Source organism: Somniosus microcephalus, chromosome 4, assembly GCF_052327205.1.
Source record: "Somniosus microcephalus isolate GS21.2 chromosome 4, FLI_Smic_1.0, whole genome shotgun sequence".
Lineage (NCBI taxonomy): Eukaryota > Metazoa > Chordata > Chondrichthyes > Squaliformes > Somniosidae > Somniosus > Somniosus microcephalus.
In genome coordinates this window covers 44793538-44865367 of record NC_140990.1, presented here as the reverse complement: position 1 = coordinate 44865367, position 71830 = coordinate 44793538, and the positions used below count along the sequence as shown (strand labels likewise).

Below are 71830 nucleotides of genomic sequence, written 5' to 3'. Positions count from 1 at the left end.
AGGACATAAAAAACCTGCAAAGGGACATAGACAGGCTAAGTAAGTGGGCAGCGATTTGGCAGATGGAATACAATACTGGAAAGTGTGAGGTTATGCACTTTGGCAGGAAAAATCATAGAGCAAGTTATTATCTTAATGGCAAGAAACTGGAAAGTACTGTAGTACAAAGGGATCTGGGGGTCCTGGTGCACAAAACTCAAAAAGTTAGTATGCACGTGCAGCAAGTGATCAAGAAGGCCAATGGAATGTTGGCTTTGATTGCCAGGGGGATAGAATATAAAAACAGGGAGGTATTGCTGCAGTTGTACAAGGTATTGGTGAGACCGCACCTGGAATACTGCGTACAGTTTTGGTGTCCATACTTAAGAAAAGACATACTTGCTCTCGAGTCAGTACAAAGAAGGTTCACTCGGTTAATCCCGGGGATGAGGGGGTGGTCATATGAGGAGAGGTTGAGTAGATTGGGACTCTACTCATTGGAGTTCAGAAGAATGAGAGGTGATCTTATTGAAACATATAAGATTGTGAAGGGGTTGGATCGGGTGGATGCGGTGAGGATGCTCCCAATGATGGGTGAAACTAGAACTAGGGGGCATAATCTTAGAATAAGGGGCTGCTCTTTCAAAACTGAGATGAGGAGAAACTTCTTCACTCAGAGGGTGGTAGTTTTGTGGAATTTGCTGCCCCAGAAAGCTGTGTAAGCTATATCATTAAATAAATTTAAAACAGAAATAGATAGTTTCCTAGAAGTAAAGGGAAATAAGGGTTACGGGGAGCGGGCAGGAAATTGGAAATGAGTCTAGGTTCGGAATGGACATGGCCCTGTGGGTAGCGGAGTGGGCCTAGGGGCCGTGTAGCCTGGTTCTGCTCCTACTTCTTGTGTTCTAATTCTGTGTTAGATTTCAGGAGATGGTTTTATTCCTGTAAGTACTGTAGAAAATATAGGGACAGAGTGATCTCCTGGATGAGTTTCGATCGCCTAGATGGGTCGGAGAGGAATTTCCCAGATTTTTTTCCCCAAATTGGCCATTGGGTTTTTTATCTGGTTTTTCACCTCTCCCGGGAGATCACATGGGTTCGGGTGGATGGAGAGTGATAGAAGATTTGAGATTAGGATCAGATCAGCCATGATCTTATTGAATGGCGGAGCAGGCTCGAGGGGCCGATTGGCCTACTCCTGCTCCTATTTCTTATGTTCTTATGTTCTTACAACAGTGACTACACTTCAAAAGTACTTCATTGGCTGTAAAACACTTTGGGACGTCCGGTGGTGGTGAAAGGCGCTATATAAATGCAAGTCTTTCTTTCTTCACTGGTCTCACCAGCGACCTCTTCTAGCTGATGGTTGATTGACATTACAAGAGGATTTGAGTACAGGACTAAAGAAGTCTTACTCCAATTATATAGGGCCTTGGTGAGACCACACCTGGAGCACTGTGTACAATTTTAGTCTCCTTACCTAAGGAAGGATATACTTGCCATGGAGGGAGTGCAATGAAGGTTCACGAGATTGATTCCTGGGATGGCGGGACTGTCATATGAGAAGAGATTGAGTAAACTAGGCCTGTATTCTCTTGAATTCAGAAGAATGAGAGGGGATCTCATTGAAGCATACAAAATTATTACAGGGCTTGATAGGGTGGATGCTGGGAGAATGTTTCCCTTGGCTGGGGAGTCTCGAACCAGGGGCCACAGCCTCAGGATAAAGGGTCGGCCATTCAGGACTGAGATGAGAAGACATTTCTTCACACAGAGGGTGGTGAATCTTTGGAATTCTCTACCCCAGAGGGCTGTGGAGGCTCAGTCATTAGGTATATTCAAAACAGAAGTTGATAGATTTCTGACCAGTAAGGGCATCAAGGGATACAGCGATAGGGCCGGTGAATGGAGTTGAGGCAGAAGATCAGCCATGATCTCATTTAATGGCGGAGCAGGCTCGAGGGGCCGAATGGCCCACTCCTGCTCCTATGTAAAGAACTAGATGTAATATCTCCAAGTTTGCAGACGACACAAAGCTGGGTGGGCATGTGTGCTGTGAGGAGGATGCCAAGAAACTCCAGTATGATTTGGATAGGTTGGGTGATTGGGCAGATGCATGGCAGATGCAGTATAATGTGGATAAATGCGAGGTTATCCACTTTGGTGTCAATAACAGGAAGGCAGATTATTATCTGAACGGCAATAGATTGGGAGAATGGGAAGTGCAACAAGACCTGGGTGTTCTTCTGCACCAGTCGCTGAAGGTAAGCATGCAGGTGCAGCAGGCGGTTAAGGCGGCAAATGGTATGTTGGCCTTCGCAGCGAGAAGGTTCGAGTACAGGAACAAGGATGTCTTGCTGCAGTTGTACAGGGCCTTGGTGAAACCACACCTTGAGTATTGTGTGCAGTTTTGGTTGCCTTATCTGAGGAAGGATGTTCTTGCCATGGAGGGAGTGCAGCGAAGATTCACCAGACGGATACCTGGGATGGCAGGAATGACGTATGAGGAGAGATTGGGTCGATTGGGCTTATACTCGCTGGAGTTTAGAAGAATGAGAGGGGATATCATTGAAACTTATAAAATCCTAACAGGACGAGACAGACTAGATGCAGGATGTTCCCGATGGTCGGGGAGTCCAAACCAGGGGTCACAGTCGAAGGATAAGGGGTAAGCCATTTAAGACAGAGATGAGGAGGAATTTCTTCACTCAGAGAGTGGTGAACCTGTGGAATTCTCTACCACAGAAGGCAGTGGAGGCCAATTCATTAAATATATTCAAGAAGGAGTTAGATATATTTCTTAAGGCTAAAGGGATCAAGGGATATGGGGAGAAGGCAGGGACAGGGTACTGAGTTTGGATGATCAGCCATGATCTCATTGAATGACAGAGCAGGCGCGAGGGGCTGAATGGCCGACTCCTGCTCCTATCTTCTATGTTACACTGGTTATCCCTCAATTAACATAACAAAATGATAGATTATCAGATTGCTGTTTGTGGGAGCTTGCTGTGCGCTAATTGACTGCTGCGTTTCTTACATTACAACAGTGACAACACTTCAAAAGTACTTCATTGGCTATAAAGCGCTTTGGGACGTCCGGTGGTGGTGAAAGGCGCTATATAAATGCAAGTCTTTCTTTCTGCACTGGACTCACCAGCGACCTCTTCTGGCGGTTGGTTGATAGACAGCCGAGAGTCCGCGCATGCGTACGCGGGACGGCCGTTTGGGCCGAATCCGGCACAGCGACCCCTTCCGGTCACCAAGGGTAATAACCGCGCATGCCCAGAGGAGACCAACCCCCCTCCCCCACTCGGAGCTGCGCCTGCGCACTCAGATCCTGTCGGACGGAGTCGGCGTGGGACATTCCGGGGAAAGGCCTTGGTGTCGGTTACAGAGTCGCGATCGGTGACTCAAAGTGAGTTTTCTCTGCTCCGATTGGGTGGAGAATCGCGCGTGGTGGGGGGGAGGGGTGGATCGGGAGAGAATAAAGAGAAATGTAAAAACCTGAGAGTCTGCGAGGCCCCGGACCGAGCGGTGTCAGTTGGACGGTGCACGTGATCTCCTCGGGGACACGTGACCCGGGCCCACGGCCTGATTGACGGGAGCTTCCGACCAATAGGGAGCCGGCGGCGGGTCCTTCAACCAATCGGGGAGCCCGAGGGGCGGGACTAGCGCCGGCTGATTGTCTGATCCGCAGGGCAGCGAGTTTCTCCAGTCCCTTGTTCAGGGCCCGGGGCCAGGGGAGGCTGTGGGCCTTTATTCCCCTTATTAGACACAAGGCTCTTTGTCTCACAACACACTGGCTCAGGTTTTAATAGAGACTTTTTAAATTCATCAATAAAAGCAGATAAACCCCGTGCTTCTGTAGAACAAACTTTCTAATATTTTATAGAATCATAGAATGGTTACAGCACAGAAGGAGGCCATTCAGCCCATCGAGCCCATGCCGGCTCTCTGCAAGACCACTTCAGCAAGTCCCACTCCCCGCCCTTTCCCCGTAACCCTGCAAATTTCTTTACTTCAGGTACTTATCCAATTCCCTTTTGAAAGCCGTGATTGAATCTGCCTCCACCACCCTTTCAGGCAGTGCATTCCGGATCCTAACCACTCGCTGCGTAAAAAAGTTTTTCCTCATGTCGCCTTTGGTTCTTCTGTCAATCACCTTAAATCTGTGTCCTCTGGTTCTCGACCCTTCCGCCAATGGGAACACTTTCTCTCTATCTACTCTGTCCAGAACCCTCATGATTTTGAACATCTCTATCAAATCTCATCTCAACCTTCTCTGCTCTAAGGTTTCTCCAGTCTATCCACATAACTGAAGTCCCTCATCCCTGGAACCCTTCTTGTAAATCTTTTCTGCACCCTCTCTAAGGCCTTCACATCCTTCATAAAGTGCAATGCCCAGAATTGGGCACAATACTCCAGTTGAGGCCAAATCAGGTGGTGCAGGGGTCCCCTGTGGCCATCCCCCTCTCAAACATATATACCAATTTGGATATTGTTGAGGGGGATGGCTTATCGGGGGAAGGCAGCAGCAGCCAACTTCCTGGCACCGTGGGAAAGCTTCTATAGATATGTGAAGAGAAAAAGATTGGTGAAGTCAAGTGTAGGTCCCTTGCAGTCAGAATCAGGGGAATTAATAATGGGGAACAAAGAAATGGCAGACCAATTAAATACATACTTTGGTTCTGTCTTCACAAAGGAGGACACAAATAACCTCCCAGAGATGTCGGGGAACATAGGGTCTAATGAGAGGGAGGAACTGAATGAAATCAGTGTAGGGAAATGGTGTTAGGGAAATTGACGGGATTGAAGGCCGATAAATCCCCAGGGCCTGATAATCTGCATCCTAGGGTACTTAAGGAAGTGGCCCTAGAAATAGTAGATGCATTGCTGGTCATCTTCCAACATTCTATAGATTCTGGAACAGTTCCCATGGATTGGAGGGTAGCTAATGTTGCCCCACTATTCAAAAAAGGTGGTAGAGAGAAAACGGGGAATTATAGACCAGTAAGCCTGACATCGGTAGTGGGGAAAATGCTAGAGTCCATTATAAAAGATGTAATGGCAGAGCACTTGGAATAACAGTGACAGGATCGGACAAAGTCAACATGGATTTACAAAAGGTAAATCGTGCTTGACTAATCTACTGGAATTTTTTGAGGATGTAACTGGTAGAATAGATAAGGGAGAACCAGTGGATGTGGTGTATTTCGACTTTCAGAAGGCTTTTGATAAGGTCTCGCATAAGAGATTAGCATGTAAAGTTAAAGCACATGGGATTGGGGGCAAGGTACTGACTTGGATAGAGAACTGGCTGGCAGACAGGAAGCAAAGAGTTGGAATAAACTGCTCTTTTTCCGAGTGGCAGGCAGTGACTAGTGGGGTACCGCAGGGATCGGTGCTAGGACCCCAGCTATTCACAATATATATTAATGATCTAGACGAGGGAACTAGATGTAATATCTCCAAATTTGCAGATGACACAACGCTGGGTGGGCGTGTGTGCTTTGAGGAGGATGCCGAGAAACTCCAGTATGATTTGGACAGGTTGGGTGATTGGGCAGATGCAATATAATGTGGATAAATTCGAGGTTATCCACTTTGGTGGCAAAAACAGGAAGGCAGATTATTATCTGAACGGCAATAGATTGGGAGAAGGGGAAGTGCAACGAGACTTGGGTGTCCTTGTGCACCAGTCGCTGAAGGTAAGCATGCAGGTGCAGCAGGCGGTTAAGAAGGCAAATGGTATGTTGGCCTTCATAGCGAGAGGATTTGAGTACAGGAACAAGGATGTCTTGCTGCAGTTGTACAGGGCCTTGGTGAGTCCACACCTTGAGCATTGTGTGCAGTTTTGGTCACCTTATCTGAGGAAGGATGTTCTTGCCATGGAGGGAGTGCAGCGAAGATTCACCAGACTGATTCCTGGGATGACAGGAATTGCATATGAGGAGAGATTGGGTCGATTAGGCTTATATTCGCTAGAGTTTAGAAGAATGAGAGGGGATCTCATTGAAACTTATAAAATTCGAACAGGACTGGACAGACTAGATGCAGGAAGGATGTTGCCGATGGTCGGGGAGTCCAGAACCAGGGGTCACAGTCTAAGGATAAGGGGTAAGCCATTTAGGACTGAGATGTGGAGGAATTTCTTCACCCAGAGAGTGGTGAACCTGTGGAATTCTCTGCCACATAGGGCAGTTGAGGTCAATTCATTAATTATATTCAAGAAGGTGTTAGATATATTTCTTGAGGCTAAAGGGATCAAGGGGTATGGGGAGAAGGCAGGGACAGGGTACTGAATTTGGATGATCAGCCATGATCTCATTAAATGGCGGAGCGGGCTCGAGGGGCCGAATGGCCTACTCCTGCTCCTATCTTCTATGTTTCTAAGCAGGAGTCGGCCATTTGGCCCTTCCAGCCTGCTCCGCCATTCACTAAGATCCTGGCTGATCTTCTCCCTCATCTCCACTTTCCTGAACTATCCCCATATCCCTTCATTCCCTTAATATTCAAAAATCTATCGATCTCTGTCTTGAACATACTCCACGACTGAGCCTCCACAGCCCTCTGGGGTGGAGAATTCCAAAGATTCACCGCCCTCGGAGTGAAGAAGTTTCTTCTCATCTCAGTCAGCTGTGGCTCAGTTGGCAGCTTGTCTCTGGGTCAAAGGTTGTGGGTTCACGTCCCACTCCAGGGACTTGAGCACATCAATCTAGGCTGACCCTCCAGTGCAGTGCTGAGAGAGTGCGGCACTGTCAGAGGTGCCATCTTTCAGATGAGATGTTAAATCGAGGCCCCATCTGCTCTCTCAGGTGGACGTAAAAGATCCCATGGCACTATTTCAAAGACGAGCAGGGGAGTTATCCCCGGTGTCCTGGCCAATATTTATCCCTCAATCAACATAACAAAAAACAGATTATCTGGTTACGATCACATTGCTGTTTGTGGGAGCTTGCTGTGCGCAAATTGTCTGCCACATTTCCTACATTACAACAGTGCCCACACTCCAAAAGTACTTCATTGGCTGTAAAGTTCTTTGAGACGTCTGGTGGTCATGAAAGTCGCTATATAAATGTAAGTCTTTCTTTTTCTTTCTAAATGGCCGACCCCTTATTCTGAGACTGTGACCCCTGGTTCTAGACACCCCAGACAGAGGAAACATCCTCCCTGCATCTACTCTGTCAAGCCCTGTAAGAACTTTGTATGTTTCAATGAGATCACCTCTCATTCTTCTAAACTCTAGAGAATATAGGCCTAGTCTACTCAATCTCTCCTCATAGGACAGCCCTCTCATCCCAGGAACCAGTCTGGTGAACCTTTGCTGCACTCCCTCTATGGCAAGTATATCCTTCCTTAGGTCAGGAGACCAAAACTGTGCACAGTACTCCAGGTGTGGTCTCACCAGGGCCCTATATAATTGCAGTAAGACGTCTTTACTCTTATACTCAAATCCTCTTGTAATAAAGGCCAACATACCATTTGCTTTCCTAATTGCTTGCTGTACCTGCATGTTAACTTTCAGTGATTCGTGTACAAGGACACCCAGGTCCCTCTGAACACCAACATTTCCCAATCTCTTACTGTTATGTATTGTGTGTTTTCCTCCCACCTGTGCTGGCGCTGTCACAGCAGATAAATGGTTGGGTGTTCTCTTGGTTAAATTTAGTTCTCTTTGTTCGGAACTTTCCAGAACTTCCTGTCCTTCCTGAATAAAGCACTTTATGTTTGAATCTCTGAGTTCTGAGTCCTTAGGAAACATCGGTGATTTTGATGAAAATGTGGAGCAATGGAGCGCATATACAGAACGTTTTGACTAATTTGTATTGGTGAATGCGGTGGCAAACGAAAAGGTTGTGCCTACCTTTTTGAGTGTAATGGGACGGAAGACATTCAATTTACTTCGCAGCCTTGTGCAGCCAGATAAGCCAGGAACTAAAACATATAAGCAACTAGTGGAAATTCTTGGAGCACATTTTTCACCAAAACCTCTGTGAAATCTAAATCTCTCAGCAATAACCAAACGGAATCAAGAGGAGGGGGAATCAGTGACGATGTTTATTGCTGCTTTAAAAAGGTTGTCAGAACACTGCGAGTTCAAGGAGGTGCTGAAGGACACCATTAGAGACAGGCTCGTGTGTGGTCTGCAAAATGCAGCCACACAGAAGCGCCTTCTTACTGAGGACAACCTTACTCTTGAAAAGGCCATTGAAGTTAGTGTCTCCATGGAGATGGCGGAAGAGGAGGCTCACCAGTTGCGTTCAACAGGGAGAGTTCACAAGGTGTCGTCTGAGCCTAAAGGTGCGCGGAACGGCACATGTTACCGTTGTGGGAAAACGGTCCATCACGCTAATGACTGCTGGTGAACGGAGCTGGAATGCCGAAATTGTGGCAAAAAGGGTCACATTGAACGCGCCTGTAGAGGTAAAAAAAAAAGACAGAGCTGGGAAGCATGAAAGCAAAATGTCTGTATTTGGACAAGAGAGGAAAAGGAGTGTTAATTCAGTGCAGTATGATGGAACAAGCAAAACAGAGGGGAACGACACCTCTGAGGAGGAAGAGGTGCACATACTGATGGCTGCAGCTGGTTCAAATGGCTACTGGGTATCACCACTGGTGGAGGGACAATCAGTGCGGATGGAGGTGGACAGAGGCGCGGCTGTGTCCCTTGTTTCAGACACTGTCTACAACAAAATGCTAAAGCAACTGTCCCTTCAGCCAACATTGTGCTAAAGACGTATACTGGCGAACCTGTGGCCATGAGAGGCGCCATTGAGGTGACAGTTAAATTGAACGGACAGACTGCAAAACTGCCACTATATGTGGTAAAGGGAAATTACCCATCGCTACTGGGACGTGCGTGGCTAGAGAAAATCACGCTGGACTGGCCTGCAGTCCGCATGTCAAAAGGGGAGTCAGGTCTGACTGCAGTGTTAAACAAACATGCAGAACTCTTCAATGGGGAACTTGGGAGCATGAAAAAGATCAGCGTGAGACTGGACATTAAACCTGACAGCAAGCCGAAGTTTCACAAAGCCCGACCTGTACCCTATGCAATTAGGCCAAAAGTTGAGGCTAACTTGGAGGCCTTAGTCGAGAATGGAGTCCTGGAGCCTGTGAGCGTGAGCAAATGGGCTACACCCATTGTTCCTGTCCTGAAAAAGGATGGATCTGTTCGAATCTGCGGGGATTTTAAAGTGACTATTAACCCAGTGCTGTCTGCGGAACAGTACCCTCTTCCTCTTCCCCTCATTGATGATCTTTTTACGGGCCTGGCCGGAGGGCAACAGTTCAGCAAAATAGACTTATGCCAGGCTTATCTACAAATGCATGTCGATGACAAATCAAAGGAGCTGCTGACAATTGTGACACACAAGGGGCTATGCAGGTACTGCCGCCTTCCGTTTGGAATTACGTCGGCCCCTGCTCTATTCCAAAGGGCAATGGATCAGATTTTGAGTGGACTGCCAGGAGTCCAGTGCTACCTGGACGACATCCTTGTCACTGGGACAAATGAGGATCATCTTCTGAACTTGGATGCGACACTACAATGACTGAAAGAGTACGGACTCAGAGTTCGTAAGGACAAATGTGAATTCTTTCAGTCTTCAGCTGAGTACCTGGGGCATGTGATTGATGCTACTGGCCTGCATAAGGCACCGTCAAAGGTCAAGGCGATCATGGAGGCCCCAGCACCCCAGAATGTGAGCCAGTTACGTTCATTTCTGGGGCTACTTAACTACTATGGGAAGTTTATTCCAGACTTAGCAACATTGCTGAAGCCGTTACATCAGTTGCTATGTCAAGGCAAAACATGGAAATGGACTGAACTGTGCAACGAAGCTTTTGCCGAAGCAAAGAAAGCATTGCTGAAATCGGAGGTCCTGACACACTTCGACCCAAAGCTACCCGTGCAGCTAGCATGTGATGCATCACCATATGGTGTGGGAGCAGTCATATCTCACATCATGCCTTCTGGTGAAGAGAAACCTATTGCCTTAGCATCACGCACCTTGTACAAGGCCGAGAGTAACTATGCACAGATTGAGCGCGAGGCCTTGGGAATCGTTTTTGGAATTCGAAAATTTCATCAGTACCTGTTTGGGAGAAGGTTCACACTCCTGATGGACCACCGTCCATTGACTTCAATCTTCAGGCCCCACACCGGAATTCCGTCTCTTGCTGCAAGCAGGATGCAAAGGTGGGCTTTACTGTTGTCAGGACACACATACGACATCAAATATCGCTAATCAGACTTGCACGGCAACGCAGACGGTCTCTCGAGGCTGCCCTTGCCTGTTACTCCCCCAGAGCCTCGTCAGATAGACAGCATCTCCTTTAGAAAAGTGGAGGGAGCACCTGTCACGGCAGTTCAGGTGCGAAGGTACACCCGCAACGATCCAGTCCTGTCTGAGGTAATGGACAATGTCATTCGAGGGAGAGCTATAGGAGATTCTCCTAGTTTGAAACCTTACGTTTCAAAAAGAAATGAGCTCTCCGTCCAGGCAGGTTGTCTTCTTTGGCCGTGTCATCATTCCGCCACCTCTGAGGGAACCTATACTGCAACAACTTCATACAGGCCACAGTGGGATGGTTCGGATGAAGGAAATGGCAAGAAGCTACTTCTGGTAGCCAGGTCTTGATGGAAATATTGAGGAGAAAGCCAAAACATGTTCCCCATGTCAAAGGGTCCGGAATGTTCCACAGCTGGCAACCCTACACCCCTGGGATTGGCCTGCAGAACTGTGGCAGCGAGTACATGTGGACTTCGCCGGTCCTTTCGAAGAGAAGATGTTTATGGTGGTTGTGGACGCTCGTAGCAAGTGGCCGGAGGTCGCTGTGATGAGGTCTACCACGGCAGAGAAAACAATTGAGAAACTTGGTGAGATGTTCAGCCGTTATGGCTCACCGGAACAACTCGTAAGTGACAACTGTCCACAATTTGTATCACAGGAGTTTGCAACCTTCCTGCATGTGAATGGTGTCCAACACATCAGGTCTGCGCCCTATCATCCCTCTACTAACGGCCAGGCAGAAAGGTTTGTGCAAACTTTGAAGCATGCCTTGAAGGCATCGCAAGGTCAGGGCTCCATGCACCAATGTCTGAACAGCTTCCTGTTGTCCTACAGGAACGAGCCGCATGCCACAACCAAAACTTCCCCCGCTTCGCTCATGATGAAGAGGCAGTTGCGGACAAGTTTTGACTTACTCAAACCTCCAAGGGCAGAACAGGTTGTCCATTGTCAACAACAAGCTCAAGTTGAAAAGAGAGAGAAAAGAGCCAAGGAGAGACGGTTTCACCCTGGAGAGCACATCCTAGCTCGAAACTACAACACTGGACCGAAATGGGTTCCTGCTACGGTGATCGCGCAGACGGGCCCTGTGTCTTACACGGTTGAGACTGCCAAGGACGTCATCTGGAGAAGACACACAGATCAACTGTTGCTAGGAGCAGAGATAGCCACAGAGGCTCCAACGGCTGGTTGGCCTGAACTGTTTCCGGATGATACCGCAAACCAGCATCCTTTGCCACAGTGCTCTTCTCCAACACAGGAAGTCATACTGTTCCACCTGTGCAAACTCCTGACTTTCGACTGACACAGGCACCTTCTCCATCCAGGCCTGTGTCAATGCCTACTGCTGTGCAAGCCAGCGATGACCGCCGGTATCCTGTCAGGGAGCGGCAGCCTCCAAGACGCTTGGATCTGTAGGCTTAGTGACTTACCCACAAGACTGGGGCAGAATAAACCCCAGGGTAAAGTCAGGGTTTGAGGCAGTCTACCTCTACCCCTGGTTAGTGAGTGCATTGAAAGTAACTGTTGAGCAATAATGTGGACCTTTCATTTAAGAGGGGAGGAATATGTTATGTATTGTGTGTTCTCCTCCCACCTGTGGTGGCGCTGTCACAGCAGATAAATGGTTGGGTGTTCTCTTGGTTAAGTTTAGCTCTCTTTGTTCAGAACTTCCTGAATAAAGCACTTTATGTTTGAATCTCTGAGTTCTGAGTCCTAATTTGTGTCTAGGTAGAAAGGTACCGACACAACACTTACCATTTAAAAAATACTCTGTTTTTCTATTTTTCCTACCAAAGTGGATAGCTTCACATTTCTCCGTGTTATATTCCATTTGCCATATTTTTGCAACTCACTTAGCCTGTCTTTATCCCCTTGAAGCCTCCTTGCATCCTATGTAGTGCACAGCAACACAAATAAATGCGATGGAAAGATGGCTTCCAACTTCCCTTAACTCCAACCCTCTGATTTCTGTTTTGTAGCCATCTTTCCATTCACTCTGCTGCCTGGCCCTTCACTCCACACGGCCTGACCTTGGTCATCTTCTAGATCTTACATACTGTTATGGATAGCAAGCTGGTTACAAAACAGAATACAGAGAGTAGGGGTTAGGAGTAGCTACTCAGACTGGCAAAAGGTGGACAGTGGTGTTTCATAGGCTGGGACCACTGTTTACATGAACGATTTGTACTCAGGAATCAGAAGAACAATTTCAAAATTTGTTGTTGGCACCAAGTTGGAGGATAAAGTTAATACTGAGGAACACTGACAAAATACAAGAATATTTTGTATCAGTCTTTACAGTAGAAGACACTAAGAATATCCCAACACTGGACAAACAGGGGGCTATGGGGGGGGGGGGGGGGGAGGAGCTAAACACGATCAAAATCACTAAGGAAGTGGTACTGGGTAAAATAATGGGACTCAAGGCGGATAAATCACCTGGACCTGATGGCTTACATCCTAGGGTCTTGAGGGAAGTGGAGGTAGGGATTGCGGATGCATTGGTAATAATTTTCCAAAACTCCCTGGACTCAGCAAAGGTCCCGGCAGACTGGAAAACTGCTAATTTAACGCCCTTATTTAAAAAGGGCAGTAGACAGAAGGCTGGAAACTGTTAGCCTAACATCTGTGGTAGTAAAATATTGGAGTCCATTATTAAGGAGACAGTAACAGGACATTTGGGTAATCATAATTTAATAGGACAAAGTCAGCATGGTTTTATGAAGGGGAAGTCATGTTTGACAAATTTGCTGGAGTTCTTTGAGGAAGTAACATATAGGGTGGATAAAGGGGAACCAGTGGACGTAGTGTATTTAGACTTCCAAAAGGCATTTGACAAGGTGCCACACAAAAGATGATTGCTTAAGATAAAAAATCACAGGATTGGGGGTAATATTCTGGCATGGATAGAGGATTGGCTATCTAACAGAAGGCAAAGAGTTGGGATAAATGGTTCATTCTCGGACTGGCAATCAGTAACTAGTGGTGTTCCACAGGAGTCAGTGCTGGGTCCCCAACTCTTTACAATCTATATTAACGATTTGGAGGAGGGGACCGAGTGTAACATATCGGGCCAGAAATTCCAGGCCAGAAGCGTGAGTACGGTCGGCTTACTCACGCTTCTGGCCGTTGGAAATGCCGGCTTTCAGCATGAACAGCGCATGCGGGGAACGCCGGCATTTCCAGAACTCGAGCGCGTGCGACTGCACAGGCAGCGCTTGCGCAGTGAACTTCGTGGATTTCATTCATGAAATCCGTGAGGGTAAGTCCTTAGAAGTTACACTTGAAAAAAGCAAGTGTAAAGTTGTTCATTGGCTGCGGAGGAAGATATATTTTATCGTGGAGCTTTTGAAATGCAATATTTTTGTTTGGGAAAGGGAGGGAAGTTATTTTAAGAAATTTTAAGTAAGTTTTAAAGTTTAAATTTTTTTTTTTTTTTAAAAAAAGGGTTTTCAGAACGGTAGGTAGAAGGAGCAATTGTGGCTGTGTGAATGGAATGTGAGAATGAGTTATGTATGTATGTCCACATATATTCCTTTACGTATATGTATGTATGTTTTATATTCCTTTACTAATGTGTATGAATGTATGTTTTTAATTATGATTTTCCAATAAGTTACTTTCTCTGAAAGTCATAATTAAATAATACATTCATACACATAAATAAAGGAATATATACATAACACACAAAGGAATATATACAGACATACATACTTTCAGAAGCTCCACGATAAGAAATATCTTCCTCCGCAGCCTGTGGAGCAACTGTACCCATGCTTTTTTCATGTGTAAGTTGTAATGACTGGACCTCACTGAAAGCATTAATGAAAGCGGCGAATTATACTGCGCACGCGCTGCCTGTGCAGTCGCACGCGTTCTGCCTCTGAACCCCTTCGTTCAGAGGACAGGAAATGCCGGTTTTCCCCACATGCACTGTGAATGCTGAAAACCGGCATTTCATCCGGCCAGATGCGTAAGTACCCCGACCGTACTAGCGCATTTGGAAGGGAATTACTGGGCCAACATGTTACATGTCAATAAAATAAAAAATTTAACAATTGCACGACTTGCCCCCTCGCATCTGCGACTGAGGGCCCAAGGAGGTGCATTGCGCAAGAGGTCATCATCGTACGTATCCTCACACTGTTCCCTTTGGGGAACTGTATGAAGTGGTGGAAGGATTTATGGCCGTGATTAACGCTCATTCCGTGACCGTAACCATCTTTGAACCAGCCATTAGGGTGGTTAGTCCTATGGCGGGAGGGTTTTACGGGCTCCCACAACCCATCTGAGGGGGGGGGGGGCCACCAACACCCACGGACGCAAGTATCCCGCTGGATGTCCACCCAGAATTTAAAGTTGGAGCTCCGACTCCACTTGCCGGGACTGTCTGGAGTGGGGTTCAAAACCCGACTCCTTCTGGCCCAGCGGCGGGGATGCTTACTGCTATGCAAAAGGCCCACTCCGCACAAAAGGTGACACCCATACGTTTCCTGCGCCTTTTCCCTCCCCGTGACTGGAGCCCTATGCTGCCATTTCACGTTGCTAATTGGATTGGGCCTTTGTCATAGCGGTAGGATCCCCGCCGCTGGGCCAGATCAGGGTAGGGTTTCGAACCCCGCTCCAGACAGTCCCGGCAGGTGGAGTCGGAGCTCCGGCTCTAAATTCTGGGTTGACATCCAGTGGGATATTTGCGTCCGTGGGTGTGGGTGGCCCCCCTCCTTGTATAGCTTGTGGGAGCCCGTAAAACCCTCCCGCCATAGGACTAACCGCCCTAATGGCTGGTTCAAAGATGGTTACGGTCACGGAATGAGCGTTAATCATGGCCATAAATCCTTCCACCACTTCATACAGTTCCCCAAAGGGAACAGTGTGAAGACACGTATGACGACGACATTGCTAAATAAATAAATGGAATTTAAAAAATTCTTTTAGGGCTTTTAAAAGTCTTTAAATTGCTTTAATTCTCTTTAAAACTACTTCAGATTACTCAAAATAATGTAAACATTTTAAAAAGTTTATAAAAGTTACCAAAATCTTCAAAAAGCTTCCAAAAACCTATTTAAACTGCTGCTTTGCATGTAAAAATCCTTAGCAGCTTGACAGAAACATTGGGGGCGTGTCCAGTGAAACTGAGACCTCAAGGGGCGTGTCTCACTTACACTGCACGCTCCTGGCTTCGCGCTGGCTGCACTCCTGGGCGGCGTGACGTCATACGCTGCCCGGGAATGTGCTTTCTATTTCTGCAAGTTCAGGCGTCCCAGAAGCTGATCGGCACGAGCGCGGGGTAAGTGCAAATACGGGGCTTGCACGCGCTGCAAGCCCCGTTCTGGAATTTCTGGGCCATTAAAGTTTGCAGATGATACTAAGATGGGAGGGAAAGTAGTGAGTGTGGAGGACATAAAAAACCTGCAAGGGGACATAGACAGGCTAAGTAAGTGGGCAGAGATTTGGCAGATGGAATACAATACTGGAAAGTGTGAGGTTATGCACTTTGGCAGGAATAATCACAGAGCAAGTTATTATCTTAATGCCAAGAAACTGGAAAGTACTGAAGTACAAAGGGATCTGGGGGTCCTGGTGCACGAAACTCAAAAGGTTAGTATGCAGGTGCAGCAAGTGATTAAGAAGGCCAATGGAATGTTGGCTTTCATTGCATAGCGGGATAGAATATAAAAATAGGGAGGTATTGCTTCAGTTGTACAAGGTATTGGTGAGACCGCACCTGGAATACTGCATACACTTTTGGTGTCCATACTTAAGAAAAGACATACTTGCTCTCGAGTCAGTACAAAGAAGGTTCACTCGGTTAAATCGGGGATGGACATATGAGGAGAGGTTGAGTAGATTGGGACTCTACTCATTGGAGTTCAGAAGAATGAGAGGCGATCTTATTGAAACATAAGATTGTGAAGGGGTTGGATCGGGTGGATGCGGGGAGGATGTTCCCGATGATGGGTGAAACTAGAACTAGGGGGCATAGTCTTAGAATAAGGGGCTGCTCTTTCAAAACTGAGATGAGGAGGAACTACTTCACTCAGAGGGTGGTAGGTCCATGGAATATGCTGCCCCAAAAAGCTGTAGAAGCTACATCATTACATAAATTTAAAACAGAAATAGACAGTTTCCTAGAAGTAAAGGGAATAAAGGGTTATGGGGAGCGGGCAGGAATTTGGACATGAGTCTAGGTTCGGATCGGTCATGGCCCTGTGGGTAGCGGAGCGGGCCCAGGGGCTGTGTAGCCTGATCCTGCTCCTATTTCCTGTGTCTAATTCTGTTAGATTCAGGAGATGGTTCTGTGATAGTGGATTGGCGGTTAGGATCAGATCAGCCATGATCTTATTGAATGGCGGAGCAGGCTTGAGGGGCCGATTGGCCTATTCCTGCTCCTATTTCTTATGTTCTTATAATATATTAATACCTTTGCAGAATGGGCGTGTAATTGACAAATGAATATCAATATAGATAAGTGTGAGGTGGTGTATTTTGGTAGGAAGAATGAGGAGGCCATATACTACTTGGAAATTAAGAGTCTAAATAGGGTAGAGGAGCAAAGTGATCTCGGGGTCCAGATACACAAGTCACTAATAGTAACAATGCAGGTTAATAAGGCCATAAAATAAGCAAACAATGCACTGGGGTTCATTTCTAAAGGGATAGAATTTAACAGCAGGGAAGTTATGTTAAACTGGTATAGAAACTTAGTTTGACCACACTTGGAATAGTGTGAACAGTTTTGGTCTCCATATTATAAAAAGTAGAGACACTGGAGAAGGTGCAAAAAAGACTTAGCCTGTCTATATCCCCTTGAAGCCCCCCTCTGTACCCAGGTCCCTCTGTACATCAGCATTTCCCAATCTATCACCATTTAAATAATACTCTGCCTTTCTCTGTTTTTCCTACCGAAGTGGATAACTTCACATTTATCCATGTCATACTGCATCTGCCATGTATTTGCCCACTCTCTCAACTTGTCTAAATCGCCTTGAAGCCTCTTTGCATCCTCCTCACAACTCACAATCCCAACTAATTTCGAGTCGTCAACAAACTTGGAAATATTACATTTGGTCCCATCATCCAAATCATTGATGTAGATTGTGAATAGCTGGGGCCCAAGCACTGATCCTTGTGATATCCCACTAGTTACAGCCTGCCAACCTGAAAATGACCCATTTATTCCTACTCTCTGTTTTCTGTCCATTAACCAATCCTCAATCCATGCTAGTATATTACCCCCAATCCCATAAGTCCTAATTTTGTTTCTTAGGCAGTCCCTTGGAACCGAGGATGACTTGCTTCCACAATAAAAATTAGTGCTCAGGTGACTGATGAGTCCATGCGGGACCTACAGTCTGTGTCACAGGTGGGGCAGACGGTGGTTGAAGGGGTGGGTGGGTGGGGAGCTTGGATTGACGTGCGCTCCTTGTGCTGCCTGCGCTTGGCTTCCGCTTGCTCCCGGCAAAGAGACTCGAGGTGTTCGGCGCCTTCCCGGATGCTTCTCTTACACTTTGTGCGGTCTTGGGCCAGGGATTCCCAGGTGTCGGTGGGGATGTTACACTTTTTCAAGGAGGCTTTGAGGGTGTCCTTGAAGCGTTTCCTCTGCCCACCTGGGGCTCTCTTGCCGTGCCGGAGCTCTGAGTAGAGCGCTTGTTTTGGGAATCTCGTATCGGGCATGTGGCAAGGAAGATCGAGAAGAGCATTGGTGCGATGACACAGCCTTGCTTGACCCCGGTCCGTACATGAATTGGGTCTGTGGTGGAACCATTGGTCAGGATCACGGCTTGCATGTCGTCGTGAAGCAGGCAGAGGATGGTGACAAACTTTTGAGGGCAGCCGAATTTGAGGAGGACACTCCATAATCCCTCACGGTTGACAGTGTCGAAGGCCTTTGTGAGATCAAAGAAGGCCGTGTACAGCGGTTGGTGCTGTTCCCTGCATTTCTCTTGTAGTTGACGCGTGGTGAAGATCATGTCCATTGTGCCCCTTAGTGAGCGGAATCCGCATTGTGACTCTGGGAGGAGCTCTTTGGCCACTGGGAGCAGGCGATTGAGGAGGATTCTTGCGATGACTTTCCCTGTTGCAGACAGCAGGGAAACTCCTCTGTAATTACCACAATCGGACTTGTCACCTTTCTTGAAGATGGTCACAATTACGGCATCTCTGAGATCGCCTGGCATGCTCTCCTCCTTCCAGATAAGAGAAATGAGTTCATGAATTCGCGCCAGTAGTGCTTTTATTTAATAACCTTGTGTGACACCTTATTGAATGCCTTCTGAAAATCTAAATACACCACATCCACTGGTTCCCCCTTATCTATTCTGCTAGTTACAACCTCAAAAAACTCTAACAGATTTGTCAAACATGATTTCCCTTTCATAAATCTGTGTTGACTCTGCCCAATCTTATTATTATTTTCTAAGTGCCCTGTTACCATGTCCTTAATAATAGATTCTAGCATTTTCCCTACTACGGATGCCAGGCTAACAGGTCTGTAGTTCCCCGTTTTCTCCCTCCCTCCTTTCAACAACAACAACTTGTATTTATATAGCACCTTTAACGTAGTAAAGCATCCCAAGGCGCTGCACAGGAGTATTGTAAGACAGAAAATTTGACACCGAGCCACACAAGGATAAATTTTGGCAGGTTACCAAAAGCTTGGTCAAAGAGGTAGGTTTTAAGGAGCATTTTAAAGGAGGAAAGAGAGGTAGTGAGGCAGGGGATTGCAGAGCTTAGGGCCGAGGCAACAGAAGGCACGGCCACCAATGGTTGAGTGATTATAATCAGGGATGCTCAAGAGGGCAGAATTAGAGGAGCGCAGATATCTCGGGGTTTGTGGGGCTGAAGGTGTTACAGAGATAGGGAGGGCCGAGGCCATGGAGGGATTGGAAAATAAGGATGAGAATTTTGAAATTGAGGCGTTGCTTAACTGGGAGTCAATGTAGGTCAGCGAGCACAGGGGAGATGGGCGAACGGGAATGGTGCGAGTTAGGACACGGGCAGCCGAGTTTTGGATGACCTCAAGTTTACGTAGGGTGGAATGTGGGAGGCCAGCCAGGAGTGCACTGGAATAGTCAAGTTTAGAGGTAACAAAGGCATGGATGAGGGTTTCAGCAGCGGATGAGCTGAGGCAAGGGCCGAGATGGGCGATGTTACGGAGGTGGAAATAGGCGGTCTTTCTTAAATAGTGGGGTTACATTTGGTACCTTCCAATCCACGGGAACCATTCTAGAATCTGGAATTTTGCAAAATGACAACCAATGCATCCACTATCTCTTTGGCCACCTCTTTCAAAACCCTAGGATGCAGGCCATCAGGTCCAGGGGATTTATTGGCTTTCTGTCCCGACCTTGGTTTGTAAAGAAGTCTCTCATGCAATACTTTGTCAAAGGTCTTTTGGATGTCCAGGTACACTACACCCTTTAATTCGGGACACGCCCCATTTAATTCAGGACGTCGTCTCTTTCAAAAAAGTCTAAGAAGTTGGTTAGGGAAGATCTATCTATTAACGCTGATTCTGTCTCCACAGATACTGCCTGATCTGCTGAGTATTTCCTGTTTTTATTTATAATAGAGAAGGGTGAAGCTGTGTCTGTGCCTTTAACGGCAGCTGCCCAGACACAGGGTGCTGTCCCTTTAAGAATGAGTGACGGGGACAATCCAGATTCCTCCGTCAGGTTTTCTGGGGATGTCAGGAGCCCAGCGCGCAGGTGCGGGACAGGCTCTGTGCGGTCGCTGGGCGGAGCTGCAGGTCGGCGGGAGCGGGGTCGGGAGATTAATAAACTGCGGGTAGGCCGTGTCGCAGGGCTTATAAAGTGGGAGAACGGCCTCAGGCCCAAATGAGATCCCGCGGCCCGGTCGGTGTTCCGCCGGACGGCAGCGGTGAGGCTTTTTCTCGGTGACAGGCCCGGGTTAGGCGCCGCCATCTTGGTGGAGGAAAGACAGACCGGTTCCATCTGCAGCACGGCGCATGCACGGCCATCTTAGTACAGTGTGTGGGCGGGGCTTCAGGGTCCCACTGACCAGGAGAGACAATCATTGACTCATTGATTTTATTCTCACTCCGCACACAGCGGATGTAGAACTGAACCCAACCAGAGTAGAGGGAGGGAGAAAACTGGGAGTGGAGGAAAGAAATGTTGGAGATGGTGCGATGGGTTTGGATTTCAGCACAGGGAGGAGGGAGAGTGTGTGGGACGGGGATTTACAGCTTTGGGGGAACAAGAGAGGAAAGAGTGTTCCATAGAAACTAGAATTGTCTGTTCTGAATTTCTATCCTGCATTTACAGTGATGACTTTTGTAAACTCCTTTTACAGGCTGTTAGAAGGGCAGGATTTGCAGACGGGAAACTCAAACCAAACACCACATCAAGATCTGACAGAGCCACTTAATTCATCAGGACCTGAATATCATCGGCCTTTGAATGTGGAAGGAGGAATGTTTGTCTGTTCTGTCTGTGGGAAAAGATTTCAAACATCAGTGTGACTGGAAAAGCACCGAGACACACACACCCGAGTGAGAGTGTTCCAGTGCACTGACTGTGGAAAGAGCTTTAACCAGTTACACAGCCTGAAAAAACTTCGCACCATTCACAGCGGGGAGAAACCGTACACGTGTTCTGTGTGTGGACGAGGCTTCAACTGATCATCCAACCTGGAAAGACACAAGGACACCCGCACTATGGAGAAACCGTAGAAATGTGGGGACTGTGGGAAGGGATTCAATTACCCACCCCAGCTGGAAACTCCGACACAGTCACACCGGGGAGAGACCGTTCACCTGCTCTGTGCGTGGGAAGAGATTCACTCACTCATCTGCCCTCCGATCACACCAGCGAGTTCACAGTGATGAGAGACCTTGTAAATGCGCTGATTGTGGGAACTGCTTTAAAAGTTCTGAGGGACTAATTCAACATCAGCGAGTTCACACTGATGAGAGACCGTTCAGTTGCTCTCACTGTGGGAAGTGGTTCAGGCATTCTTGCAACCTCATTGTATACCAGCGAGTTTACACTGGGGAGAGGGCGTTCACCTGCTCAGTGTGTGGGAAGGGATTCATTTGTTCTTCCCAACATCTGAGACGCCAGCGAGTTCACACTGGGGAGAGGCCATTCACCTGCTCTGTGTGTGGGAAGGAATTCACTCAGTCATCCCACCTCACTGTACACAAGCGAGTTCACACTGGGGAGAGACCGTTCACCTGCTCCATGTGTGGGAAGGGATTCATTAAATCATTTCATCATCTGAGACACCAGCGATTCACACTGGGGAGAGGCCGTTCACCTGCTCCGTGTGTGGGAAGGGATTCATTAAATCATTTCATCATCTGAGACACCAGCGATTCACACTGGGGAGAGGCCGTTCACCTGCTCCATGTGTGGGAAGGGATTCATTAAATCATTTCATCATCTGAGACACCAGCGATTCACACTGGGGAGAGGCCGTTCACCTGCTCCGTGTGTGGGAAGGGATTCACTCAGTCATCCAACCTGCTGACACACCAGCGAGTTCATGATCGATTGCAGGGGTTGGATTCTGCTGATATTGCTGCTGTTAATCACATCCAGGACTGAACCATGTTCATTCTGGTAATTTGCGTTTGTTTCTGCTGATGTTAATAACTCCTATAACTGGGCTGGAGTTTAATATTTTGATATGTCAAATAAATCAGCTTTGTTTCAAACACACAGTGTGTCGAGTCCTTGATTTCTTCAAGATAAGAGGAGACTAATTGATGTCCTGTTACAGACTGCTGCATTTTTGGGCCTTTTCTCCTTTCTATCTCTACATTATTTCACTTCTCATACCTTCGGTTACTCTCATGGACAAGTCCCAGCTCCCCATACCTTCCAGAGTGCCTCTCCTAGCCTTGGTGTCCAGGGAAGGTATCAGTAACATGCCCGGGGTCACTAAACACAAAACCCAGTCTGTTAATCACTTTCAGCTACTGGGCTTAGCGTGTGACCCACAGCATCTCTCTCACCTTCGATGTGTGAATAGAGCATCGCGCCTCAGAACCTGGTTTTAAATTTAAATCCACTCAGCAAATGTATTTAACAAGTAAACACATCACATCAAATCATTGGCAAAAAGCCAGAGGGGAGATTAGACATTTTTTGCTCCGTGAGTTGTTGTGATCTGGAATGCACTGTCTGAAAGGGTGGTAGAAGCAAATTCAACAGTAATTTTCGAAAGTGAATTGGATCTACTTAAAGGAAAAGTTTGTGGGGCTGTGGGGAAAGGACAGGGGAATGGGATTAATTGGCAGCTCTTTCAAAGATGATCACAGCCCTATAAGGCAGCTCGATATTCACAGGAGAAAGGCTGATATCTAACTCCCCGAGAATAAAGATCCCAACTCTCTGGAAACTCCTTGAATTCTTTCTAAAAGCCTTTCAAATGCTGACAGATTCCTTCCTTCTTTTGAAATCCCACTGCCGTGCGCCGGGGTTGCAGGCAGTGCTGGGCACAGAGGGAGCAGCAAACCGGGTTCAGAGAGGTTTACCCTGAGATTTCTGATTGAACAGGTTAATAAGGCCGTTAAAAAAACAATCCAAGCACTGGGGTTCATTTCTAGAGGGATAGCATTGAACAGCGGAGAAGTTCTGTTAAACTTGTTTCGAACCTTGGTTAGACCACACTTGGAGCACTCTGCACAGTTCTGGTCTCCATGTTATCAAAGGATACAGAGGCACTGGATAAGGTGCAAAAACAATTCACAGGGATGATGCCAGAACTGAGGGGATGTACTTATCAGGAAAAACTGATCAGTCTGGGGCTGTTTTCTCGAGACCTGAGTAGCCTGGATAGAGGATTGGTTAACGGGCAGAAAACAGAGAGTAGGGATAAACGGATCTTTCTCAGGTTGGCAGGCTGTAACTAGTGGGGTGCCGCAAGGATCAGTGTTGGGGCCTCAGCTATTTACAATCTATATTAATGACCTAGATGAAGGGACCGAGTGTAATGTCTCCAAGTTTGCTGGTGATACAAAGCTAGGTGGGACAGTAAGCTGTGAGGAGAACACAGAGTCTGCAAAGGGAGATAGATAGACTAAGTGAGTGGGCAGTAAGGTGGCAGATGGAGTATAATGTAGGGAAATGTGAGGTTATTCACTTTGGTAGGAAGAATAGAAAAACTGAATATTTTTTAAATGGTGAGATACTTTCAGATGTTGGTGTTGAGAGAGATTTGGGTGTCCTCATGAAAGAATCACAGAAAGCAAGCATGCAGGTACAGCAAGCAATGAGGCAAATGGCATAGAAACATAGAAGATCGGAGCAGGAGTAGGCCATTCGGCCCCTCGAGCCTGCTCCACCATTCAGTGAGATCAGGGCTGATCATCCAAATTCAGTACACTGTCCCTGCCTTCTCCCCATATCCCTCGATCCCTTTAGCCTTAAGAAATATATCTGAATCCTTCTTGAATATATTTAATGAATTGGCCTCAACTGTCTTCTGTGGTAGAGAATTCCACAGGTTCACCACTCTCTGGGTGAAGAAATTCCTCCTCTGTCCAAAATGGCTTACCCCTTATCCTTAGACTGTGACCCCTGGTTCTGGACTCCCCGGCCCTCGGGAACATCCTTCCTGCATCTAGTCCAGTTAGAATTTTATAAGTTTCAATGAGATCCACTCTCATTCTTCTAAACTCCAGCGAACATAAGCCTAATCGACCCAATCTTTCTTCATACGTCATTCCTGCCATCCCAGGTATCAGTCTGGTGAATCTTCGCTGCACTCCCTCCATGGCAAGAACATCCTTCCTCAGATAAGGCGACCAAAACTGCACACAATACTCAAGGTGTGGACTCACCAAGGCCCTGTACAACTGCAGCAAGCCATCCTTGTTCCTGTACTCGAATCCTCTCGCTATGAAGGCCAACATACCATTTGCCTTCTTTACCGCCAGCTGCACCTGCATGCTTACCTTCAGCGACTGGTGCACAAGGACACCCAGCTCTCGTTGCACTTCCCCTTTTCACAATCTATTGCCGTTCAGATAATAATCTGCCTTCCTGTTTTTGCCACCAAAGTGGATAACCTCGCATTTATCCACATTATACTGCATCTGCCCAAATCATACTGGAGTTTGTCTGCATTCTCCTCACAGCACACATGCGGACGCAGGACGCTCACACCCTGAGCTCAGGGAGCGGGTTCATGAACCCCGGGGGGACGCGGGCCACTCACACCCCGAACTCAGGAAGCGGGTTCTTGAACCCTGGGGGGACGCGGGCCGCTCACACCCCGACCGCAGGGAGCAGGTTCATGAACCCTGGGGGGACGCGGGACGCTCACACCCCGAGCTCAGGGGGCAGGTTCATGAACCCCGGGGGGACGTGGGCCGCTCACACCCCGAGCTCAGGGAGCGGGTTCATGAACCCCAGGGAGACGCGGGCCGCTCACAGCCCGAGCTCAGGGAGCAGGTTCATGAACCCCGGGGGGACGCGGGCCGCTCACAGCCCGAGCTCAGGGAGCGGGTTCATGAACCCCTGGGGGACGCGGGCCGCTCACAGCCCGAGCTCAGGGAGCAGGTTCATGAACCCCGGGGGGACGCGGGCCGCTCACACCCCGAGCTCAGGGAGCGGGTTCATGAACCCCGGGGGGACGCGGGCCGCTCACACCCCGAGCTCAGGGGGCAGGTTCATGAACCCCGGGGGGACGCGGGCCGCTCACACCCCGAGCTCAGGGAGAGGGTTCATGAACCCCAGGGAGACGCGGGACGCTCACACCCCGAGCTCAGGGAGCGGGTTCATGAACCCCGGGGGGACGCGGGCCGCTCACACCCCGAGCTCAGGGAGCGGGTTCATGAACCCCGGGGGGACGCGGGCCGCTCACACCCCGAGCTCAGGGAGCGGGTTCATGAACCCCGGGGGGACGCGGGACGCTCACACCCCGAGCTCAGGGAGCGGGTTCATGAACCCCGGGGGGACGCGGGACGCTCACACCCCGAGCTCAGGGAGCGGGTTCATGAACCCCGGGGGGACGCGGGACGCTCACACCCCGAGCTCAGGGAGCGGGTTCATGAACCCCGGGGGGACGTGGGCCGCTCACACCCCGAGCTCAGGGGGCAGGTTCATGAACCCCGGGGGGACGCGGACTGCTCACACCCCGAGCTCAGGGAGCGGGTTCATGAACCCCTGGGGGACGCGGGCCGCTCACACCCCGAGCTCAGGGAGCGGGTTCATGAACCCCTGGGGGACGCGGGCCGCTCACACCCCGAGCTCAGGGAGCGGGTTCATGAACCCCGGGGGGACGCGGGACGCTCACACCCCGAGCTCAGGGAGCGGGTTCATGAACCCCTGGGGGACGCGGGCCGCTCACACCCCGAGCTCAGGGAGCGGGTTCATGAACCCCGGGGGGACGCGGGCCGCTCACACCCCGAGCCCAGGGAGTGGGTTCATGAACCCCGGGGGGGACGCGGGCCGCTCACACCCCGAGCCCAGGGAGTGGGTTCATGAACCCCGGGGGGGACGCGGGCCGCTCACACCCCGAGCTCAGGGAGCGGGTTCATGAACCCCGGGGGGACGCGGGCCGCTCACACCCCGAGCTCAGGGAGTGGGTTCATGAACCCCAGGGAGACGCGGGCCGCTCACACCCCGAGCTCAGGGAGAGGGTTCATGAACCCCGGGGGGACGCGGGCCGCTCACACTCCGAGCTCGGGGAGCGGGTTCATGAACCCCGGGGGGACGCGGGCCGCTCACACCCCGAGCTCAGGGAGCGGGTTCATGAACCCCGGGGGGACGCGGGACGCTCACACCCCGAGCTCAGGGAGCGGGTTCATGAACCCCGGGGGGACGCGGGCCGCTCACACCCCGAGCTCAGGGAGCGGGTTCATGAACCCCAGGGGGACGCGGGCCGCTCACACCCCGAGCTCAGGGAGCGGGTTCATGAACCCCGGGGGGACGCGGGCCGCTCACACCCCGAGCTCAGGGAGCGGGTTCATGAACCCCGGGGGGACGCGGGCCGCTCACACTCCGAGCTCAGGGAGCTGGTTCATGAACCCCGGGGGGACGTGGGCCGCTCACACTCCGAGCTCGGGGAGCTGGTTCATGAACCCCGGGGGGACGCGGGCCGCTCACACCCCGAGCTCAGGGAGCGGGTTCATGAACCCCAGGGAGACGCGGGCCGCTCACACCCCGAGCTCGGGGAGCTGGTTCATGAACCCCGGGGGGACGCGGGCCGCTCACACCCCGAGCTCAGGGAGCGGGTTCATGAACCCCAGGGAGACGCGGGACGCTCACACCCCGAGCTCAGGGAGCGGGTTCATGAACCCCGGGGTGACGCGGGACGCTCACACCCCGAGCTCAGGGAGCGGGTTCATGAACCCCGGGGGGACGTGGGCCGCTCACACTCCGAGCTCAGGGAGCGGGTTCATGAACCCCGGGGGGACGCGGGCCGCTCACACCCCGAGCTCAGGGAGCGGGTTCATGAACCCCGGGGGGACGCGGGCCGCTCACACCCCGAGCTCAGGGAGCGGGTTCATGAACCCCGGGGGGACGCGGGACGCTCACACCCCGAGCTCAGGGAGCGGGTTCATGAACCCCGGGGGGACGCGGGACGCTCACACCCCGAGCTCAGGGAGCGGGTTCATGAACCCCGGGGGGACGCGGGACGCTCACACCCCGAGCTCAGGGAGCGGGTTCATGAACCCCGGGAGGACGCGGGACGCTCACACCCCGAGCTCAGGGGGCAGGTTCATGAACCCCGGGGGGACGCGGACTGCTCACACCCCGAGCTCAGGGAGCGGGTTCATGAACCCCTGGGGGACGCGGGCCGCTCACAGCCCGAGCTCAGGGAGCAGGTTCATGAACCCCGGGGGGGACGCGGGCCGCTCACACCCCGAGCTCAGGGAGCGGGTTCATGAACCCCGGGGGGACGCGGGCCGCTCACACCCCGAGCTCAGGGAGTGGGTTCATGAACCCCAGGGAGACGCGGGCCGCTCACACCCCGAGCTCAGGGAGAGGGTTCATGAACCCCGGGGGGACGCGGGCCGCTCACACTCCGAGCTCGGGGAGCGGGTTCATGAACCCCGGGGGGACGCGGGCCGCTCACACCCCGAGCTCAGGGAGCGGGTTCATGAACCCCGGGGGGACGCGGGCCGCTCACACCCCGAGCTCAGGGAGCGGGTTCATGAACCCCGGGGGGACGCGGGCCGCTCACACCCCGAGCTCAGGGAGCGGGTTCATGAACCCCGGGGGGACGCGGGCCGCTCACACTCCGAGCTCAGGGAGCTGGTTCATGAACCCCGGGGGGACGTGGGCCGCTCACACTCCGAGCTCGGGGAGCTGGTTCATGAACCCCGGGGGGACGCGGGCCGCTCACACCCCGAGCTCAGGGAGCGGGTTCATGAACCCCAGGGAGACGCGGGCCGCTCACACCCCGAGCTCGGGGAGCTGGTTCATGAACCCCGGGGGGACGCGGGCCGCTCACACCCCGAGCTCAGGGAGCGGGTTCATGAACCCCAGGGAGACGCGGGACGCTCACACCCCGAGCTCAGGGAGCGGGTTCATGAACCCCGGGGTGACGCGGGACGCTCACACCCCGAGCTCAGGGAGCGGGTTCATGAACCCCGGGGGGACGTGGGCCGCTCACACTCCGAGCTCAGGGAGCGGGTTCATGAACCCCGGGGGGACGCGGGCCGCTCACACCCCGAGCTCAGGGAGCGGGTTCATGAACCCCGGGGGGACGCGGGCCGCTCACACCCCGAGCTCAGGGAGCGGGTTCATGAACCCCGGGGAGACGCGGGCCCCTCGCACCCCGAGCTCAGGGAGCGGGTTCATGAACCCCGGGGAGACGCGGGACGCTCACACCCCGAGCTCAGGGAGCGGGTTCATGAACCCCGGGGGGACGCGGGCCGCTCACACCCCGAGCTCAGGGAGCGGGTTCATGAACCCCGGGGAGACGCGGGACGCTCACACCCCGAGCTCAGGGAGCGGGTTCATGAACCCCGGGGAGACGCGGGACGCTCACACCCTGAGCTCAGGGAGCGGGTTCATGAACCCCGGGGGGACGCGGGCCGCTCACACCCCGAGCTCAGGGAGCGGGTTCATGAACCCCGGGGGGACGCGGGCCGCTCACACCCCGAGCTCGGGGAGCGGGTTCATGAACCCCAGGGGGAGGCGGGCCGCTCACACCCCGAGCTCAGGGAGCGGGTTCATGAACCCCGGGGGGACGCGGGCCGCTCACACCCCGAGTGCGGCCCCAGGCCCCATTATTAAAACACTCAACATTATCCGCCTCCCCACAACTACCCGCCAGTTTAAGACACAAACTCCGGGACAACCAGGAAGTGCTGGGAAATCCCCAGCGAGTCAGGGAGCGTCTATAAATGAAGGAGAAATGGGACTGGTCAGGGAGCGTTTGTAAATGGAGGAGAAATGGTGACTGCTCAGGGAGCGTCTGTAAATGAAGGAGAAGTGGGAACTGGTCAGGGAGCGTCTGTAAATGGAGGAGAAATGGAGACTCGTCAGGGAGCATCTGTAAATGGAGGAGAAATGGTGACTGCTCAGGAAGCGTCTGTAAATGGAGGAGAAGTGGGAACTGGTCAGGGAGCGTCTGTAAATGGAGGAGAAATGGTGACTGCTCAGGAAGCGTCTGTAAATGGAGGAGAAGTGGGAACTGGTCAGGGAGCGTCAGTAAATGGAGGAGAAATGGGAACTGGTCAGGGAGCATCTGCAAATGGAGGACAAATGAGGACTGGTCAGGGAGTGTCTGTAAATGGAGGACTGGCAGCTCAATATTCCGGGGTATAGAATCTTCAGGCGAGACAGAGGGGGATGTAAAAGAGGAGGGGGTGTCGCAATATTAATCAAGGAGTCAATTACTGCAGTAAGGAGGGATGATATCTTAGCAGGTTCCTCTAATGAGGCCATATGGGTAGAACTTAAAAACAAAAAGGGGGCAAGCACTTTGCTGGGAGTGTACTATAGGCCCCCAAACAGTCAGGGGGAGATAGAGGAACAGATATGTAGGCAAATCACAGAGAAGTGTAGAAATAATAGGGTAATAATAGTGGGGGATTTCAACTTCCCCAATATTAACTGGGATTGTCAGAGTGTGAAAGGCTTAGAGGGTGCACAATTCTTAAAGTGCATCCAGGAGAACTTTTTGAGCCAGCATGTAGAAAGTCCAACAAGAGAGGGGGCAGTACTGGACCTAATTCTAGGGAATGTAGCTGGGCAAGTGGTAGAAGTGTCCGTAGGAGAGCATTTTGGTGGCAGTGACCATAATTCGGTGAGATTTAAGGTAGTCATGGAAAAGGAAGATGGACCGGAAATAAAGGCTCTAAATTGGGGGAAGGCCGATTTTAATATGATAAGGCAGGATCTGGCCAAAGTGGACTGGGATCAGCTACTTGTAGGAAAATCCACATCAGAGCAGTGGGAGTCATTCAGAAAGGAAATAGAGAGAGTACAATGCCAACATGTTCCCGTAAAGTTCAAGGGTGGGACCAACAAGCCCAGGGAACCCTGGATGTCAAGGGATATACAAGAATGGTTTAGGAAAAGAAGGGAGGCTTTTGGCAGATACAAAGGACTAAAAACAGTGGAAGCCCTAGAGGAGTATAGAAAGTGCAGGGGAGTGCTTAAAAAAGAAATTAGGACAGCGAAGAGGGAGCATGAAAACACACAGGCGGGCAAAATAAAGGAAAATCCCAAGGTGTTTTATAAGTATATTAAGGGCAAGAGGATAACCAGGGAAAGAGTAGGGCCCATTAGGGACCAAAGTGACAATGTGTGTGTAGAGCCGCAAGATGTGGGTGAGGTTTTAAATGGATATTTTGCATCTGTGTTCACTATGGAGAAGGACGATGTAGGCATAGAAATCAGGCAGGGGGATTGTGATATACTTGAACAAATTAGTATTGAGAGGGAGGAGGTACTAACGGTTTTAGCAGGCTTAAAAGTGGGTAAATTCCCAGGCCCAGACGAGATGTATCCCAGGCTGCTGTGTGAGGCAAGGGAGGAGATTGCAGGGGCTCTGACACAAATTTTCAGAACCTTTCTGGCCACAGGGGAGGTGCCAGAGGACTGGAGGATAGCTAACGTAGTACCATTATTCCAGAAGGGTAGTAGGGTTAACTAGGGAATTACAGGCCAGTGAGCCTAACATCAGTGGTAGGGATATTATTGGAAAAAATTCTGCGGGACAGAATTAGTCTCCACTTGGAGAGGCAAGGATTAATCAAGGATAGTCAGCATGGCTTTGTCAGGGGGAGATCATGTCTAACCAATTTGATTGAATTTTTTGAGGGGGTGACTAGGTGTGTGGATGAGGGTAGTGCAGTTGATGTAGTCTACATGGACTTCAGTAAGGCTTTTGACAAAGTCCAGCATGGGAGACTGGTCAAGAAGGTAAGAGTCCGTGGGATCCAGGGCAATTTGGCACATTGGATCCAAAATTGGCTTAGTGGCAGGAGGCAGAGGGTGATGGTCGAAGGTTGTTTTTGTGACTGGAAACCTGTGTCCAGTGGTGTACCGCAGGGATCGGTGCTGGGTCCTTTGCTGTTTGTAGTGTACATTAATGATTTAGATATGAATGTAGGAGGTATGATCAGTAAGTTCGCAGATGACACGAAAATTGGTGGAGTGGTAAATAGCGAGGAGGGAAGCCTCAGGCTACAGGACTATGTAGACGGGTTGGTTAGATGGGCAGAACAGTGGCAAATGGAATTTAACCCTGAAAAGTGTAAGGTGATGCATTTTGGGAGGACTAACAAGGCAAGGGAATACACAATGAATGGTAGGACCCTAGGAAGGACAGAGGATCAGAGGGACCTTGGCAGCACGGTGGCATAGTGGTTAGCACTGTTGCCTCACAGCGCCAGGGACCCGGGTTCGAATCCGGCCTCGGGCGACTGTCTGTGTGGAGTTTGCACATTCTCCCCGTGTTTGCGTGGGTTTCCTCCGGGTTCTCCGGTTTCCTCCCACAGTCCAAAGATGTGCGGGTTAAGTTGATTGGCTATGATAAATTGACCCTTAGTGTTAGGGGGATTAAATACGTGGGGGTACGGGGATAGGGTGGGATATGTGTTGGTGTAGGGGTTATGGGGATTGGGTGGGATATGTGTCGGTGCAGGCTCGATGGGCCGAAATGGCCTCTATCTGCACTGTGGGGTTTCTGTCTGTCTGTCTGTCTTCTGTCTGTGCATGTACATAGATCCCTGAAGGCAGCAGGACAGGTAGATAAGGTGGTTAAAAAGGCATATGGGATACTTGCCTTCATTAGCTGAGGCATAGAATATAAGAGGAGGGAGGTTATGATGGAGCTGTACAAAACGCTAGTTAGGCCACAGCTGGAATACTATGTGCAGTTCTGGTCGCCACACTATAGGAAGGATGTGATTGCATTGGAGAGGGTGCAGAGGAGATTCACCAGGATGTTACCTGGGCTGGAGCGCTTCAGCTATGAAGAGAGACTGGACAGGCTGGGGTTGTTTTCCTTAGAGCAGAGAAGGCTGAGGGGGGACCTGATTGAGGTGTACAAAATTATGAGGGGCATAGATAGGGTAGATAGAAATGAACTTTTCCCCTTAGTAGAGGGGTCAGTAACCAGGGGGCATAGTTTCAAGGTAAGGGGCAGGAGGTTTAGAGGGGATTTGAGGGAAAACATTTTCACCGAGAGGGTGGTTGGAATCTGGAACTCACTGCCTGAAAGGGTGGTAGAGGCAGGAACCCTCACAACATTCAAGAAGCATTTAGATGAGCACTTGAAACGCCATAGCATACAAGGCTATGGACCAAGTGCTGGAAAATGGGATTAGAATAGATAGGGCTTGATGGCCGGCGCGGACACGATGGGCCTCTTTCTGTGCTGTATAACTCTATGAGAAATGGAGACTGGTCAGGGAGTGTCTGTAAATGGAGGAGAAATGGTGACTAGTCAGGGAGTGTCTGTAAATGGAGGAGAAATGGTGACTAGTCAGGGAGCGTCTGTAAATGAAGGGGAAAGGGAGATTGGTCAGGGAGCGTCTGTAAATGAAGGAGAAATGATGATTGGTCAGGGAGCGTCTGTAAGTGAAGGGGAAAGGGGGATTGGTCAGGGAGTGTCTGTAAATGGAGGAGATATGGTGACTGGTCAAGGAGTACCCCTCACCAAAATTGTGAGACATTACAAAAGAAAAGCTTATAAGGAAGGACCGAGCATTGGAAAGGAGGTTAGAGAGGGGAACCAGTGAGTGTAGAACTGAACCCAGCCAGAGTCAGCACCTTCAGGGGAGGAGAGGGAGGGGAACCAGTGAGTGTAGAACTGAACCCAGCCAGAGTCAGCACCTTCAGGGGAGGAGAGAGTGCAACCAGTGAATGTAGAACTGAATCCAGCCAGAGTCAGCACCTTCAGGGGAGGAGAGGGAGGGAAACCAGTGAATGTAGAACTGAACCCAGCCAGAGTCAGCACCTTCAGGGGAGGAGAGGGTGGGGAACCAGTGAGTGTAGGACTGAACCCAGCCAGAGTCAGCAGCTTCAGGGGAGTCAGAAGACATAGTTACACAGAGTTACATAGAATTACAGAGTCTACAGCACAGGAACAAGCCACTCGGCCCAACTGGTCAATGCCGGTGTTTCTGCTCCACACGAGTCTCCTCCCACTACTCTTCATCTAACCCTATTAGCATATCATAGAAATATAGAACCATAGAAGATAGGAGCAGGAGTAGGCCATTCGGCCCCTCGAGCCTGCTCCGCCATTCAATGAGATCATGGCTGATCATCCAAATTCAGTACCCTCTCCCTCCTTTCTCCCCATACCCCTTGATCCCTTTAGCCTTGAGAAATATATCCAACTCCTTCTTGAATATATTTAATGAATTGGCCTCTACTGCCTTCTGTGGTAGAGAATTCCACAGGTTCACCACTCTCTGGGTGAAGAAATTCCTCCTCATTTCTATCCTAAATGGCCTACCCCTTATCCTTAGACTGTGACCGCTGGTTCTGGACTCCCCGACCATTGGGAACATCCTTCCAGCATCTAGTCTGTCCAGGCCTGACAGAATTTTATAAGTTTCGATGAGATCCCCTCTCATTCTTCTAAACTCCAGCCTCCAGCGAGTATAAGCCCAATCGATCCAATCTCTCCTCATACGTTATTCTTGCCATCCCAGGTATCAGCCTGGTGAATCTTCGCTGAACTCCTTCCATGGCAAGAACATCCTTCCTCAGATAAGGTGACCAAAACTGCACACAATACTCAAGATGTGGTCTCACCAAGGCCTTGTACAACTGCAGCAAGACATCCTTGTTCCTGTATTCAAACCCTCTCGCTACGAAGGCCAACATACCATTTGCCTTCTTAACCGCCTGCTGCACCTGCATGCTTACCTTCAGCGACTGGTGCACAAGGACACCCAGGTCTCGTTGCACTTCCCCTTCTCCCAATCTATTGCCATTCAGATAATAATCTGCCTTCCTGTTTTTGCTACCAAAGTGGATAACCTCACATTTATCCACGTTATATTGCATCTGCCATGCTTCTGCCCAATCACCCAACCTGTCCAAATCATCCTGGAGTTTCTCGGCATCCTCCTCACAGCACACACGCCCACCCAGCTTTGTATCATCTGCAAATTTGGAGATATTACATCTGGCTCCCTTGTCTAGATCATTAATATATATTGTGAATAGCTGGGGTCCAAGGACCGATCCCTGCGGTACCCCACTAGTCACTGCCTGCCACTCGGAAAAAGACCCGTTTATTCCAACTCTTTGCTTTCTGTCTGTCAACCAGTTCTCTATCCAAGTCAATACCTTGCCCCCAATCCCATGTGCTTTAACTTTACACGCTAATCTTTTATGCGGGACCTTATCGAAGGCCTTCTGAAAGTCCAGATACACCACATCCACTGGCTCTCCCTTATCTATTTTACCAGTTACATCCTCAAAAAATTCCAGTAGATTAGTCAAGCACGATTTACCCTTTGTAAATCCATGTTGACTTTGTCCAATCCTGTCACTGTTTTCCAAGTGCTCTGCTATTACATCTTTTATAATGGACTCTAGCATTTTCCCCACTACCGATGTCAGGCTTACCGGTCTGTAATTCCCCATTTTCTTTCTACCACCTCTTTTGATTAGTGGGGTAACATTAGCTACCCTCCAATCCATGGGTACTGTTCCAGATTCCATTGAATGTTGGAAGATGATCAGCAATGCATCTACTATTTCTAGGGCCACTTCCTTAAGTACCCTAGGATGTAGATTATCAGGCCCTGTGGATTTATCGGCCTTCAATCCCATCAATTTCCCTGTCCTCCTTTGTGAAGACAGAACCAAAGTATGTATTTAATTGGTCTGCCATTTCTTTGTTCCCCATTATAAATTCCCCTGATTCTGACTGCAAGGGACCTCTGCTTGACTTCACCAATCTTTTTCTCTTCACATATCTATAAAAGCTTTTACAGTCAGTTTTTATGTTCCCTGCAAGCTTACTCTCATACTCTATTTTCCCCCTCTTAATTAATCCCTTTGTCCTCCTTTGCTGAATCCTAAACTGCTCCCAATCCTCAGGTTTACTGCTTTTTCTGGCCAATTTATATGTCTTCTCCTTGGATCTTATGCTATCCCTAATTTACCTTGTTAGTCACCTTTTTTGATTTATTTTTATGCCAAACAGGGATGAACAAATTCTGTCGTTCATCCATGCGATCTTTGAATGTTTGACATTGCCTATCCACCGTCAGCCCTTTAAGTAACATTCCCCAATCAATCCTACCCAACTCGCGCCTCATACCAGCATAGTTTCCTTTAGTTAAATTCAGGACCCTGGTCTCTGAGTCAACTACTTCACTCTCCATCTTAATGAAGAATTCGATCATATTATGATCGCTCCGCCCCAAAGAGTCTCGCACAACAAGATTGCTAATTAATCCTTTCTCATTACATAATACCCAGTCTAAGATGGCCGGATCTCTAGTTGGTTCCTCGACATATTGGTCCAGGAAACCATCCCATAAACACTCCAGGAATTCCTCCTCCACAGTATTGTTACTAATTTGGTTATATTTGTCTCTTCAAAGCAACAACTCAACTGATTTTCCTTTCCTTGATTGCATGCAACTCAGTATTTCAGTTAGCAATGGTTTATCAAATACAGAAAATAAAATGTTGATAATTTAACCCGCTCCCTGAGCTCGGGGTGTGAGCGGCCCGCGTCCCCCCGGGGTTCATGAACCCGCTCCCTGAGCTCGGGGTGTGCGCGGCCCGCGTCCCCCCGGCGTTCACGAATCCGCTCCGAGTTCTCTCACCTGATGTGTCAGCGACTGTTGCCACGGTCCGCGCATGCTCAGCTCACACTGCCCGGGTGATTGACGAGTGCTCCAGGCCAATAGAAAGAGCGGGGCGGTCCTGGAGGACCGAGCGGTCGGCGGGTCCTCCAACCAATCGGAGTGTGTGAGGGGCGGGGCTTGACCGTTAACCCTGAATAATAGAAGGTGAGCTGAGCATGCGCGGAAGGGGCTGATTGTTGGGCAGTGTGAGCTGAGCATGCGCGGGAGAGGCTGATTGTTGGGCTGTGTGAGCTGAGCATGCGCGGGAGAGGCTGATTGTTGGGCAGTGTGAATTGAGCATGCGCGGGTGGCGAAGTTGCAGCAGGTCAGAGGGAGGCGGGTTAATGAACCCCGGGGGGACGCGGGTTTCACACTCCCCGAGTGCGGCCCCAGGCCCGATTATAAGAACAGTGAACATTACCCGTCCCCACCCGCTGGTTTCTGTTTCGCTCCGGCCCGAATCTCAACAAAGCGCCAAACTCCGGGACAGACAGGAAGTGAGTCAGGGAGCGTCTGTAAATGGAGGAGGAATGGAAACTGCTCAGGGAGCGTCTGCAAATGGAGGAGAAATGGTGACTTGTCAGGGAGCGTCTGTAAATGGAGGAGAAATGTAAACTGGTCAGGGAGCGTCTGTAAATGGAGGAGAAATGGTGACTGGTCAGGGAGGCTCTGTAAATGGAAGCGAAATGGTGACTGGTCAGGGAGGGTCTATAAATGAAGGAGAAATAGTGACTGATCAGGGAGCATCTGTAAATGGAGGAGAAATGGAGACTGGTCAGGGAGGGTCTAAATGGAGGAGAAATGGTGACTGGTCAGGGAGCGCCTGTAAATGGAAGAGAAGTGGAGTCTGGTCAGGGAGTGTCTGTAAATGAAGGCGAAATAGTGACTGATCAGGGAGCGTCTGTATGGAGAAGAAATGGAGACTGGTCAGGGAGCGTCTGTATGGAGAAGAAATGGAGACTGGTCAGGGAGCGTCTGTAAATGGAGACTGGTCACAGAGCGTCTGTAAATGCAGGAGAAATGGAGACTGGTCAGGGAGCGTCTGTAAATGGAGGAGAAATGGAGACAGGTCAGGGAGCGTCTGTAAATGGAGGAGAAATGGTGACTGGTCAGGGAGCGTCTGGGAGAAATCATTCAGCATTTTTTGGGTGTTGATTTGTTTGAATAAATATATCATTGATTTTAATGAGACTCTTTCTGTGTCCCAGCTCCTGTAAATACTGGCTGTAAAGGGACCGGACTCTCAGGAGGCTCCACACCGCTGGCTGCTCGTGTGTCAGTGATCTCCCATCAGATTAATGTGCTTCTGCTGTCTGTGTGTTTAATAAAGTGCCCGAAGCCCTCACTGTATCACTTTCACATATCCCAGCTGCAGTGTAATGTCCATGCTCTGTGCTTCCTGTCCAATATCCCCTGATCCCTGGCTCTCCTGTTGCACCAACTCGGTATAATGGGACAAGAAGTGCCAGCTCAAGAGATGCCCAAATCAGGGACGGAATGAAAGGTTCAGACATGTGGAATGTTAATCTTACACAATGTGTGAGATGCTGAGCACCCGCCCAACATTTCACCACCACATCTTCTATCAAATAGTTTCTTCAATTTCTCTTTTGAAGCCATTATTTTATGACAGAGTCCAGTCCTCGCAGGGTGCTGGCTTCCAGTCCCTCATGAATATAGAACTGAACCCATCAGAGTCAACACCTTCAGGGGGAGGAAGAAAAGTCGATTGAAAGGAAAAATGTTGGAGATGGTGCGATGGGTTTGGATTTCAGCACAGGGAGGAGGGAGAGTGTGTGGGATGGGGATTTACAGCTTTGGGGAAAAAGAGAGGAAAGAATGTTGCATAGAAACTAGAATTGTCTGTTCTGAATTCCTATCCTCTACTTACAGTGATGTCTTTTGTAAACTCCTTTTACAGGGTATTAGAAGGGGTGGGTTTACAGACAGGAAACTCAAACCAAACATCACCTCAACATCAGTGTGACTGGAAAAGCACCGAGCCCCACACACCCGAGTGAGAGTGTTCCAGTGCACTGACTGTGGAAAGAGCTTTTACCAGTTTCACTGCGTGAAAAAACATTGCACCATTCACAGCGAGGAGAAACCATACACGTGTTCTGTGTGTGGACGAGGCTTCAACCGATCGTCCAACCTGGAGAGACACAAGGACACCCACACTACGGAGAAACCGTGGAAATGTGGGGACTGTGGGAAGGGATTCAATTACCTGTTATAGCTGGAAACTCATCAACGCAGTCACACCGGGGAGAGGCCGTTTACCTGCTATGTGTGTGGGAAGGGATTAATTTCCCCATCCCAGCTGGAAACTCATCGCTACAGTCACACTGGGGAGAGGCCATTCACCTGCTCCATGTGTGGGAAGGGATTCACTCAGTTATCCAACCTGCTGACTCACCAGCAAGTTCACACCGGGGAGAGGCCGTTCACCTGCTGCGTGTGTTGGAAGGGATTCACTAATTCAGCCCACCTTCTGAGACACCAGCGAGTTCACACTGCCGAGAGACCTTTTAAATGCTCCGACTGTGCGAACTGCTTTAAAAGCTCTGAGGAACTGATTCAACACCAGCGGGTTCACACTGATGATAAACCATTCAGTTGCTCTCACTGTGGGAAGAGGTTCAGGTATTCATCCAATCTCATTGTACACCAGCGCACTCACACTGTGGAGAGACCGTTCACCTGCTCCATGTGTGGGAAAGGATTCATTAAATCATCCAACCTGCTGACACACCAGCGACTTCACACTGGGGAGAGGCCATTCACCTGCTCCGTGTGTGGAGAGGGATTCACTTGTTCATCCAGCCTGCTGAAACACCAACAAGTTCACACTGGGGAGAGATCGTTCACCTGCTCCGTGTGTGGGAAGCGATTAACTTGTTCATCCGGCCTCCGGACACACCAGCGAGTTCACACCGGGGAGAGATCGTTCACCTGCTCTGTGTGCGGGAAGGGATTCACTCAGTCATCCAACCTGCTGAGACACCAACGAGTTCACAAGTAACTGCAGGGGTTGGATTCTGTTATTGCTGCTGTTAATTACAGCCAGGACTGAACCCTGTTCATTCTGACAGCTGTACTTTGTTTCTGCTGATGATAATAACCCTATAACTGGCTGGAGTTTAATATTCTATATATATAGCTGATTGACTTGTTGGGGCTGCAGTGTCCCTTTTAGAATCATTGTGATCGTTCCCCTTAATTCAGGACTTTCGTAAGAAATTATTTGACAATAAAATTATGAATTTTACTTCAACCCTAAATTGACCTTTGGTACAAAATCTACAATTTATTGTCTGAAAAGTTCCACTGATTAACATCTCCAATTAGAAAGTGCTGATTAATCCTCACTGACAATTCTTACTGACTTGCACATTACACACAGTGGCATCTCCATTATCCACCAGAAAGAAGGGGAATGGGAATTGGTGGAGAATCGAGAGTCCCCAAATGTTGCCCCTCCCGTCTGGTACAGCAATCTCCTCGGCACGGGAATGGAGACAAGTCCAATCCAAGTAATGGGCTGAGTTTAATCTTTCTGGGCCAGTGGGATTGGTTTATATCACACAAGAGGAGATTGGTGTCAGTGATTGGGATTGGTTTATATCAGACAGGAGGAGATTGGTGTCAGTGACTGTGGGGTTGGTTTATATCAGAGAGGATAAACTAGTCAAAGTTGGAGAAGATATGGTATTCCTATATTTAACGACTGTGGTCGGAATTTTTTTAATGTTTCATGGGATGTTGGCGTCGCTGGCAAGCCCAGCATTTATTGGCCATCCCTAGTTGCCCTTGAGAAGGTGGTGGTGAGCCGCTTTCTTGGACCACTGCAGTCCGTGTGGTGAAGGTGCTCCCACAGTGCTGTTAGGGAGGGAGTTCCAGGATTTTGACCCAGCGACGATGAAGGATCGGCGATATATTTCCATGTTGGGATGGTGTGTGACTTGGAGGGGAGCTTGGAGGTGGTGGTGTTCCCCTGCGCCTGCTGCCCTCGTCCCTCTAGGTGGTGGAGGTGGCGGGTTTGGGAGGTGCTGCCGAAGAAGCCTTGGCGAGTTGCTGCAGCGCCTCTTGTCGATCAGAGGTTCTCAACCGGGGTCCGTGAGAAGGTTTCAAGGGGTGGGCCCAGAAACTCTCTCCCTCTTTCATTCTTTCTCCCACAAGCAGCCCTCACACCGGGCGCCGGCTCAGTTCCCATTGAGCAGCCGCGGGGGAAGCGATGTGGGGCGCGATGGGACCAAGGCTGCGGAAGCCGCCCCTCGCTCGCTGCCAATTGGGTTGATCCAGATTCCCATCAGCTCCATCCAGCCTGTTGCCCCCATCTCGCCCCTTCCCCCCTACAAATCCAGGCTGGGGTTTATTGGAGGGTGGGGCCATTCCCAATTCCAGGAGCCCAGCCCGTTGAATACCTTATCGAACTGGAACAGGAGCAGTGCGCAGGCGCAGTTTGCGGGACCCGCAGCTCCAGCCGCCGCTCGCCCTCACACCAGGCGGCGCCACTGAGCAGGACAGCCAGCGGCCCCGGGGATTGGTCCCGTCAAACGTCAATCAAAGGCCAGCAGCCAATCCGCTTGGCCCAGGTCCCGCCTCCAACCGCCGTCCATTGTTGGGGCGAAATTCAAAGCGCCGCGAGCGGGAGCTCAAACTGTCAATCAAAGGCCAGCCCCGCCCACTACACCCTGCTCACTCTCCGATTGGTGGCTGCCGGGGTGGGCGGGGCGATAAAGTGCCAATCAGTGCACTCCCCGCCTCCGCCTGGGAGCTGGGCTTTGCTCAGGTGAGCAGGTCACGTGGGCTGGAAGGAAGGCGGCCACAAGGCAACTTGTGTGGTCACTGGGCCTCTTGTATTGGAGAATCAAGGAGGAGGGAGTTTAAAACATACTATTACCGCACTTAATCACCAAATAACTATTTATTTCAAAAAATAAAGCACAGTGATTTGAAATGGAAAGACTTGCATTTATAAAGAGGCTTCTGTGATCTCAGGATGTCCCAAAGCGCTTTACAGTCAATGAATACTTGTGTTACAGGGGGTCCGGGGAATTTTTATAACATAGGATGGGCCTCAGAGAACCCCTGATCTACACTGTCCCATCAAACACTCCCAGGGCAGGTACAGCATGGGTTAGATACAGAGTAAAGCTCTCTCTACACTGTCCCATCAAACACTCCCAGGGCAGGTACAGCACGGGTTAGATACAGAGTAAAGCTCCCTCGACACTGTCCCATCAAACACTCCCAGGGCAGGTACAGCACGGGTTAGATACAGAGTAAAGCTCCCTCTACACTGTCCAATCAAACACTCCCAGGGCAGGTACAGCACCGGTTAGATACAGAGTAAAGCTCCCTTTACACTGTCCCATCAAACACTCCCAGGGCAGGTACAGCACGGGTTAGATACAGAGTAAAGCTCACTCTACACTGTCCCATCAAACACTCCCAGAGCAGGTACAGTACAGGTTAGATAGAGAGTAAAGCTCCCTTTACACTGTCCCATCAAACACTCAAGGACAGGAACAGCATGGTTTAGATACAGAGTAATGCTCCCTCTACACTCCCATCAAACACTCCCAGGACAGGTACAGCACGGGTTAGATACAGAGTAAAGCTCCCTCTACACTGTCCCATCAAACACTCCCAGGGCAGGTACAGCACGCGTTAGATACAGAGTAAAGCTCCCTCTACACTGTCCCATCAAACACTCCCAGGGCAGGTACAGCACGGCTTAGATGCAGAGTAAAGCTCCCTCTACACTGTCCCATCAAACACTCCCAGGGCAGGTACAGCACGCGTTAGATACAGAGTAAAGCTCCCTCTACACTGTCCCATCAAAGACTCCCAGGACAGGTACAGGGGCGTGTTACCGATACCTCCCCTGGATACCAAGGCTAGGAGAGGCACTCTGGATGGTTTGGGGAGCTGGGACTTGTCCATGAGAGCAACTGAATGTATGAGAACTGAAATAATCCAGAGTAATGATCGGGTGTTAGTCGTGGCTCAGTGGGAGCACTCTCTCTCTCTCTCTCTCTCTCTCTCTCTGTGTCTCAGTGGGAGCACTCTCTCTCTCTCTCTCTCTCTGTGTCTCAGTGGGAGCACTCTCTCTCTCTCTCTCTCTCTCTGTGTCTCAGTGGGAGCACTCTCTCTCTCTCTCTCTCTCTCTCTCTGTGTCTCAGTGGGAGCACTCTCTCTCTCTCTCTCTCTCTCTCTCTCTGTGTCTCAGTGGGAGCACTCTCTCTCTCTCTCTCTCTCTCTCTCTCTGTGTCTCAGTGGGAGCACTCTCTCTCTCTCTCTCTCTCTCTCTGTGTCTCAGTGGGAGCACTCTCTCTCTCTCTCTCTCTCTCTCTCTCACTCTCTCTCTGTGTCTCAGTGGGAGCACTCTCTCTCTCTCTCTCTCTCTCTCTGTGTCTCAGTGGGAGCACTCTCTCTCTCTCTCTCTCTCTCTCTGTGTCTCAGTGGGAGCACTCTCTCTCTCTCTCTCTCTCTCTCTCTGTGTCTCAGTGGGAGCACTCTCTCTCTCTCTCTCTCTCTCTCTCTCTGTCTCAGTGGGAGCACTCTCTCTCTCTCTCTCTCTCTGTGGCTCAGTGGGAGCACTCTCTCTCTCTCTCTCTCTCTCTCTCTCTGTCTCAGTGGGAGCACTCTCTCTCTCTCTCTCTCTCTGTGGCTCAGTGGGAGCACTCTCTCTCTCTCTCTCTCTCTCTCTCTTGTCTCTGAGTCAGGAGGTTGTGGGATCAAGTCCACCTCCAGAGACTTGAGTTCACAATCTAGGCCAACACTCCAGTGCAGTACTGAAGGAGCGCTGCACTGACAGAGGTGCTGTCTTCGGACGAAATGTTCAAGCGAGGCCCCCTCTGCCCTCTCAAGTGGACATAAAAGATCCCATGATGTTATTTCGAAGAGCAGCGGAGTTCTCCCTGGAGTCCTGGCCAACATTTCTCCCTGAACCAACATCACTAAAACAGATCATCTGGTCATTCTCACATTGCTGCCTGTGGGATCTTGCTGTGCGCAAATTGCCTGCTGCATTTCCTACGTTACAACAGTGACTGCTCTTCAAAAGTACTTCATTGGCTGTAAAGTGCTTTGGGATGTCCTGAAGTTGTGAAAGGTGCTGCATGAATACAAGTCTTTCTTTAACAAAAGGAGAAAAGGCCCCAAAAATGGAACAGTCGGTAACAGGACATCAATTAGTCTCCTCTTATCTTAGAGACGCTAAGGACTCGATACAAAGATGTGTTTGAAACAAAGCAGATTTATTTGACTTATTTCCAGAATATTAAACTCCAACCCAATTAGAGGGGTTAATAACATCAGCAGAACAAACCCCAACTGTCAGAATGAACATTGTTCAGTCCTGGATGTGATTAACAGCAGAAATAACAGCGGAATCGAACCCCTGCAGTCACTTGTAAACTCGCTGGTGTCTCAGCAGGTGGGATCAACGAGTGAATCCTTTCCCACACATGGAGCAGGTGAACGGCCTCTCCCCAGTGTGAACTTGCTGGTGTCTCAGCAGGGTGGATGACTGAGTGAATCCCTTCCCACACACGGAGCAGGTGAACGGCCTCTCCCCAGTGTGAACTTGCTGGTGTCTCAGCAGGGTGGATGACTGAGTGAATCTCTTCCCACACATGGAGCAGGTGAATGGCCTCTCCCCAGTGTGAACTTGCTGGTGTCTCAGCAGGGTGGATGACTGAGTGAATCTCTTCCCACACACGGAGCAGGTGAATGGCCTCTCCCCAGTGTGAACTCGCTGGTGTCTCAGCAGGTGGGAGCTGTACAGAGCCCTGGTTAGAATCCATCTGGAGTATTGCGTTCAGATCTGGGCACCGCACCTCAGGAAAGATATATTGGCCTTGGAGAGGGGTCGCGGCGCAGATTCACCAGAATGATATCGGTGCTAAAAGGGTTAAATTTCTTCAAAAAACTCAAGCAGGTTTGCAGGATGCGACCCAGCCCACTTAACGTCAGGAGGCGGGTCATTGTCTCCGAGGCAGCAGGGGAGTCACAACCACAAACAGAGGCGGGCAAATGGAATCTGCCATTTGCTGCATCAATGTGTCTGGCTCTGTTCCATGGAGGAGCTGCCAGATTTCCAGTTTCACCACCCCCCCTGCCCTCCGATCTGCAAGCTCCCTGACAGCCCTGGTTTAGCAGTTGGAGCTGGATATTGCACAGATGAGGCCCGGCCATCAAAATGGCTGGGTCCTCTCGCCGAGGACATTGTACAGGCAGCACCGTTGCACCGCTCACCCGATGTCCACCCAGAATGAAAATCAGCCCCAAGAAGTCTAAGCTCAGCAATTTCAGCAACGTCAAACACATCCAAGATCCCCGATCAGCTGCAAGAGAAGGATCGACATTCCATTCTTGCCCATGTGCCAGTTGCAATTGAGCCTTTCTTTGACAATGAGCCTGACTGAATGATCTGATCTGTGGTGTTTAATGGACTTGGGAAGCCAATCATATTTGGAAATATGAAACTGAACCCTGTATTTATTGAAAATATCAAATCTACCTTATTCAGCTGACTGATGCATCTCAATGGCAAGAGCATTGCGATAATAAAGGTTTGCAAATCAGAGCTGAATTTGATATTTCCAATAAAATCAACCTCAATGTTTCACAAATCCGAGATGTTCCAAGAGTTTTCAATGCGGAGGACCAGACTGGATGATGATAAATATTTAGACATCTCCAAGCACACTGCCTGACACTAGATTGTCCTCCACATTACAAGCTGTCTTATCCTCTTCAGCAATGCACATCTTCAAATGAGAGAAAAGGTCGTCGCGTGTCTGGGTTTCTTCCTGCACAATGGACCTCCAGTTTGTTCCCATTTGCTCACTGCATGTGAAGAAATCACTGCTTTGCTGTCAGATCACAGGCCAAATGTCAGAATTAAAGCAATTGTGGTGATAAGAGTAACTGGAACATTATTAAGGATCAGAACCAAACTATTGTCAGGAGAAATTTGCTTGAGTTGTGTTTGGAAACAGCAGGGGGTGATTTTAACGTCACGCATCTGGCGGGAAACGAATGCGATCAGATCGGCCGCTTGTTTTACACCCGCCCGATTTCACTTTCGACTGAAATCATTGGAGAGCAAAATCGGGGAAGGTGTAAAACGAGCAGGAAATTCAATCCCGTCAGGTGGGGGAGGTTCAAATTACCCCCAACATATCTGAACTAGAAGGACAACCACTAAAAATGGCCAAAAGGACAATAAAATAACTATGGAAACAGCCACGTGGACTTTATAATCCATCGATCGATCAATCACCCTTTTCATTCATTTAGTAGTGGCAGATTTTACTATCTTACACCACATTCTGTGTATTTAAGATAGTATCTGAGGACTATCTGAATTGATGTTGATAAATTATTGGGAGGGTAAAAGTGGTGCGATGCTCAACACTAAGAGTCGGACTGTTTCCGATTCACCAATTGAACACTTTGCTCTCACCAACGTGCGCGGTCCCTTTAAATGTGCTGTGCGGTTTCTCTCCCAGCGGCAGGAGCTGGTGAGCGGCCTGCGCGGGGCCTCGCCATTGCTGTGCCACCGTGCAGCCGCGCACCTTAGGGGCAACATTGGTGTGCGGCCCTCAACAGCTCACCACAACTTGTTAAGTGGCCCTCCAGCCCAAATCACTGCCCACCCCTGCCCGAAACCATCTTTAACGGGATTCTGCCTCCTGACGGAGCTGGGAAAGATTTTGCCGTTATTACCACAATTGAGCACCATCTTCTTTTCCAAAGATCTCTGAGCTTCTCTAATGGCTGCTTTTGTCTCACTCAACTGTGGGTGATATTTCTCTCTATTCTCCTGTAAACTGAATTCATCTTGATCTCAACTGGGTTCAATGTAAGATAGTTCAGGGAGTCAGGCATCATTCACCCCTAGACCTACGCTGGCCGGTAAAACCCCAGTCATTTCCTTAGTAAGGATTCCTCTGGTTCCTCGCCATATATTTGTCAGGATACCGAAACCCAGCTTTCTTACCGTACACTCCTGGAGGCCCCACTCCCTGAGCCTACAACCTTCAGCAGGGTCAGTGGTGGAGTTCAACAGCAGGAGTGAACCCAACTATCAGAGTGAACATGGTTCAGTCCTGGATGTGATTAACAGCAGCAATAACAGCAGAATCCAATCCCTGCAGTCACTTGTGAAGTCGCTGGTGTCTGAGCAGGTTGTATGACTGAGTGAATCCCTTCCCACACACGGAGCAGGTGACTGGCCACTCCCCAGTGTGAGTGCGCTGGTGTCTCAGCAGGATGGAGCTCTGAATGAATCCCTTCCCACACACTGAGCAGGTGAATGGCCTCTCCCTAGAGTGAACTCGCTGGTGTGCCAGCAGGCTGCAGTTCTGAGTGAATCCCTTACCACACTCTGAGCAGGTGAACAGCCTCTCCCCGGTGTGAACTCGCTGGTGTGTCAGCAGGCTGGAGTTCTGAGTGAATCCCTTCCCACACACTGAGCAGTTGAACGGCCTTTCCCCGGTGTGAACTTGCTGGTGTGTCAGTAGGTGGGATGAATTCGTGAATCCCTTCCCACACACGGAGCAGGTGAATGCCCTCTCCCCAGTGTGAACTCGCTGGTGTGTCAGAAAGGTGGTTGAATTTGTGAATCCTTTTCCACACTCAGTGCAGGTGAACGGCCTCTCCCCAGAATGAATTCGCTGGTGTGTCAGCAGATCCCTTTGGCTTTTAAAGCTTTTCTCACAGTCAGAACATTTAAAAGATCTCATGATTGTGTGAACAAGTTGGTGTCTCAGTAGCTGGGATGACTGAGTGAGTCCCTTCCCACACACGGAGCAGGTGAACGGCCTCTCCCCAGTGTGAATTCGCTGGTGTGTCAGCAGGTCACTTGACTGAGTGAATCCATTCCCACACACTGAACAGGTGAACGTTCTCTCCCCGGTGTGACTGCGTCGATGAGTTTCCAGCTGATACGGGTAATCAAATCCTTTCCCACAGTCCCCACATTTCCACGGTTTCACCCCGGTGTGACTGCGTTTGTGTTTCGCCAGGCCAGAGGATCGACTGAATCCTCATCCACACACAGAACACGTGTACGGTTTCTCCCCACTGTGAACGGTGTTTTTTACTTCCATGTTATAAGAACATAAGAACATAAGAAATAGGAGCAGGAGTAGGCCAATCGGCCCCTCGAGCCTGCTCCGCCATTCAATGAGATCATGGCTGATCTGATCCTAACCGCCAATCTACTATCACAGAACCATCTCCTGAATCTAACAGAATTGGACACATGAAATAGGAGCAGGATCAGGCTACACGGCCCCTGGGCCCGCTCTGCTACCCACAGGGCCATGTCCGATCCGAACCTAGACTCATGTCCAAATTCCTGCCCTTAATTCCCTTTACTTCTCGGAAACTGTCTGTTTCTGTTTTAAATTTATGTAATGATGTAGCTTCTACAGCTTTTTGGGGCAGCATATTCCATGGACCTACCACCCTCTGAGTGAAGTAGTTCCTCCTCATCTCACTTTTGAAAGAGCAGCCCCTTATTCCAAGACTATGCCCCCTAGTTTTAGTTTCACCAATCATCGGGAACATCCTCCCCGCATCCGCCCGATCCAACCCCTTCACAATCTTATATGTTTCAATAAGATCGCCTCTCATTCTTCTGAACTCCAATGAGTAGAGTCCCAATCTACTCAACCTCTCCTCATATGTCCATCCCCTCATCCCCGGGATTAACCGAGTGAAACTTCTTTGTACTGACTCGAGAGCAAGTATGTCTTTTCTTAAGTATGGACACCAAAAGTGTATGCAGTATTCCAGGTGCGGTCTCACCAATACCTTGTACAACTGAAGCAATGCCTCCCTATTTTTATACTCTATCCCCCTAGCAATGAAAGCCAACATTCCATTGGCCTTCTTAATCACTTGCTGCACCTGCATACTAACCTTTTGAGTTTCGTGCACCAGGACCCCCAGATCCCTTTGTACTTCAGTACTTTCCAGTTTCTTGCCATTAAGATAATAACTTGCTCTACGATTTTTCCTGCCAAGGTGCATAACCTCACACCTTCCAGTATTGTACTCCATCTGCCAAATCTCTGCCCACTTACTTAGCCTGTCTATGTCCCCTTGCAGGTTTTTTATGTCCTCCTCACTCACTACTTTCCCTCCCATCTTAGTATCATCTGCAAACTTTGAGATGTTACACTCAGTCCCCTCCTCCAAATCGTTAATCTAGATTATAAAGAGTTGGGGACCCAGCACTGACCCCTGCGGAACACCACTAGTTACTGATTTCCAGTCTGAGAATGAACCATTTATCCCAACTCTCTGCCTTCTGTTAGATAGCCAATCCTCTATCTATGCCAGAATATTACCCCCAATCCCGTGATTTTTTATCTTAAGCAATAATCTTGTGTGGTACCTTGTCAAATGCCTTTTGGAAGTCTAAATACACTACGTCCACTGGTTCCCCTTTATCCACCCAATATGTTACTTCCTCAAAGAACTCCAGCAAATTTGTCAAACATGGCTTCCCCTTCATAAAACCATGCTGACTTTGTCCTATTAAATTATGATTATCCAAATGTCCTGTTACTGCCTCCTTAATAATGGACTCCAAAATTTTACCTACCACAGATGTTAGGCTAACCGGTCTATAGTTTCCAGCCTTCTGTCTACTGCCCTTTTTAAATAAGGGTGTTACATTAGCAGTTTTCCAGTCTGCCGGGACCTTTGCTGAGTCCAGGGAGTTTTGGAAAATTATTACCAATGCATCCACAATCCCTACTGCCACTTCCCTCAAGACCCTAGGATGTAAGCCATCAGGTCCAGGTGATTTATCTGCCTTGAGTCCCATTATTTTACCGAGTACCACTTCCTTAGTGATTTTGATCGTGTTTAGCTCCCCCCCCCACCCCCATAGCCCCCTGTTTGTCCAGTGTTGGGATATTCTTAGTGTCTTCTACTGATACAAAATATTCATTCAGTGTTTTTGCCATCTCCATATTTCCCACCATTAATTTCCCGGTCTCATCCTCTAAGGGACCAACATTTACTTTAGCCACCCTTTTTCTTTTTATATAACTATAAAAACTCTTACTATCTGTTTTTATATTTTTTGCTAATTTACTTTCATAATCTATCTTCCCTTTCTTAATCAATCTTTGTGTTATTTTTTGCTGTCTTTTAAAGTTTTCCCAATCCTCTATCCTCCCACTCAATTTGGCTACCTTATATGCCCTTGTTTTTAGTCGAATACTATCCTTAATTTCTTTACTTAGCCACGGATGGCTGTCTTTTCTTTTACACCCTTTTCTTCTCAGTGGAATATATATTTTTTGGAAGTTGTAAAATAACTCCTTAAAAGTACACCACTGATCATGTATCGTCTTACCCTTTAATCTATTTTCCCAATCCACTCTACTCAATTCCGCTCTCATACCTTCATAGTCTCCTTTATTCAAGCTTAGCACCCTTGTTTGAGATCCAACCTTCTCACCCTCTAATTGAATATGGAATTCAACCATGTTATGGTCACTCATTCCAAGGGGATCCTTTACTAGGACATTTTTAATTAATCCTGTCTCATTACACAGGACCAGATCTAAGGTTGCTTGCCCCCTGGTCGGTTCAGTTACATACTGCTCAAGAAACCCATCCCTGATACACTCAATGAACTCATCCTCAAGGCAGCCCTGCCCAATTTGATTTGTCCAATTAATATGATGGTTAAAATCCCCCTTAATTATAGATGATCCCTTATTACAAGCCTCAACTATTTCCTGATTGATACTCCATCCAACAGAGTTGCAACTGTTCGGACATAACTGTTCTGTTATGTTTGATGATATTCAGGTCCCGATGAATAGAGTGACTCTGTCAGATCTTGATGGGATGTTTGAGTTAAATATCCTGTCCACAAATCCTGCCCTTCGAATACCCTGTAAAATGAATATAAAACAGGAAAAAGGGAGCATGAGAGAGAACCCACAAAAACACAAAGACAGGTTGTGAAATTGAGCTCAATGAATCTGGGAATTTGTGGGGCCGGTACTAGAAAAAAAGTAACGATGAAAGCTGCTGGATTGTCCTAAAATCCCAACTGGTTCAGTAATGTCCCTCAGGGATATGGGGATTGGGCGGGAAAGTCAAGCTGAGGTCGTAGATCAGCCATGACCTTATTGAATGGCGGAGCAGGCTCGAGGGGCGGTATGGCCTACTCCTGCTCCTAATTCTTGTGTTCTTATGGAAGGGAACCTGCCACCCTACCTGTCCCGTGACTTCTACCGCCTCGAAGGAAAAGAGTAGCAGCTCCATGGGAACACCATCATCTGCAAGTCACACACCATCCTGACTTATACATATACATATATGCCTATCTTTCCTCCACCAATATGGCAGCGCCTAACCCGGGCCTGTCACTGAGAAAAAGCCTCACCGCTGCCGTCCGGCAGAATACATTCGGCCGCTGGATCTCATTCGGGTCTCAGGCCATTCTCCAACTTTATAAACCCTGCGGAGCGGCCTAACTGCAATTTATTTATTTTTTCTTTTGGGGTTCATTAATCTTTTATTTAAATGTGGTAGTACTTGTTACAATTCATCAACTACATGATAAATCCATTACATTCATTAACCACAATAAGGCTAAGCCTTAGAAAAAACAGCTTTAGGATTAACAGTGCAAATACAATACATTTTTCCAGACAAAACCAATGTCAACAATACAGGTACCCATAGTAAAAAACAATACATACCAGTCCTACTGGCAATCTAGTAACTCTTCATTTTTGCTTGGTATAACCTGTTGTCCTTTTTTTTAAATTTTAACATTCAAGTACAACAGTACTTATACAACTCAACAGTTACATAGTAAATCCATTACATTAATTGACCAATTATGGTCAACAATATAAATACAACAATAAATTTTACAGGTAAATCAATAATGTTTACAGTACAAATTGCAACTATTTAATAAACCAAGAATCCGTACACGCCCGTCCAACTGGCATCGTTCAATCATTCATTCCTCCATTCGTTCGCTCAAGCATAAGTTCCATGTGCATGACTGCGTACATGTGTGCCATTTCTATCTGCGTGCATGCCTATGTGTTCGTTCATCTGTCCGGCAAACCGCAGTTTATTAATCTCCCGACCCCGCTCCCGCCGACATGCAGCGCTGCCCGGCGACCGCGCGTGGCTTTCTTTGTAAAGTCAGTGAGGGACACGTCAATCAGGCCACGGGCCCGGGTCACAGGAGCTTCTGACCAATAGGGAGCGAGCGGGGCGGGGCTGGAGGAGCGAGCCAGCGGCGGGTCCTCCAACCAATCGGGGAGCCCGAGGGGCAGGACTAGCGCCGGCTGATTGTCTGATCCGCAGGGCAGCGAGTTTCTCCAGTCCCTTGTTCAGGGCCCGGGGCCAGGGGAGGCTGTGGGCCTTTATTCCCCTTATTGGACACAAGGCTCTTTGTCTCACAACACACTGGCTCAGGTTTCAATAGAGACTTTTTAAATTCATGAATAAAAGCAGATAAACCCAGTGCTTCTGTAGAACAAACTTTTTAATATTTGGGAGTAAAAGTACAAGTTTCTTTCCCTCTGGGGAATTTGTTATTAGTTTCAGGAAATAACAACAACCACTTGTATTTATAAAGCGCCTTTAATGTAGTAAAACATCCCAAGGCTCTTCACAGGATCGTTATAAAACAAAATTTGACACCGAGCCACATAAGGAGATATTCGGGCAGATGACCAAAAGCTTGGTCAAAGAGGTAGGTTTTAAGGAGCATCTTAAAGAAGGAGAGAGAGGCAGAGAGATGGAGAAGTTTAGGGAAGGAATTCCAGAGTTTAGGGCCCAGGCAGCTGAAGGCACGGCCACCAATGGTGGAGCGATTAAAATCGGGGATGCTCAAGAGGCCGGAATTAGAGGAGCGCAGATATCTCGGGCGGGGGGGGTGTTGTGTTGTGGAGCTAGAAGAGATTACAGAGATAGGGAGGGGCGAGGCCACGGAGGGATTTGAAAACAACGATGAGAATTTTAAGGATGAGACACTTGAGGAAAAACAGGGAGTGATGAGGGTCAAGCCCTTATGGGACAGGGTCGCTAATTCTGCTGTGCGACAGTTACTGGGACAGACTGTATCTCCCCCTCTTGTAGGGGGTTTCTCTTGCTTGCTCTGGTCTCCTGCCAGGCTTCTTGCAATAATTACCTGTGAGTGGTTCGACCCACTCGCCCCTACGGTCCTAGACCTTGGACTTAGGTGCAGGGAGCTGTAGTGCAGAAAAAACTCAATAGACCAGGTCGAATAGCACAAAATGGATGCCTTTATTGAACAGTTTGCAGCATTATAAAATACATGTCATATGCACAGATTAAAGCAACTACAAGCATGCACACATCTATAAACTTAACTCTATAGAAATGGGGAACACACGGCACATCGTAAAAGGGGTAACACATTACAATTACCCTTAACCCCCTCCCCTAGACCTAACTAAGTTTCGATTTGAGGGACTCGGGATCATGCTCACCACTTTAAGAATTGCGAAAAAGGCTTTGCAGCCTTTCGACGCAGCTTTCCGTCGTCACGTGGGTTTGGAAGCTTCTGGCGCAGCTTGTTTTCCTCTTGGTTCTCCTGCGATGAGCGCTCGGCGATGTGATGTTGACGAACTGGAGTACCGGGCCCTGGGTCGTCTTCCTGTGTCGTCGATGATCTCCCGATGACTCTTTATACAGTCATCATTGTCCTTCTGAGAACTGGAGTACCTGGGCCCTGAGTGTCTTCTTCTCCAGCCTGGGTCGTCGATGATCTCCCGACAAAAGTACCCGGGCCTCCCTCGTCGCCTTCCCGTCGTGGCCGGGCCTTGCCTGGCCGAGCTGGCTTCCAAGCCGAAATCTTCTCGTCGTCCTCTCGTCGTGGCCGGGCCTTGCCTGGCCGAACACCGAACACGGTCCGAAACGAAGTGCTGCTTGGTTCCGATGGAGTCTGTCCCGAAGCGTACCGATGGAGAACTCTCTGATGGACTTTACTTAATCCACAGTTATACCTTTTGGAACATGCTTATCTCCCGCCAAATCATAGTCCTGTCTTTGTAATAATTTTGGCAGGCAGAACTCTCTGCAGGGGTGTTTTGTCTTCATAACGGGAGTCAGTGATAGCTGAACTGGCCTTCCTGGGCCGATAATGTCTTTGCTTTGTCACCGTAACTTGGTTTGTATATTGATCGGTCTGGAGATTGCCCTGGATGGCTGTTAAACGGCTTCTCTTTGTACAGTGTAATGGGCTTAAGCGTTCGTTCAATTGTCCGCCCATTTCTTGATGGGTCTCATCCTGTCACCCAAATCTGTCCTGTACTCATAATCTAATCAATATGTATGCTCAGTTCCATGAGTTTCGGCTTCCCGAAACTGGTTTTCGCAGGCTTTTAATGTCTTCAATCCACAAGCCTGTCTGGCTTGCAGTAACAGAAATTCAAATGGTCCCAGAAGCTGGTCACGAGGTCTGGCGGCCATTTTGTGTGCCCTTTTATCAAAGGTTTCTCTGTATAAGCTTCTTTTGGTCAATAAAGCTGTTTTATTAACCCTATTTTCCTACGTGATTATTTAATGAAAATTTTGCGAATCTTACAGTCCCTCCTGTGATACTGATAGCTTGCTTAAAGTATCAATAACCCTTGGTGAGCAAATTTTCCCTGATTCCTCACATCCAAACATTCCTGGTAATTAACTACCTATAACCCCCACGACACATGCAGTTCCCATTTCAGAAAAATTACATTGTGTACAGTTGGACAACCATAGGCAGTACTACCTCAAACTATAACACATTCATCTTTCAGATGTGAAAGGGGCCGATACCCTTTACACCACCTGCATACACATTTTGTTAATCAAAAATTGAAAAACCAATCAACAGTTATAACACAACAGTATTCATACACTTAAATCATATAGTAACCAAAACCAAGAGTGGAGGGACGCTTTATCCTTTAATACATAGCAGCCTAAGTGGGGGTCTCTTCGCCCACTCGTACATAGCGTTCTCTCCATTCTCCTGTGTTCTCGTGCCTCTGGAGGCGTTTGCCTCTCTTGCAATGCACGAACAGTAAATATATTACAATCAAAACCTGACACACTACTAGGATGTGGGATGCTATTCTAATCCAGGGCGGGATCTCTATATTAGTGAACAGGTCCCACCATGGTGGGGTGACTATGTCTAATATGTCTTTCCCTATCTCCAATGTCTTCTGCTCTAGTGTGTAAAAATTCTTCTGTGAGACTATTACGGCTTTTAAAATCTTGGTGAGGTGTTCGGGGAGAGGGGGAATGACATAACCAAAATGCGCAACGAATCGCTACAAATCCGTGAAATTCTCTTTTACAGTGAGGTGAACAGTGGAAGGTACAGGAATGGGGACAATTCGCTGTTGTGCCACTTGAACTTCAGCCCTGGGTTTGAAACAGAAACTGCTGTCACTGACCGGACACCACCCGTGCTGTCCGTGATGGTAGTGAGGCGCTGCAGTGGTAACACAGTATGTACCACCTCCGATATATGCCACCTGCAGGGGCACATGGTCTTTTGCCATTGCCTCCATGGTGCAATTTACCGGCTTCGCGCTAGCGGCTCTGAACCCGCACTGTGGTTTTAAAAAGGCATTCAAGTGCTAGGGACACAGGATGATGTGTGCTCCCTGGCTTCGACACCCCGAGAGGTCGGTGCCTGTCATCGTACGCTCCCATCTGATGACATAAGGCGGGACCACTGCGTAACGAATGTGCGCACCCCCCTGAATGACTCCAATGTTCTCCACCCTGTATACCGGGGTGGGTTTTGCTGTGGGACCCAACACCAGCATCCTCACCACTATTCCCATGATAGTGTGATTCGAGCGTCCGCAGTCCACTGGGACTGGGTACGCCTCTGCAGCTCGTCTGAGCTGGCACGGACTTAATGCGTTCTCAAAAGGGTGGAGCGCTTGCAAGTGCTTATTGCTGATCCAGGACGGGACCAAACCTTGTTTTAAATCCTCCAGATTACTGCGGCCCTCGCCCAGTAACCACGCCCCGTATAGCACACAAGCCTCGTTCTGTGCAGCCTGATCGGACGCATTCCGATCCTCCCTAATGAGTGCATTTACCGTTCTAGCGTGTTTCTCCAGCTCAGTGATTATTTCTTTTAAGTGTAGTGTCATGGCCTGGTCCTCATGTAACTCAGAACCCACTACCTTATTTTCGTTTGTCAGTATGTTCCTTAACTGGGCCTTTAGACCATTAATCTGTGTCTGCAGCTCCATGTTGTCTAGAGCGTTGACAACAGACGTCCCGGTACTAAAAGCAGTGAAAATGTCATTTACAGTACCCCTTCTTTGCCTCCCTACCCGATCCAAAACTTCCTGTGGTGTGGTGTACAATTTGACCTTGTCGATGTCGGCAAAGTCAAATTCATAAAATTGTCTGAACATCCTGGTTAACAGGACCTGGTACAATTGTTCCGTTTCCTTGGGACACCACTCCGGCAATCGTACCTCAGTGAGGTTTAAAATCACTGAGGCCACCGCGTAGTGTACCCCTTGGTACAGCATCTGACCGGTGGGTACCAATACTAAACCGTTCCCGGGTCCCTTTGTGGTGGTGGGGCACCCTTCCTTCTGGGCTAGTGCTACCGGAATCGTGGGCAGGGGCTTGCGTGGGCGGGTGATGAGTTCAGTGGCGTTTACCGGAATCGGGGAGAATGGGACTCCGCACGCCCGGGTGCTGACGTCCCACCTCATCCCTTTCCCTTCATCCTGCCACTGCCTCTGGAAAAAGATGGATATGCCTTTGGGGCAAACGTACTTCGAACCTCACATGCAGACATATATCCCTTCATCTGGTTCCCACCACTTGTCCCAACACACACGTAATTGTCCGTGAGTCCCCGTAATTGTCCGATGGGTATTGTTACCCAGTCGCTCCCACTCGATTGTAGAGTTCTTCATATTCTTTCCCAGCTTTCGAAGCCACCACCATCTACTTAGCGGTACGTTCCCATTACACACCAAACAGATCCTCTTTCCCACGGTAACGCTGATTCTGGGTGCAATGATCCTCACCCGAGGGCACAGTAACGAAGTCTCTTGGTAGGCAAACCCGGATTTGCTGGAGTATTCTGTAGAATTCAACCCCAGCCATCCTGGCCATCTCCCTTGGTGGAAGTAGGTGGCGGTTTCCTCAACCTCTCGCTTCCCCGTCCCATCCGTCGCGATGGGGGCTGTGTCCCCGGAGCATCCGAACACGACGACGTCCTTGGTGCGGCCTCGGTAGGCCAGCCCGCACCCGATCGCCGCGAGCACCACGAGAATCCTCTCCATTGTATTCCTGGTTTCTGTAACTGATAAGAGGATGTAGCCAGGCTCCCAATAGGCGCTGGCCTAATTAAACGGACGCTGGGGTCCCCTGACCCCGCTTCCAAACACACACACATACTGGGCAGACTTCGAAAACTACCTTTTAAAACATCCCCATCATCTTAAACTTTACATGCCTTAAACTAACATTATAATTACTTAACTAAACTTATGTTCACCTAAACTTATGTACAGCGCTGCCCTCCTTCGGGCAGCCTACCTAATTCCTGTGAGGGCTGCAGCGTGCCGCTCCCTGTGGCGGGGCTGCACTGGCCTTCGGCTTTGAGCCCGCGCAGCCCGTCTACCTGTGTCCGCTCCGATATGACGCGTGGAGAAGACCCCTTGTGGAGATGGAGGTGGAGATGGAGGTAGAGAAGGAAAAGGGTAGTTACCTGTTGGATACGGGGGCATCATGTACCGTGATCCACACAGCTAAACCTTTTGCCTCACCTCTGTCTACCCAGGCTCCATTCTCAGTAGCGGGTTTCACAGGCAAAGAACAGGCTGGCGCGTTCTCCATCCCGCTCTCCATTCATTTGGGAGCACTCCACACCACATGGACGTGTATCCTGATGAAGTGGAACGAGGTGGGTGGTAAAGGCATCCTCGGGTCTGATTTCTTGGTGGAACACGGGATCCTCGTGGACCTTAGAAATTACTGTCTCTGGGGAGCCGAGAATGGGTTAGGCAAGGTAGTCGTGATCCCAGGGAAGGGAGAAAAGGGGACCCTGTGCACCATGAAGCCGTCAGGAGGTTACGACCTCGAGCTTATGGTCGCGGACGTCCCAACGGACTTGCAAGCGTTTGTGTCGGACAATCTGACCGCGTTTGCCACCCACAAGCACGACTGTGGGAGGGTCACCGGGTTTGAGGTCAGCGTAGACGGGGACCCCATGATCCGACCCCAAAAGCAGTATAACTTCCCCAAGGAAGCAGAACCCGACATGGAGACAGCAACATCTTCATTGGTGCAGCAGGGCGTGTTGAGGCCGATAGCCACTCACGTGAACTCCCCATTATGGCCGGTAAGGAAGCCGGACAATTCATGGAGGGCCACGGTGGACTACAGAGTCCTCAACAGTAACATCCCAGCCTGCGCGCCCACGGTAGCAGCAGTTGCCGACCTAATAGGGAGTATTCCAGCATCCGCGACCACGTTCACGGTGCTGGATATCTCAAACGGTTTTTGGTCCATTCCGTTGCGGCGGGAGGATCAGTACAAGTTTGCCTTTACTTTTAAAGGGCAACAGTACACTTGGAACTGCTTGCCGCAGGGTTTCCACAACAGCCCCAGCATTTTCCATCAGTGCATGGCAGGAAGTTTAAAGGAATTTAGCCAGCCCAATCAGATAGTGCAGTATGTGGACGACTTGCTCCTGTTCACGGATTCAAGGGAGGAGCACGGCCCACTGTTAGCCGAATTATTGGAGCTACTGGAAAGGAAGGGTTTTAAAGTAAACCCAAAGAAAGCACGGATCGGCCAGCAGGAGGTGAAATTCCTGGGTCTGACCATCCGCGCTGGGGAAAGAGCCATAGATAAGGCTAGGCGGGAATCGGTGCAAGATTTGCCGATCCCTAAAACAGTAACGGGTGTGAGGTCCTTTTTGGGACTGACCGGGTACTGCAGAGACTTCATCGAGGACTATGCAGCCACAGCAGCCCCGCTACTCCGACTCTTACACAAGGGAGTCGAGTGGTCTTGGGACGAGGGTTGTCGGGCAGCATTCGAGAAGTTGAAAAGGGACCTGCAGACCGTGCCAGCCCTAGGGGCCATAGATGGGGGGGAGGAGTTTTTCCTGGAAGTAGCCGCCAGTGGAGACAGTCTGAGTGCCGTGCTGCTCCAGGAGCGACACGGCAAGCTGAGGCCGGTGGTCTACTCCTCCAGGGTGCTTACGGATGTGGAGAGGAGTTTTTCCAATTGCGAACGGCATCTCTTGGCCACGCATTGGGCTGTGAACAGATCAGCGATCTTCACAGGAACCTCTCCCATCACTCTCCTCACCCACCACACACCCACAAAGATGCTTCTGGATGGAAGGATTAAGGATGGAACCGTAAGCAGCGCTCGGATTGCGCGCTGGACCCTCCTCCTTTCCCAGATGGATCTCAAGGTTAAAGGTCTTTGCGAGCCGAAGCTCGCGGCCAACATGGTATATCCCGGAACAGCCCATCGGTGTTCCGTCGAAGGGGTATGGGAGGTCAACATAGGTTTACGGGCCGGGATACACCCCACAGGCCGCGAGATCTACGTAGACGGTTCCAGCACGGTATCTGCTGGCGAACGACTCACAGGGTGTGGAGTTTATGACCCTGCGGCAAACATTGCCCTGGCGATTAGGCTCCCCAGCACTATGAGCGCACAGCAGGCTGAACTGTCCGCGGTGGTGTACGTGGTTACCCACCCCGAGATCTTCCCAACCCCATACACGATTTGCTCGGACAGCATGTTCACATGCAATTCGTGTACGGAATACCTGGCCATTTGGTCTCGTCGCGGATATACCTCCGCGGACGGACGACCTTTAACAGTTAAGCCCTTGCTGGAAAAGATCCTGGCAGCAGTGGGGGAGGAAGGGGAGGTGTTCATCCACAAGGTGAAGGCTCATTCCACCACAGAACCCCGCAGTCAGGGTAACCAGCAGGCGGATGCGCTAGCCAGGGAGGGTGCCCGCAACGGCATTTTCTGGGACCCCTATGGACCCGGACCCCTCCTCCACACAGGGATTTGTGGTAGTTAAAGGGACAGTAATTCTCCTTGTTCTGTGAGATTGTAATTAAAGGGACACTACTCTGAGATGGCTGCGAACATTTAGTGTCGCCAGCCTTTCTAAAACATCTTCCTTTCTTTGAAGATCTGTGTGAACTCGCTGGTGACTCAGCAGGTTGGATGACCTCTGAAACCTCTGCACAGTCAGAACATTTAAAGGGTCTCTCATCGGTTCTGGGGCAGGAGGGATCTGGTTAACAGTGATCTGGTTAACAGTGATCACAATATCATTGGGTTTAAAGTAGTTATGGAAAGGGACAAAGAAAAATCAACGGTGAAAATACCCAGCTGGAAGAGAGCCAATTTCAGTGATTTGAGAAGGGATTGAGCACAGGTGGACTAGAAACAAAGATTGTCCAGGAGAACAGTGAATGACCAATGGCAGGCCTTCAAGGCTGAGATAGTTCGGGTACAAACCAAACATATTCCCACAAGGAAGAAAGATGGGCCATCCAAAGCTGGAGCTCCCGATGACAAAGGATAGAGAGGTTAGAATAAAACAGAAAAAGGTTTACAACAAATGTCAGGTACAGAATACAGTCAAAAACCAGGAGAATACAGAGAGTGCGGGGGAAATTGAAACAGGATATAAGAAGGGCAAAGAGACAATATGACAAAAGATTAGCAGGTAACATAAAAGAGAACCCAAAAATCTTCTATAAACATATGAAAAGTAAAAGGATAGTTAAAGGAATGGTGGGGCCGATTAGGGACCAAATAGGAGCTCATCATACGGAGGCAGAGGGCGTGGCTGAGGTACTGAATGAGTACTTAGCATCTGTCTTCACAAAAGAAGAGGATGAAGTTAATGTCGCAGTAGAGGAGGGGGGAGTAGAGAAATTGGATAAAAATAGATAGAAAGGAGGTGCTCAATAGGTTGTCATCACTCAAAGTTAACAAGTCACCCGGTCCAGATGTGATGCATCCTAGGTTGCTGAGGGAAGCTAGGGTGGAGATAGCAGAAGCTCCGACCACAATCTTTCAATCTCCCTCAGATATATTGGAGTGGTGCCAGAAGACTGGAGGATTGCAAATGTTACACCCTGTTTAAAAAAGGAGAGAGGGATAAACCTGGTAACTACAGGCCAAACAGTCTAATGTCAATGGTGGGTGAACGACTAGAGACCATTGTCAAGGACAAAATTAATTCTCACTTGGAGAAGCATGGGTTAATAAGGGGCAGTCAGTATGGATTTGTTAAAGGTAAATCGTGTCTGACTAACCTGATTGAGTTCTTTGATGAAGTAACAGAGGGTTGATGAAGGTACTGCAGTAGATGTTGTATACATGGACTTTCAAAAGGCATTTGATAAAGTACCACATAAGAGACTTACTCGGAAAATAGAAGCACAGGGAATTAAAGGGCTGATGGTAATTTGGGTATAATTGGCTAAGGAAGAGGAGGCAGTGAGCAGTGCGGAGGGATGTTTTTCTGACTGGAGGGAAGTATGCAGTGGGTTCCCCCAGGAGTCGGGATTAGGACCATTGTTTTTCTTGTTATATAGAACTGACCTGGACTTGGGTATAGGTGTACAAGTTTGAAGTTTACGGATGATACAAAACTTGGCAACGTAGTAAATAGTGAGCATAGTAGTAGCAGACTTCAGGAGGACAGAGACAGACTGTGAAATGAGCAGACACAAGGCAGATGAAATTAAATGAGGATAAGTGTGAAGTGATGCAGTTTGGGAGAAACAACAGGGAGAGGCCGTATAATCTAAATGGGACTATTTTGAGGGGGTGCAAGAGCAGAGGGACCTGGGGGTCCATATTCACAAATCTTTGAAAGTGCCGCGGCAAGTTGGTGAGGCGGTTCAGAAAGTGTATGGAATACTTGGCTTTGTAAACAGAGCCATTGAATACATAAACAAGGAAGTTACACTAAACCTTCACAAATCACGAGTTAGGAACATAGGACAGGAGGCCATTCAGCCCCTCGAGCCTGTTCCGCCATTCAATGAGATCATGGCTGATCTGTGATGGGACAGTGTAGAGGAAGCTTTACTCTGTATCTAACCCGTGCTGTATCTGCCCTGGGACTGTGTGATAGGACAGTGTAGAGGGAGCTTTACTCTGTATCTAACCCATGCTGTACCTGCCCCAGGAGTGTTTGATTGGACAGTGTAGAAGGGGTTTTACTCTGTATCTAATCCGTGCTGTACCTGCCCTGGGAGTGTTTGATGGGACAGTGTAGAGGGAGCTTTACTCTGTATCTAACCCTTGCTGTACCTGCCCGGGGAGTGTTTGATGGGACAGTGTAGAGGGAGCTTTACTCTGTATCTAACCCTTGCTGTACCTGCCCGGGGAGTGTTTGATGGGACAGTGTAGAGGGAGATTTCCTCTGTATACAACCTGTGCTGGAACTGCCCTGGGAGTGTTTGATGGGACAGTGTAGAGAGAAATTTACTCTGTAACTACCCCATGCTGTACCTGCCCTGGGAGTGTTGGAAATATATCGCCGATCCTTCATCGTCACTGGGTCCAAATCCTGGAAGTCCCTCTCTAACAGCATTGAGGCCTTGCCAGCGACGCCCACATCCCAGGAATGAATTTTTAAAAATTTGTACCTATCTTTAAAAATAGGAATAACACTATTTAATATATATACATAAATACATTTTGTCCAACTTTAATTAATTTATCCTGTCTGATAAAAACCAGCCCCACAGTCACTGACATGAATCTCCTCCTGCCTGATATAAACCAACCCCAGTCACTGACACCAATCTCCTCCTCTGAAATAAACCAACCCCACAGTCACTGACACCAATCTCCTCCTGTCTGGTATAAACCAACCCCAGTCACTGACACCAATCTCCTCCTCTGAAATAAACCAACCCCACAGTCACTGACACCAATCTCCTCCTGTCTGGTATAAACCAGCGCCACAATCACGGACACCAATTTCCTCCTGTCTGATATAAACCAACCCCACAGTCACTGACACCAATCTCCTCCTGTCTGATATAAACCAGCCCCACAGTCACTGACACCAATCTCCTCCTGTCTGATATAAACCAACCCCACTGTCACTGACACCAATCTCCTCCTGTCTGATATAAACCAACCCCACTGTCACTGACACCAATCTCCTCCTGTCTGATATAAACCAACCCCGCAGTCACTGACACCAATCTCCTCCTGTCCGATATAAACCAACCCCACAGTAACTGACACCAATCTCCTCCTGTCTGATATAAACCAACCGGTTACTGACACCAATCTCCTCCTGTCTGATATAAACCAACCCCAGTCACTGACACCAATCTCCTCCTGTCTGATATAAACTAACCCCAGTCACCGACACCAATCTCCTCCTCTGATATAAACCAACCCCACAGTCACTGACACCAATCTCCCCGTCTGATATAAACTAACCCCACAGTCACTGACACCAATCTCCCCGTCTGATATAATCCAGCCCCACAGTCACTGACACCAATCTCCTCCTGTCTGATATAAACCAGCCCCAGTCACTGACACCAATCTCCTCCTGTCTGATATAAACCAGCCCCAGTCACTGACACCAATCTCCTCCTGTCTGATATAAACCAGCCCCAGTCACTGACACCAATCTCCTCCTGTCTGATATAATCCAGCCCCACAGTCACTGACACCAATCTTCTCCTGTCTGATATAAACCAGCCCCAGTCACTGATACAAATCTCCTCCCGTCTGATGTAAATCAACCCCAGTCACTGACACCAATCTCCTCCTGTCTGATATAAACCAACCCCACAGTCAGACACCAATCTCCTCCTGTCTGATATAAACGAACCCCACAGTGACTGACACCAATCTCCTCCTGTCTGATATAAACCAACCCCAAAGTGACTGACACCAATCTCCTCCTGTCTGATATAAACCAGCCCCAGTCACTGACACCAATCTCCTCCCGTCTGATGTAAATCAACCCCACAGTCACTGACACCAATCTCCTCCTGTCTGAAAAAAACCAACCCCAGTCACTGACAACAATCTCCTCCTGTCTGAAATAAACCAACCCCACAGTCACTGACACCAATCTCCTCCTGTCTGATATAAACCAACCCCACAGTCACTGACACCAATCTCCTCCTGTCTGAAAAAAACCAACCCCAGTCACTGACACCAATCTCCTCCTGTCTGAAATAAACCAACCCCACAGTCACTGATACCAATCTCCTCCTGTCTGATAGAAACCAACCCCAGTCACTGACACCAATCTCCTTTGTGCCACACAAAAGATTATTGCTTAAGATAAAAAATCACGGGATTGGGGGTAATATTCTGGCATGGATAGAGGATTGGCTATCGAACAGAAGGCAGAGAGTTGGGATAAATGGTTCATTCTCAGACTGGCAATCAGTAACTAGTGGTCTTCCGCAGGGGTCAGTGCTGGGTCCCCAACTCTTTACAATCTATATTAACAATTTGGAGGAGGGGACCGAGTGTAACATATCAAAGTTTGCAGATGATACTAAGATGGGAGGGAAAGTAGTGAGTGAGGAGGACATAAAAAACCTGCAAGGGGACATAGACAGGCTAAGTAAGTGGGCAGAGATTTGGCAGATGGAATACAATACTGGAAAGTGTGAGGTTATGCACTTTGGCAGGAATAATCACAGAGCAAGTTATTATCTTAATGGCAAGAAACTGGAAAGTACTGTAGTACAAAGGGATCTGGGGGTCCTGGTGCACGAAACTCAAAAAGTTAGTATGCAGGTGCAGCAAGTGATCAAGAAGGCCAATGGAATGTTGGCTTTTATTGCTAGGGGGATGGAATATAAAAACAGGGAGGTATTGCTGCAGTTGTACAAGGTATTGGTGAGACCGCACCGGGAATACTGCATACACTTTTGGTGTCCATAATTAAGAAAAGGCATACTTGCTCTCGAGTCAGTACAAAGGTTCACTCGGTTAATCCCGGGGATGAGGGGGTGGTCATATGAGGAGAGGTTGAGTAGATTGGGACTCTACTCATTGGAGTTCAGAAGAATGAAAGGCGATCTTATTGAAACATATAAGATTGTGAAGGGGCTTGATCGGGTGGATGTGGTGAGGATGTTCCCGATGAAGGGTGAAACTAGAACTAGGGGGCATAATCTTAAAATAAGGGGCTGCTCTTTCAAAAGAGAGATGAGGAGAAACTTCTTCACTCAGAGGGTGGTAGGTTTGTGGAATTTGCTGCCCCAGAAAGCTGGAAGCTTCATCATTAAATAAATTTAAAACAGAAATAGATAGTTTCGTAGAGGTAAAGGGAATTAAGGGTTACGGGGAGTGGGCAGGAAATTGGACATGAGTCTCGGTTCGGAGTGGTCGTGGCCCTGTGGGTAGTGGAGCAGGCCCAGGGGCCGTGTAGCCTGGTTCTGCTCCTACTTCTTGTGTTCTAATTCTGTTAGATTTCAGGAGATGGTTTTATTCCTGTTCCTGGCTGGGGTGGAGATCGCCTTTACAGAAGGTAAGTACTGTAGAAAATATAGGGACAGAGTGATCTCCTGGAAGAATTTCGATCGCCTAGATGGGTCGGAGAGGAATTACCCAGATTTTTTTCTCCCAAATTGGCCATTGGGTCTTGTATCTGGTTTTTCGCCTCTCCCGGGAGATCACATGGGTTCGGGTGGATGCAGAGTGATAGAAGATTTGAGGTTAGGATCAGATCAGCCATGATCTTATTGAATGGTGGAGCAGGCTCGAGGGGCCGATTGGCCTACTCCTGCTCCTATTTCTTATGTTCTTATGTTCAGTTCTATACTCACTGGTTCCCCTCTCTCTCCTCCCCTGAATGTGCTGACTCTGGCTGGGTTCAGTTCTATACTCACTGGTTCCCCTCTCTCTCCTCCCCTGAAGGTGCTGACTCTGGCTGGGTTCAGTTCTATACTCACTGGTTCCCCTCCCTCTCCTCCCCTGAAGGTGCTGACTCTGGCTGAGTTCAGTTCTACACTCACTGGTTCCCCTCCCTCTCCTCCCCTGAAGGTGCTGACTCTGGCTGGGTTCAGTTCTACACTCACTGGTTCCCCTCCCTCTCCTCCCCTGAAGGTGCTGACTCTGGCTGGGTTCAGTTCTACATTCACTGGTTCCCCTCCCTCTCCTCCCCTGAAGGTGCTGACTCTGGCTGGGTTCAGTTCTACACTCACTGGTTCCCCTCCCTCTCCTCCCCTGAAGGTGCTGACTCTGGCTGGGTTCAGTTCGACATTCACTGGTAACCCTCCCTCTCCTCCCCTGAAGGTGCTGACTCTGGCTGGGTTCAGTTCTGCACTCACTGGTTCCCCTCCCTCTCCTCCCCTGAAGGTGCTGACTCTGGCTGGGTTCAGTTCTACACTCACTGGTTCCCCTCTCTCTCCTCCCCTGAAGGTGTTGACTCTGGCTGGGTTCATTTCTACATTCACTGGTTCCCCTCCCTCTCCTCCACTGAAGGTGCTGACTCTGGCTGGGTTCAGTTCGACACTCACTGGTTCCCCTCTCTCTCCTCCCCTGAAGGTGCTGACTCTGGCTGGGTTCAGTTCTACACTCACTGGTTCCCCTCCCTCCCTCCCCTGAAGGTGCTGACTCTGGCGGGGCTCAGTTCCACACTCACTGGTTCCCCTCCCTCTCCTCCACTGAAGGTGCTGACTCTGGCTGGGTTCAGTTCTGCACTCACTGGTTCCCCTCCCTCTCCTCCCCTGAAGGTGCTGACTCTGGCTGGGTTCAGTTCTGCACTCACTGGTTCCCCTCCCTCTCCTCCCCCGAAGGTGCTGACTCTGGCTGGGTTCATTTCTACATTCACTGGCTCCCCTTCCTCTCCTCCCCTGAAGGTGCTGACTCTGGCTGGGTTCCCCTCCCTCTCCTCCCCTGAAGGTGGTGACTCTGGCTGGGTTCAGTTCTACACTCACTGGTTCCCCTCTCTCTCCTCCCCTGAAGGTGTTGACTCTGGCTGGGTTCAGTTCTACACTCACTGGTTCCCCTCCCTCTCCTCCACTGAAGGTGCTGACTCTGGCTGGGTTCAGTTCTACACTCACTGGTTCCCCTCCCTCTCCTCCCCTGAAGGTGCTGACTCTGGCTGGCTTCAGTTCTGCACTCACTGGTTCCCCTCCCTCTCCTCCCCTGAAGGTGCAGACTCTGGCTGGGTTCTGTTCTACACTCACTGGTTCCTCTCCCTCTCCTCCCCTGAAGGTGCTGACTCTGGCTGGGTTCAGTTCTACACTCACTGGTTCCCCTCTCTCTCCTCCCCTGAAAGTGTTGACTCTGGCTGGGTTCATTTCTACATGCACTGGTTCCCCTCCCTCTCCTCCCCTGAAGGTGCTGACTCTGGTTGGGTTCCCCTCCCTCTCCTCCCCTGAAGGTGCTGACTCTGGCTGGTTTCAGTTCTACACTCACTGGTTCCCCTCCCTCTCCTCCCCTGAAGGTGCTGACTCTGGCTGGTTTCAGTTCTACACTCACTGGTTCCCCTCCCTTCCCTCCCCTGAAGGTGCTGACTCTGGCTGGGTTCAGTTCGACATTCACTGGTTCCCCTCCCTTTCCTCCCCTGAAAGTGCTGACTCTTGCTGGGTTCAGTTCTACACTCACTGGTTCCCCTCCCTCTCCTCCCCTGAAGGTGCTGACTCTGGCTGGGTTCAGTTCTGCACTCTCTGGTTCCCCTCCCTCTCCTCCCCTGAAGGTGCTGACTCTGGCTGGGTTCAGTTCTACACTCACTGGTTCCCCTCCCTCTCCTCCCCTGAAGGTGCTGACTCTGTAGAACTGAACCCAGCCAGAGTCAGCACCTTCAGGGGAGGAGAGGGAGGGGAACCAGTGAGTGTAGAACTGAACCCAGCCACTCACTGGTTCCCCTCCCTCTCCTCCCCTGAAGGTGCTGACTCTGGCTGGGTTCAGTTCTACACTCACTGGTTCCCCTCCCTCTCCTCCCCTGAAGGTGCTGACTCTGGCTGGGTTCAGTTCTACACTCACTGGTTCCCCTCGCTCTCCACCCCTGAAGGTGCTGACTCTGGCAGGGTTCAGTTCTACACTCACTGGTTCCTCTCCCTCTCCTCCCCTGAAGGTGCTGACTCTTGCTGAGTTCAGTTCTACACTCACTGGTTCCTCTCGCTCTCCACCCCTGAAGGTGCTGACTCTGGCAGGGTTCAGTTCTACACTCACTGGTTCCCCTCGCTCTCCACCCCTGAAGGTGCTGACTCTGGCAGGGTTCAGTTCTACACTCACTGGTTCCCCTCCCTCTCCTCCCCTGAAGGTGCTGACTCTGACTGGGTTCAGTTCTACACTCACTGGTTCCCCTCCCTCTCCTCCCCTGAAGGTGCTGACTCTGGCTGGGTTCAGTTCTACACTCACTGGTTCCCCTCCCTCTCCTCCCCTGAAGGTGCGGACTCTGGCTGGGTTCAGTTCTACACTCACTGGTTCCTCTCCCTCTCCTCCCCTGAAGGTGCTGACTCTTGCTGAGTTCAGTTCTACACTCACTGGTTCCTCTCCTCCCCTGAAAGTGCTAACTTTGGCTGGGTTCAGTTCTACACTCACTGGTTCCCCAACGATTCCTCCCCTGAAGGTGCTGACTCTGGCTGGGTTCAGTTCTACACACTGGTTCCCCTCTCTCTCCTCCCCTGAAGGTGCTGACTCTGGCTGGGTTCAGTTCGACACTCACTGGTTCCCCTCGCTCTCCTCCCCTGAAGGTGCTGACTCTGGCGGGATTCAGTTCTACACTCACTGGTTCCCCTCCCTCTCCTCCCCTGAAGGAGCTGACTCTGGCTGGGTTCAGTTCTACACTCACTGGTTCCCCTCCCTCTCCTCCCCTGAAGGTGCTGACTCTGGCTGGGTTCAGTTCTACACTCACTGGTTCCCCTCCCTCTCCTCCCCTGAAGGTGCTGACTCTGGCTGGGTTCCGTTCTACACTCACTGGTTCCTCTCCCTCTCCTCCCCTGAAGGTGCGGACTCTGGCTGGGTTCAGTTCGACACTCACTGGTTCCCCTCGCTCTCCTCCCCTGAAGGTGCTGACTCTGGCGGGATTCAGTTCTACACTCACTGGTTCCCCTCCCTCTCCTCCCCTGAAGGAGCTGACTCTGGCTGGGTTCAGTTCTACACTCACTGGTTCCCCTCCCTCTCCTCCCCTGAAGGTGCTGACTCTGGCTGGGTTCAGTTCTACACTCACTGGTTCCCCTCCCTCTCCTCCCCTGAAGGTGCGGACTCTGGCTGGGTTCAGTTCTACACTCACTGGTTCCTCTCCCTCTCCTCCCCTGAAGGTGCTGACTCTGGCTGGGTTCAGTTCTACACTCACTGGTTCCCCTCACTCTCCTCCCCTGAAGGTGCTGACTCTGGCTTGGTTCAGTTCTACACTCACTGGTTCCCCTCCCTCTCCTCCCCTGAAGGTGCTGACTCTGGCTGGGTTCAGTTCGAAACTCACTGGTTCCCCTCTCCTCCCCTGAAGGTGCTGCCTCTGGCTGGGTTCAGTTCTGCACTCACTGGATCCCCTCCCTCTCCTCCCCTGAAGGTGCTGACTCTGGCTGAGTTCAGTTCTACACTCACTGGTTCCCCTCCCTTCCCTCCCCTGAAGGTGCTGACTCTGGCTGGGTTCAGTTCTACACTCACTGGTTCCCCTCCCTCTCCTCCCCTGAAGGTGCTGACTCTGACTGGGTTCAGTTCGACACTCACTGGTTCCCCTCCGTCTCCTCCCCTGAAGGTGCTGACTCTGTCTGGGTTCAGTTCTACACTCACTGGTTCCTCTCCCTCTCCTCCCCTGAAGGTGCTGACTCTGGCTGGGTTCAGTTCTACACTCACTGGTTCCCCTCCCTCTCCTTCCCTGAAGGTGCTGACTCTGGCTTGGTTCAGTTCTGCACTCACTGGTTCCCCTCTCTCTCCTCCCCTGAAGGTGCTGACTCTGGCTGGGTTCAGCTCGACATTCACTGGTTCCCCTCCCTCTCCTCCCCTGAAGGTGCTGACTCTGGCTGGGTTCAGTTCTACACTCACTGGTTCCCCCCCCTCTCCTCCCCTGAAGGTGCTGACTCTGGCTTGGTTCAGTTCTACACTCACTGGTTCGCCTCTCTCTCCTCCCCTGAAGGTGCTGACTCTGGCTGGGTTCAGTTCTACACTCACTGGTTCCCCTCCCTCTCCTTCCCTGAAGGTGCTGACTCTGGCTGGTTTCAGTTCTACACTCACTGGTTCCCCTCCCTTCCCTCCCCTGAAGGTGCTGACTCTGGCTGGGTTCAGTTCTACACTCACTGGTTCCCCTCCGTCTCCTCCCCTGAAGGTGCTGACTCTGGCTGGGTTCAGTTCTGCACTCACTGGTTCCTCTCCCTCTCCCCCCCTGAAGCTGCTGACTCTGGCTGGGTTCATTTCTGCACTCACTGGTTCCCCTCTCTGTCCTCCCTTGAAGGTGCTGACTCTGGCTGGGTTCAGTTCTGCACTCACTGGATCCCCTCCCTCTCCTCCCCTGAAGGTGCTGACTCTGGCTGAGTTCAGTTCTACACTCACTGGTTCCCCTCTCCTCCCCTGAATGAGCTGACTCTGGCTGGGTTCAGTTCTACACTCACTGGTTCCCCTCTCTCTCCTCCCCTGAAGGTGCTGACTCTGGCTGGGTTCAGTTCTACACTCACTGGTTCCCCTCCCTCCCTCCCCTGAAGGTGCTGACTCTGGCTGGTTTCAGTTCTACACTCACTGGTTCCCCTCCCTTCCCTCCCCTGAAGGTGCTGACTCTGGCTGGGTTCATTTCTATATTCACTGGTTCCCCTCCCTCTCCTCCCCTGAAGGTGCTGACTCAGGCTGGGTTCAGTTCTACACTCACTGGTTCCCCTCTCTCTCCTCCCCTGAAGGTGCTGACTCTGGCTGGGTTCAGTTCTACACTCACTGGTTCCCCTCCCTCTCCTCCTCTGCAGGTGCTGACTCTGGCTGGGTTCAGTTCTATACTCACTGGTTCCCCACCCTCTCCTCCCCCGAAGGTGCTGACTCTGGCTGGGTTCCCCTCCCTCTCCTCCCCTGAAGGTGCTGACTCTGGCTGGGCTCAGTTCTACACTCACCGGTTCCCCTCCCTCTCCTCCCCTGAAGGTGCTGACTCTGGCTGGGTTCCGTTCTACACTCACTGGTTCCCCTCCCTCCCTCCCCTGAAGGTGCTGACTCTGGCTGGTTTCAGTTCTACACTCACTGGTTCCCCTCCCTCTCCTCCCCTGAAGGTGCTGACTCTGGCTGGGTTCAGTTCTGCACTCACTGGTTCCCTCTCTCTCTCCTCCCCTGAAGGTGCTGACTCTGGCTGGGTTCCGTTCTACACTCACTGGTTCCCCTCCCTCTCCTCCCCTGAAGGTGCTGACTCTGGCTGGTTTCAGTTCTACACTCACTGGTTCCTCTCCCTCCCTCCCCTGAAGGTGCTGACTCTGGCTGGTTTCAGTTCTACACTCACTGGTTCCCCTCCCTTCCCTCCCCTGAAGGTGCTGACTCTGGCGGGGTTCAGTTCTACACTCACTGGTTCCCCTCCCTCTCCTCCCCTGAAGGTGCTGACTCTGGCTTTGATCAGTTCTACACTCACTGTTTCCCCTCTCCTCTCCTGAAGGAGCTGACTCTGGCTGGGTTCAGTTCTACACTCACTGTTTCCCCTCCCTCTCCTCCCCTGAAGGTGCTGACTCTGGCTGGGTTCAGTTCTACACTCACTGGTTCCCCTCACTCTCCTCTCCTGAAGGTGCTGACTCTGGCTGGGTTCAGTTCTACACTCACTGGTTCCCCTATCTCTCCTCCCCTGAAGGTGCTGACTCTGGCTGGGTTCAGTTCTACACTCACTGCTTCCCCTCTCTCTCCTCCCCTGAAGGTGCTGACTCTGGCTGGGTTCAGTTCTTCACTTGTACGTGAGTAAAATACTGCGGCTGCTGGAAATCTGAAATAAAACAGATAATAATGGAAATACTCAGGGCAGCATTTGTGGAGAGAGAAACAGAGTTAACGTTTCAGGTCAATGATGTTTGATCAGGACTGTAAAATTTTAGCAATGTAACACGTTTTAAGATGGGCCTCGTGTAGACGAGGGAAGGATGGAAATTGGAAATAAAGTTGATGAAGTTTTCCAGTTTGGGGCGAGAGCAGGAACCGACACCAATACAGTCATCAATGTATCGGAGAAAGAGGTGAGGGAGGGAACCTGACAAGGACTGGAACAAAGAATGTCCCACATATCCCATGAAAAGGCAGACATAGCTAGAACCATGCGGGTTCCCATGGCAACGCCTTTATTTGGAGGAAGTGAGTGGAGTCAAAGGAGAAGTTGTTCAATGTGAGAAGAAGTTCAGCCAGGCGGAGGAGGCTGGTGGTCGATGGGGACTGGTTGGGCCTCTGTTCAAGGGAGAACCGGAGCGCCCTCAGGCCATCCTGGTGGGGGATGGAGGTGTAGAGAGATTGGACGTCCATGGTGAATAGGAGGAGTGAAAAGGGCCAGGAAACTGGTAAATGTTAAAGTGGCGGAGGGCGCTTACACCCTGGTCCACTCTTCAATCATCTCCAACACAGGAGTTCCTCAGGGCAGTGTCCTATTCCCAGCCATCTTCAGGTGCTTTATCAATGGCCTTCCCTCCACTATAGGGTCAGAAGTGGGGAAATTCGCTGATGATTGCACAGTGTTCAGTTCCATTTGCAACTCCTCAGATAATGAAGCAGTTTGATGCCCGCATGCAACAAGACCGGGACGACATTCAGGCTTGGGCTGATAAGTGGCAAGAAACATTCGCGCCACACAAGTGCCAAGCAATGACTATCTCCAACAAGAGAGTCTAACCACCACCCCTTGACATTCAACAGTATTACCATCACCGAATCCCCCACCATTAATATCCTGGGGCTCACCATTGATCGGAAACTTAACTGGACCAGCTGCATAAATACTGTGGCAACAAGAGCAGGTCAGAGGCTGGGTATTCTGCGGCTAGTGTCTCACCTCCTGATTCCCCAAAACCTTTCCAAGGCACAAGTTAGGAGTGTGATGGAATACTCTCCACTTGCCTGGATGAGTGCAGCTCCAACAACACTCAAGACGCTCGACACAATCCAGGACAAATCAGCCCGCTTGATTGGCACCCCATCCACCACCTTAAACATTCACTCCCTCCACCACCGGCGTACCGTGGCTGCAGTGTGTACCATCTACAAGATGCACTGCAGCAACTCACCAAGGCTTCTTCGGCAGCACCTCCCAAACCCCCGACCTCTACTACCTAGAGAGACA

At 50.1% G+C, this 71830-nt stretch overlaps 2 protein-coding genes and 1 pseudogene across 2 annotated transcripts; 2 read left to right on the top strand and 1 right to left on the bottom strand.

The window, feature by feature from the left end:
- Window positions 1-20848: 20848 nt before the first annotated feature.
- On the top strand, window positions 20849-21948 carry LOC147118777 (uncharacterized; the record flags this gene model as incomplete). The annotated part of the gene is made up of 1 exon (XM_085983967.1): window positions 20849-21948. A coding segment is annotated over one exon (753 nt), but the record flags the coding sequence as incomplete, so codon positions are not given.
- Window positions 21949-37456: 15508 nt separating this feature from the next.
- Window positions 37457-38586, top strand: LOC147118776 (uncharacterized). Its single transcript, XM_085984588.1, has one exon. The coding sequence runs from the start codon at window positions 37907-37909 to the stop codon at window positions 38555-38557; it is 651 nt and encodes a 216-aa protein (XP_085840714.1). The 5' UTR covers window positions 37457-37906; the 3' UTR covers window positions 38558-38586.
- A 4363-nt stretch (window positions 38587-42949) lies between these two features.
- Window positions 42950-46661, bottom strand: LOC147118775 (uncharacterized; annotated as a pseudogene).
- Between the last annotated feature and the right edge of the window lie 25169 nt (window positions 46662-71830).

Coding starts and splice junctions, on each gene's coding strand:
- LOC147118776 (XM_085984588.1), top strand. CDS start 37,907: ATGTGTGGGAAGGGATTCACTCAGTTATCCAACCTGCTGACTCACCAG.